The following is a 72,089-nucleotide window of genomic DNA, read 5'->3' on the forward strand; positions in this document are numbered from 1 at the left end:
TCACAGACACTTAGAGACTGGCCTGGTCTGTTGCCCAAGAGCTGGGATGAAAGGAGGCATCACCACACCTGGCAGCGGGCATAACCCCGAATCTATCTATGAACATTTGGAATACTTCTACTCAAAATTATCAGCGCTTGGGAGCAACCAAGATGTCTTTCAGGAGGTTAAAACTGAAAGATAAACTATAATTTATCCCAACCATGAATCGGTGCTAAAAGGAATCACACCCAGCCAGGCAGGCAAGATGCATGCCTTGAATCCCAGCTCTTGGAAGGCAGAGGCAGACGGATCTCTGTGAGTTTGAGGCCAGCCTGGTTTACTAAGTGAGTCTGAGACAGCCAAGGCTACACAGAGAAACCCTGTCTCAAAACCAAAACCAAAACCAAAAAACCCCATGAAAGTTACTTGTGTAAATTGCTTTCTTCTCTGAGCACTATTAAAATTATTCTGGAAAATATATTAAAGGAGAGGAACAAAAGATAAAGCCTGTTAATGTCGACTGCTTGTTAGCAGTTCTGAGTACATAGGTGTGCTTGGTCACTTTAACAAACAGCCCTCAGAAATCATAGAGGAGGACGGCATTAGGTGACTAATAGGCTGTCAGTGCATCCAGCACGAACGACATGAGCAGAATTGGCTCTTGAAGGCATAAAATTATCTACTTGAGGCTGGTCATCTCTGTCCAAGCAAAACTTTGACATCTAGTCTCCGGGAATCACTCAAGCTCTGCCTGTGGCCCACTGTGCTCAAGGACAACTGGCTGGGCTGGCAGAGGAGAAAGAGAAATGCCTGACTCAGGCAGCCCAAAGAAAAAAGGAATTCTTTTGCAAGCTTTAGCATTCCAGAATCAAAGCAGAAGTGGAGTTGTGCATATCAATGAGGACTTGAACCACGGGAGGAGTGCAGGAGGGATGCATATTTCAGAACTTGAAAGATCTAGCTGGGCACAGTGGCACATGCATTTAATCCTAGCTCTTGGAAGGTGGATGTGAGAGGATCAGGAATTTGAGGCCAGCCTGGCTACAGGAGTAAGCAGGTACAAGTTCTGAGCTCAGATTCTGGCCTGGGTGAGTCCCTGGTCTCAGGACTTCACTTTTCTGCCTCTCGAATTCCTCATCGGTATAAGGAGACATTGGATAAGCTCAGCCATAAGGTGACAAAGCGTCTGGACATGTCCAGCGCATAATAGGTATAAGGGTTAACCTCCATGGCCAACTCGACTGAATTTGGAGTTACCTAGGAGACACTCCTTTGGGAAATATATGAAGACATTTCAGGGAGATTAACTTGAGATGGGAAAACTTCACCCTGAATGTTGGTGGCACCAGGCCACGGGCCGGGAAACAAGTACAAAGCCGGGAGAGCACCAGCATTCATTCATCTGTTTAAGAACTGTAGACCAGCCTCCTTATGATCGCATTGCTGTGCAGGGCTTGGTATTATGGGCTGTATCCCCTCAAACCATGGTTAAGAGAAGCCTTTCCTTATGCTGCCTTTGTTAGGCATTCTGTAGCTAATACAGCAGGTAACCCTTTACATGGAATTTATTATTGCTCCTCATGGACCAAAGCACCAAATAACCTCTGTAACTACAAAATCCTTACAAAGGACACTTTTTTTTTTTTTTTTGGCTTTTTTGAGGCAGGGTTTCTCTGTGTCGCCTTAGCTGTCCTGAAACTCTCTCTCTGTAGTCCAGGCTGGCCTCTAATTCACAGAGATCTGTCTGCCTCTGCCTCCCAGATGCTAGGACTAAAAGTGTGCGCCCACCACTGCCTGGCAAGGATACTCTTCTTTGAGGTCTTCCTCCCCCCCCCCCCGATAAATATCAGGGAATTGATATGATATTTGATAGCCTGTAAAATAAGTAGGAATACGTCTCCTGTCAGATCCCAGGAGGGGTTGATTGCAGGACTACTAAGAAGGTAAGATCCACGGATGCAGTCTCATGGAGCGTGTGCACATGTAATGTGCATCCATCTTCCAGTGTGCACCCTTCTTGGAAGGAAGGAAGGAGCTGTGAGTATTAAATACAGAGAACCAAACCTCTGCCTGCAACACTCTAATCTTCAGAGAAGTCTACCCGAATGCTTTATTAAGCATTAATGAAATCAAAAGTTACTAATACAAGAAAATAACAGCAGGATCTTAAAGAGGGTAATTTATTATGAAACAATACAAATGGATTGTTTTGTTTTTTCCAAAATTGGCTGACTTGAGAGCACAAGAAGACATTAATCCTAGGGCTATATCTAACAGCCCTGGGAATGTTCTGGAACACAAACATTCACAGAGAGTGTATGTAGAAGGCAGTCAAGCCCCTCTTCCAGCAGGTGCCCCTTTCATGAGATGACATGAATAAATCGAAATGATAAATCATAGAAGCTCCACAGACCTTCCTTCCCATAGAGCCAACCAATGGGCAGCAGTGAGGAAGCTGGGAAAAAAGACAGAGGTGTCCAAGTTCAGCTTTATTCTCAGCCTTGTCTTCCCTTCTTCCTCCACACAGATGTCGCTATGAATGGACTTGGCTTCGTTGCCTCCAGACCAGAATAGGATTGTCCAAAGTGGCTTGAAAAGAGGAACTCATATTTTCTGGACTGATTCTCTCTTGACATGAATTCTGATTTAGGAAAGAGCTGTCCAGCCTTTGATAAACACTCAAGATGCATATGTGACTCAAAGCCTGAGCTGACTTCCTTCTGTCCTCTTGGTATCTCTTTTATCTCTCTGTGGCTTCGGTTCATGGTTGCACTGAGTGGCAGCTGGGAGTGTGCCCTTTCTTCCTGCCCAGATTCACAAATAACAGGGTGTTTCCCATAACCTGAAGTCCCAGGTGCTTGGGAAATATTGCCAAATACTTTTCCCAGTTTTTTTTTTTTTTAAGCTGCAATTGTATCTACTAATATCAGATTTTGGCATGCATTCACATAATTTGAAATTTCAATAAAAAAATATAGAGCATAAAATGCAATCTGTTCCCCCATCTTTGTGGCTTAGATTCCCAGCTTCCTTCCCCAGATCTGCTGGCTTCCAGGGTCTCTTCTGTGAGTTAGAGATTTATACATACTTATATATAAAACACATGAATAAAAAACGTACTCACCAAGTTAGGGCGATTGCTGTGAAAGCCTGATTACCTGGGTATGACCACCACAGGCCAAAGTATAGGGCCCACCCAAGTCCACCTTGGTGAACCCTGAGTTTTATTGGGGTTACTTACAGGAATATGGGTGAGGAGTTACTTACAGGAGCAGAAATGACTGAAAAAAAGTTGTATCACCAAAATCCATCCCATCATCCCATCGTGGGTGACAGTTCCTGGAAACTGGGAACCTGGAGCACATCGCACAGCCTTTCAGGTCGGTGACTCTGGTCTAAACCTCTTCCTGGCAGCTCTTTGCAACTTGTCTGATGTCTGAAAAACGGCTCTCATCAGCTTTACTGCTAATTCTGGGAGATCGGGGCCTAGTGAATCTGGTCAGTTTCAGGAACTTCCTGAAGCTGTTTTAAATTGTTTACCTTCCTCCTTAAAGAGCTTACCATTCAGTATAGAATGTTTCATGACACAGCTATCTGTTGCTTCAGCTCCAGGAGATCCGCCAGGTGCAGGTACCTACATACATGTTCTCTCTCTCTCTCTCTCTCTCTCTCTCTCTCACACACACACACACACACACACACACACACACTAAATAAGATAAATCCTGAAAAAAATTTTACAATTCAGAGCTGGAGAGATGGCTTAGTCATTAACAGAAAATGCCCCTTGAACAGGCATAGGGGCTCATGACTTTAAGTCAGGAACTAGAGGCAGGCAGATCGCTGTGAGTTCAAGGCCGACCTGGTCTACATAGTCAGTTGCAGAACAACCAGAGCTACAAAGTGAGACCCTTGGGGCGGGGAGGGGAGAGGGAACATGCATCTTTTGGTGAAGTCCTAAGCAGGGGTCCTAGCATCCACACTAGGTGGCTTACAACTTCCGGATGAAGGAATACTGGACGCCTCTGGCCTCTGTGCATGAGGGTACAGATGCCTATAGAGGGGCAATACATGTAACTAGAAATAATAAAAATTAATCTTAAAAAAACAATAAAGACAGCTCTCAGGCAAAGGTGGTGGCCAGAAAATCAGGGGATTTGAGGGAGCTTTGGTAAATTCCAGGTCAAATCCAGCCTCCACTCACACAAATAACAAAGACTAAAACCTGGGAAGGAGGGGACTGGAGGATGAAGGAGAAAGATGAATTCTTTCCCCTCCAGCTTCTAACAGAGTTTTGCAAACAATCGAAGTAATTAAAAGTTCTCAGAAGTAGCCGCTGGTGCCCTTTTCCCCAGAGGGAATGTGGGCCAAGCATGATATATTAAAAGAGAGGGGACTGCTCCATTGAAGTTAAAAATACTCTTCTGTCACATGGCTAATTTGTTGGAATGCAGCAATAAAGGGCTCTGGGCAGAGGGAGGGCTGCAAGCAGCTGGTAGTTTGCATCAGGCTCAGTGCATGTCCTGGGGACTGTGTTTGTGTTCACAAGGAGGAAAAAAAAACAAAACACTATCCCAGCTGACTCAGGGCGTCTGTCACACACACACATGCACGCACAAAGGAGGCAGGAAGAAGGGAGAGTGAGTTCAAGTTCAGCGCCGTGTGACCTTTGGGTTTATCAGACAGTTGAGTGGGTGAGAACTGGTCACCTGTGCTCACTGGCTGCCGATCCTGTCAGTCCCTCTGCCTTTGAATCTATTTCAAAGGAATATATGGCTCCAAGGAAACCTTTGATCCAGAGTTCCTGGGAAAAACCAACCTACAGTGTCTTGAGAGAAAAAGTGCTCATCCCATACAAATCAGGCGATGCTGGAGTTTGAAAATGTGCTTCTGAGCCCCAGGGATTGAACCTTAGGCTTGGAAGTGCTTCCCAGCCACTGAGCCACACCCTCGGCCCTCATTTTACCTTTCACTTGGAGAAAGAGTCTTGAAATATTGTCCAGCTGACCTTGAAATCAGTCTAGCCCAGCCCAGCCTCAAACTTGCAATTCTCTTGTCTCAGCCTCCTAAATAATAAGCTTTAACATAGTAGAACTGAGGGGGAGGGAATGTTCTTAGCATGGTTCCTAACTTTTTCTCTTGTGGTGGTGACAGGATCAGAGAAGCTGACTTGCTCAAGGTCATTCAACTAGCCAAGTGTCTGAGCTATAGTCAAAGTCAGAGCCTTACTTAGCTAGCGCTAGCGAGAAGGGAAGGTGTAGGGTTCAGAAGGCTCTTGTGAGAGGGCCCGTGGGCAAGGTGCTGACTTTTCCCAACGAGAGTTTACTCTCTGTAAAATATTATGAAAACAGACGCTGTGGTGTAGCTCAGTGGAGAGCGTGGCTCCCCAGTGTCCTAGGGTTTCTATTGCTGTGACAAGACACCAGGACCAAAAAGCAAGTTGGGAAGAAAGGGTTTATTTGGCTTACACTTCCAGATCACTGAAGGCAGGAACTCAAGTAGGGCTGGAACCTGGAGGCAGGAGCTGATGCAGCCACGGAGGAGTGCTGTTTGCTGGCTTGCTCCACAGGGCCTGCTCAGCCTGCTTTCTTGTGGAACCCAGCACCACCAGGGATGATGGAACCCAGACCCAGCGATGGCGCCACCCACTCCCCTATTGATGGCTAACTGAGAAGATGCGTTGCAGCTGGATCTCATTGGAGGCGCGCCCTCTGCTGAGGCGCCTTTCTCTCTGATGCCTCTATCTTGTGTCAGGTTGACACACAAAAGCAGTACACCAAGCAAGTGCAGAATTTGGAGTTTTATCTCCAACACATCATGAACTTGGGGTGGTGGAGCATTCCAGCAGGAGGATGAGAAATTCATGGTTATCCTTGATCACACAGCCTTCGATACATAAGAACTTGTTTTTGTTTTTAAATAACAACAAATAAAATAGGACCCATACTAGAATGGCTTTAATGCTTGTAAAGTACTTGTTGTAATAGCCAAGCTAAAAGGAATGCCTAATGGAAGGCAAATGAAGGCTGGCAAGAGGGTTTAGGAGGTAGAGATACTGGCCACCAAGCCCGAAGACTTGGGTTTGATCCCGGAACCCATGAGGCTAAAGAGGAAAACAAACTTCCGCAAGTTATCATTTGGCCTGCAAACATAAGCCTTGGTGCAAATGGGAGAACACACACACAAACACAAAAATGAATGTAATTAAAACAAATAAACAGATAGTAGCTATTGTTTTACACATATTTCCACACCATCTGGCATCAAATTTGTAGTTAGATTTGTTGTTGTTGCAGATTAATTTGCACAAAAATCCCATTTAGTTTCAGTGAGATTCTACACCCCACCCCCATCATCCCCCAGCAATGGCCCCTTATATAGAAGGCGGCGGCTGGGAAGCTAGGATAGCCTCTCTGTTCTCAGGTAGCGCAGACACCTTCCGAAACATTTTCTGCGCGCCACCACACCCACGCATCTGGTTTTCCTTAAGCCCAGGGCCCGCTAGCCTGCATTTCCTAAGCTGATTGACAAGCAGAGACAGGGGCCAACATGAAGAAGCCGGCACTGCTGCTGTGTCGGCTTGGAGGCCGGATCTGCTCGATTCTTCTAGAACACACGACCGTTTTCCAAGCTCATCATGGGTACCACTAAAATGGGGACTCAATATCTACTGGAAGTTCGGGCGATCGTAATCTGAGCACCTCTGTTAAGCGGAGGCCAAGTTCCCTGCGTGGCCATACAGTGCAAAGAGCAGAAACCACACATGCTAGCTTGTGGAAAACCCAAACTGAGACTCTTGGTCGCCAGACCAGATTTCACTTATGAGCAGATTCAGGGTCCACCAAGGGTCAGCCATCTGCTCCTCCCATCACCCTCCTGTGCCCACTGGCTTCCTCTGGCAGGAAGCCGTGCAGCAGGTGGAAGGCCTGTGAGTCCAGAAGAGCCTGGAAGGAATGACGTCCTCGGAAAAGGAATGGCCACCCATTCCCCGCATGGCCCACACTCCCCGCTTTGCCGAGGCCATGCTTCTGATCAGGCGGCCTTTGCAAGGAAGTCACTTCTTTCCATTCCCCAGCTGTCCTGCTGTGGGGAGGGTCCCCAGCTAACACTGGTCCGTGCTCTTCTACATGTGGAGAAGGGGGGGCATCAGGAGAAACTGGGTCTGAGCTGTCCAGTGTCTTCCTTTTCCTGAGGGTTGAGGATTAAGAAGTCGGGAAGGAGGTGGAGGAGGATAACTCAGTGGCAGGGGATTTATTTGTCGTGTATTAGGCCCTAACATTAAAAAGGGACGAGAAGGAAGCTGAGGGTGTGGAGGGAGGGTACAAATTCTCTTCATTGTGGTCTGTTAATCCTCAAATCTTCTGGGGAAAAAATCTGATTAATTAGGATATAAGGATGCCTACTTGGTCACACACGCAACCTATAACCTTTGTCAGCGGACCTCAACTGACTTAGGGTCCACTCTGTTTTTTGGCTTTTTGAGACCGGGTTTCTGGAACCCATTGTCCTGGCTGTCCTGAAACCCATTCTGCAGACCAGGCTGGCCTCAAACTCACAGATCCACCTGTTTCTCCCTCCCAAATGCTGGGATTAAAGATGTACATTACCTCCTGCTGGGATGTTATGGGTTTTGTTTGTTTGTTTTAAAGAACTTATTTAATTGTATTTTATGTTCATTGGTGATTTTGTCTGCATGAGGGTGTCAGATCCCAGACAGCTTTGAGCAGCCATGTGGGTGCTGGGAATTGAACCCTCAATCCTACAAAAGAGCAGCCAGTGCTCTTAGCCACTGAGCCATCTTCCCAGTCCCAAGGCCTGCTATGGTTTTAAAGCTGTGTTTACAATAGGCTGGCCTCAAACTTGAGACAATCCTTTCGCCTCTACCTCTCAAGCACTGGGATTAAGGTGACTGCCACCAGCCACAGCCTCGAAGCCTGTTATTTATGAAATACCTTCTGTAAGTCAACCAGAAGCACAGCTAAGAGCACCAAGGACCCTCTCCTCCTTCCTTAAATGTCCCCAGCACTACAAATATGGAGCACTTTGGGAATTTGAAGAGAGAGTAGAGGACTTCAGCAAGCTCTGAGGAAGGTCATGAAGGAGGCAAGAAGGCTACACCTACAACAGCAGGTGAGAGAACTGGGTTATCTCATGTGGAGGGGGCAGGAAAACAATGGAGAGAGGCACATGGAGGGTGTGGCATCCGGGTATTTTTCCACAGCTTTGCTGTGACTGCATTGGTCACCGCTGCTGTCCCCCACCTCTCCTGTTCCACTCCTATGCTTTTACATCTACCCCTGGGAAAGGAAATTGTTCCACGTGTGCAGAGAAGTGCAGGAGGTTGGGCCACACCAACAGTCTGAAGATAATAATTATTAGAAAAAAAAAGTTTGGAAAGAAGTGAAAATACACAGAAAGGTATAAAGATGAAAGTTGAGCCTTGATAGCTACTGTTAACCTTTTGTACTTTTAAAAAAGTTGTATTTTTATTTTATGTGTAGGATGCTTTGCCTCTATGTATGTATGTACATGTTTGTACATGTATGTGCCACATGCTTGTCTGGTGTCCTTGGAGGCCAGAAGCAGGTGCAGGAGTCTTGGGAACTTCCAGATGGGTCCAGACAGTTGTGAGCCACACTGTGGATGCTGGGAACTGAACCTAGGTATTTGGCAAGAGCAGCGAATGCTTTAACCACTGAGCTATCTCTCCAGCCCCTTGTTTTACTTTATCTTTCTGAGATAGGATATTGGGTAACCTCACATTCACTATGTAGCAGAGTTTGCGAACTCTTGACCCTTCTGTTCCTTCCTCACTACTGGACAATTATAGCACCATGTCCAGTTAGAACTTTGATTCATCTATCTTTTTTGCTGTTTGTTTTTTCAATTTTTTCATTATTCCTCACGTGGACAATTCAAATAATAAAGTAGAAGATGAACATAGCATATTCCACAATCTCTTCCTCTCTCTCTTCCTCTTTCTTTCTTTTGTTCTTTCTTTTTATTTTTTTGAGACAGGGTTTCTCTGTGTAACCACGGTTGTCCTGAAACTCCCTCTCTCTGTAGACCAGGCTGGCCTCAAACTCACGGAGATCCTCCTGCCTCTGCCTCCCAAGTGCTGGAATTACAGGCATGTACCAACTGAGTGCTTTCTTTTTTTTTTTTTTTAACAACAGGAAATCATTATGTAGCCCAGGCTAGCCTTGAACTTCTGATTTCTTCTGCTTCAGTCTTCTGAATGTTGGGATTACAGGCCCACTGGGTGCCTGCATTTTGCTGTTTTTCTTAATATTATCATATTTTATGTGTTTTATGAAAAATATTAGTTGGGCACAGTGGTGCATGCCTATAATTCCAGCACATGGGGAGGCAGAGGGCAGCCTGGTCTACAAAGCGAGTCCAGAACAGCCAGGGAGAGCTACACAGAGAAACCTGCCTCGAAAAAAAAAATTTATAGATTCATTCATTCATTCATTTTCTGTTATGAGTATCCTATCTGCATGTACACCTGCATGCTAGAAGAGGGCATCAGATCACATTTTAGATGATTGTGAGCCACCATGTGGTTGCTGGGAATTGAACTCAGGACCTCTGGAAGAGCAGACAGTGCTCTTAACCACTGAGCCATCTCTCCAGCCCCAATTTTTTTTTTTTAACTTTACAGCTTTCTTTTCTCTCTTAGACTTTAAAAATATTTGGAATTAGTGGCAATCATTTGAGAAAAAGGAGCTAGCTTTTTGACACAGTTTTTAGAGATGAAGAACTGAGGTTCTGCTGGGCATAGTGCCATATGCTTTTAATTCAGGAGGCTGGTGTGAGTTTGAGGCCTTGAAGCCAGCCTGGTCTACATAGCAGGTAGGACATATAGAGCTGTGATGGGGGCCCAGGGAGGAGAAACAGTCCCTTTTCAAACAATAACAAAAAAGAACTGAGATTCCCAGAGGCTGCCCTTAGCCATATTTGACCCATTTGTGTGGGCAGACCCTGAAAATAGGCCCCCTTGGGAATAGGAACAATTTCTTAACTTAGTGGACAGCTTTGTTAAGAAAAGGTAGAGAGAGAAGTGACATAGATTAGGACTCTAGGATGTCTCTTTTTACCCATCACATCCACCCTTCCCAGACCTCTCTGGTTCTAAGAATTTGATCATGGGAACATATAAGTGAACAAAGAGTCAAAGAAAGTTCTCTATCAGCAGGCAAGTTACTTGATTCAATGTATTTCCTATGTGACTTGGAACAATAAGGGGAAAGAAAGAGAAGAAATAAAAGGCCATTTTCTTTGGCCACTTTTAATGAATCAACCCCCATGTCATTACCCATCCCTAGTCAGGAAAAGCTTGAGTTTTTTCATGCCAAGAAAAACAGCAGGCAGGAAGAAACAAATTATGACCTTGTTTGTGTTTTGTGTCTTAACTGTTTGATTTATAGGCCTTGATCCCCTGATTATGGATGAAAGAAAATATTTCAGTGCCCCAACCGTAACCTGAACCTAACCAGGGTGGGTCTCACGTCCTCGGCTAAAATGTTATGAAGTCGAAATGCTTTGAGAATGAAGGATTAAAGTTTGGGGCCATCTATGGGCATTTTCAAGCTACTCACAAGGTCAAATTCTTTTCTCACACTCCAACATCACAAAAGTGGCTTTAGACAGTCGGCTGCTTCTTTCTTGTTCGAGAAGCTGGGCATTTACCGACTCAGTAAACAGTTAAGTGCCTACTGGCTACCAAGCACCAGCTCAGACACTGACGATCCACATCGTGTCAGAAGACAGCATGTGCTCACGGGCTCCAAGGGGAGGAGGAAAAGAAAAGCATGTATTGGAGAGAGACAGGAGAGCCACTAAGAGGAGGGGGCAAGACTCCGCTTCACTTAAGTGCAGACATTGGACCGGAGATGGAGGCACATGTATGCAAGGTTGGGGTGAAGGAGTAACCTTCTCAGATAGGTGGAGTGTCCTTTAAGATGGGCTCAGGAGCCAGGCCTGATGGTGTACTCGATGGTATAGACTAGTAATCCAAGCCCTTGGGTAACTAAGGCAGAAAAATCCCACATTCAAGGCCTGGATAATACAGCCAGACCTTATTGCAAAAAACCAAACAGAAACTCATGAAACCTACATGCAGATCCTCTATCATGGAGCCATGCTTGCAGCTTCATCAAAGACTTTTCTAAGATAAGCCACTAAGTAAAAAATACAAAACAAAACAAAGATTGTACTTCACTATACTTTTCTAACAAAAAGTTGAAAATGAGCATATTTGTATTTTCTTGCATTTGCATTAAGAAACTTAGGAAAGAAACACACAAAAACTAATATGTGATAATAATTGCTTACAAAGTTTTAAAATGTGAGGTTAGCATAATCCAGAAACATTATTGTTCTGTTTGTCTGGCTGTGTGAACTTGCTTAAATGCCTTGTCCCCGAGAATTTTGGTCATTGCTAACACTGCAAATGCATATGCTTTGACCTAGAAGTCCCAATTCTCTTTGTACATTTCGTAATGATGTAAGATCAAGGTTACTAATTTCAGTGTCGTGGACACTTGCTAAAGACTTGAAGCAACCCAGTAGGATGTAAGTTAGGGTATATTTAAACAACTGTGAATACTAGAAAAATGCAAAGCTGTGACTTTGTACCAAAGAACCAGGCATTCTCTCCGCATTGGCACGTAAAAATGTATGTGTGTGTGTGTGGTGCCGGGAGTTAAATGCCTCACACATACTAGAGCTATACCCCCAGCTCTATCTAAATATCTATAAGTATTTAAATATCTATAAGCATCAATATCTATTTAAATATCTATAAGATTTATATATCTGTCTAAATATCTATAAGTCACTAAGTAAATCAAAACAAAACAAACAAACAAACAAAAAACCCAAAAACATGGCACGGCTTATGTGTTCACTACCTTTTCTAACTAAAGGGCATAAAATGAGCATTCTTATGTTTACTTCATTTGCGTTAAGAAACACAGGAAAGGGACACACAAAGCTCATGTATGATAATCTGGAGTGTGTGTTGGAAGGAAACCTGGGTAAAAAGGTGAGAAAGAGATGTCACTGTATGGCTTTCAATTTCCCTTTTTCTTCTCTTCTCTTCCTTTTTTTTTTTTTTTTTAGCAGACTGAATTATAATTCCTAAGATCAGCATTGTGCTACCAACAGATAAAACCGATGCCTCGTTCTTTATGTGTAATAATAAGTAATAAGGTCTTCTTAAGTATTGATTTGCTCTTAGTAGTGTTTATAAAAACAAGGATTTCGGCTTTTTTCCCTTTCACTAATTGAGACAATTCAAACCTATGACTCAATTTCTCCAATTGCTATTTATATGCTTTCCTATTAGGTAACACCTTCACTTGCTAGATAGCTGGTGTCTTAGTAGTGAAAATAAAATAAAAATTAAAAAGTCTTGTTACAAATAACTATTCAAATTTGAGACGTTCCTGGAAAGCTACATAGTAATCATGGAGAGTGTTTTACTGGACAAAAAGTTAAGTCTACTTAAACTTTGTCCATTATACAAAATTTTATCATGTCTATGATTTCTTATCACTAAGATCAATAATAGATAAACATCTATCACTAATATTATGTAAGCCCCTAAAAAGTAAAGGCAATCAGGTGATTTCATTAATGGAAAAACAAAAAACAAAACAAAAAAAGCCCTCCAGCCTAAAAGGAAAAGCTGTACTTTTCTTTTTTCTTTTTTTGTTGTTGTTTTGTTTTTGGTTTTGGGTTTTTTTTTGTTTGTTTTGAGACAAAGTCTCACTATGTTATCCTAACTGGGCTGGAATTTGGTATATAGACCAGGTTGGACTTAAATCACAGAAGTCTGCACTGCCACTGGATGCCCATTTGTAAATTTCTTTTTCTCTTTCTTTCTTTCTTTTTTTTTTTTTTTTTCTGCTTGATACAGGGTTTCTCTGATTATCCCTGGCTGTCCTGGAACTCACTCTGCAGACCAGGCTGGCCTCCAACACAGATATCCACCTGCCTCAGCCTCCCAAGTGCTGGGATTAAAGGCGTGTGCCACTACCATCTGGCTTTTTGTTTCTTTAAAACATATGATGTCTTTGATAATTTTGATATCACATATAATGCTTCTGTGTTACAATTGTGTTAAAACTTTAAGAGCTGCTGTATTGTCATAACTTCAGTAGTAAATAGTGAGCTAAATGTTGCAAGTCCAAACCCAGAATTATCTTAATTTTTTAAACAGCCAATCAATCACCTTCCTATTTATGTGACTTAATAGTCTTATTATCAAAACTCAAAAATGACTTAAGAGGATCGACCTTAAGGAAATCATTAACACTCTATGAAAACGTGTTTGCCCTCCAAGGTTTTCATCACAACCTCCTTTATAAGAAAATCCTCAGAATTTATAGGTCCTTGCTCCTCTGCTTGTTCCAGCACTAACTCTTTTATTTACCCTCTAACCAGCTCAGAGCTGCTCTGGCCACACCCACCCACAGCTGCGTCTCTCCCCACCCTCATGGTTCTCTATTACAGGGTTCTGGCAACAGTCCTGGCCTTTGTTCTACAGCCAGGGCTCTGGTTCTCTTTTTCTTTCTTTTTAATGTTCTCTTTGCCCCCTCCCAGGGTTCTGTCCCTTCTTTTGTGGCCTCTAGTTTGGAACTCTGCTCTTCCTTCCCTTCGCCCATAAGCGAAGTTTTCTAAGTTTTCTGAGTTTTCTAAGACCCCTGTTCACTGTCCCAGAATTCCAGAACCAAATTGTGTGTTTCTCCAGGCCTGGAACTGAATCCCTTGTCTCAGTCACTGATTTCCTAAGATGCTAAGATCTCAGCTGCGATCACAGACACTCTTTCTTTTTCCAGACCCATTTGACTTACCAAACAATTTCTCCCCAGTGGTTGGTGTTCCTCCTTACACTGATATTCTTTATATTCTTTATCTTTCTTGTGACTTGCTTTTGTCTGGCTGAGACAGAATGTTCTTCCTCCACTTTGACACTCTTTTCTCTCTGCTTTTATTAAATGTTCTGGGTCCAGTCTAATGTCATAGTACTTATCAGTAAGTCACTAAGTAGGTTGGTAAATTTATCTGTTTAATACTTCTAAGCCTCATAATATTTAAAAAGAAAAGAAAGTTTGCAGAAAAGCATAGCTGGGCTTTTTGGCTACTTTATTGGGTTCTTATATCTACCGCCCTTCTCCACTTCAATCCCTGCTAACCCACCCCAACACTAGGTAGGAGAGAAAGAAGGATAGAAGGGAAAGGGACAATAGTTCTCAGATTATTTTCTGCTGACTAGGGTTATCAAGTTCCTTGGGGCAAGTCCAATCTTCATTGTAGATTTTCTTCATCATAGTATATCTCCAATCAGCAATCCATCAAACAAAAATCCAGCAATATAGCAATCCAGCAAACAGCAACAGTGAAATCAGCAGCTGGGAAGCAGCAGCCACCACAGGCCCTGTCAGAGCTCTTGAATTTATACCCTCTCAAGAGCTCTCCAGAAGTCCAAATAGGAACTATCTGCAGCTGGCAAAATGTGTGCCCCTCCGAGAGCACTAGACAAATCATAGTCAGTGGCTGTGGACAATCTGAAGCAGCCCCATATCCCACACCTAGGATTAAAAAAAAAAAAGTTCATATAACATAATTGGGTTTTAAAAGAAACCAACATTCTCACTACATTTCCTCCTGTCTGTTTTAAGTCATTTATTGAAACAGAGACATTTTAAACTAAACACTTTTCAGATCAAGGGTCAAAATTTTCAGGAGACCTTTCCTGCTCATTTCTAATCCTTATAAGTTCTGATGATATCCATATCTTTTCATCCCCTGTAAAAAACATAAGCAAGGACTGGAGAGATGGCTCAGAGGTTAAGAGCACTTGCTGTTCTTCCAAAGGTCCTGAGTTCATTTCCCAGTAACCACATGGTGGCTCATAAACATCTATAGTGAGATCTGGTGTCATCTTCTGGCGTGAAGGCAGAACAGTGTATAAATAATAAATAAATCTAAAAAAAAAAAAAACATAAGCAAAACTGTGTCCCCAACACAAATGATTATGCATAGGTTTCCATTCTGATGTTAGCACATCCTTATAGTATATAGACTGATTTAATTCCACAGGTTTTTTTTTTTTTCTTCTATAACTCAGTGTCTCTCAGCTGCCGTTGTTCCTTTTTCATGCCTGTAATCCCAGCACTCAGGGGGCAGAGGCAGGTGGATGTCTGTGAATTCAAGGACAATCTGGTCTACAAAGAGAGTTCCAGGACAGCCAGGGTTACATGCAGAGAAACCCTATCTTGAGAAAGAAGAAGAAGAAGAGGAAGAAGAAGAAAAAGAGGAGGAATAAGAAGAAGAAGGAGGAGGAGGAGGAGGAGGAGGAGAAGAAGGAAGGAAGGAAAGAAGGAAAGAAGGAAGGAAGGAAGGAAGGAAGGAAGGAAGGAAGGAAGGAAGGAAGGAAGGAAAGAAGGGCGGGCCGTGGCCAGCTGGGCAGAGTCGAACGGTTCTTGAGTTGGGCGTGAGGATTAAAATTAATAAAATAAACACACAGCACACAGGAAACTTTTTAAAGGTCCAGACTCGACAGCCATGGCAAAAGGCAGACTGCTGCAGCAAGCAGTGCCAGCAGCAAGCCTCAAGTCTCTGCCTCCTCCTCTGTCTCCAGCCTTCTTCTCTGTCTCCAGCCTTCTTCTCTGTCTCCAGCCTTCTTCTTTTCTCTGCAGCCTTCTTTTTTTCTCTCCAGCCTTCTTTTGCCGTAACTGTCGTAACTGTCGGCCTGTCTTTTTATTGTAGAGTTTCTGAGCCAGAGTAGAAACATCTCAGAACAATAGGTTAATTTGCACAAGGAGCCTGAGGAAGAGGTGTGACCCTCACAAGCTATCCCACCCGCTGTCACAAACAGAAGGAGATGGACTTGCAAGTTCTCTGCCCTTAGTAAAGGCCTGCTAAAAGCCATCTCTCCACCGAGATTTAAATATCAAAGCCGGCTGCTTGGAGTCAGGGCTCCCGACAAGGAAGGAGGGAAGGAAGGAAGGAAGGAAGGAAGGAAGGAAGGAAGGAAGGAAGGAAGGAAGGAAGGAAGGAAGGTTGGTTCAGGACCACTGCTGTAGAGGCTCAGATTTGACTTGGACTTACTGGTGTTTGTTTCAAAGACTTAATTATTTTATCCAGGCAGTGGTGGCGCACACCTTTATTCCCAGCATTTGGGAGGCAGAGGCAGGCAGATCTCTGTGAGTTTGAGGCCACTCTGGTCTACAGAGCGAGTCTAGGCCAGCCAGGCTACACAGGGAATCCCTGTCTTGAAAAAGGAGCAAATTAAGATGGCTGGATGTTTCCAGAATAGAAATATAAAGCTAAGGAAGCTCAAAGAAGGCACAAAAGGTCCTAAATTACATGAGATATGTAATTTAGATAAGAGCACAGATGATATGTGTGTAATAATTAAAGGTTATTAAAGATATCTAAGGTCACAGTTCAATCAAACCTCAACTTAAATCAATAGAATCCTCCTGTTATTGATCTGGTTTTGGTAGCATTTACAAGTGCATGCTTAAAGAACAAGAATATATGTCTAATCCAGATTTATTTAAACGTGTTTGGGCTTTGCACAAGCTTTTAGGTGTCTAATAACCACATTTGAAGAGCTATACCTATCTAGATAGAAAGCCTATAGGGGACACTATTTAATTCTTGTTCTCCAAGGTAAACTAGCTCCTAGGAGACTAAGACATCTTTTGAAAGGTTCTGAAGCTCTAGCAAGCCACCTGTTCAGAGAGGCCATGAGACTCCCCCAACCTGGATTTTAACCAGTGCACACCCTGCTAAGAGGAAAGCTAACACAGAAGGGTATGCCCTCAGTGCTTCCAAGGAGAGCCACAGTCAGTAAGACCTCGACTCATCCTCAGTGAATGACACAGTTTTTAAAAAATGACTAATGGTGGCTTGAAGAGATGGTACAACTGCAAGAGTGCTTGTTGCTCTTGCAGAGGACCTACTTGGGTTCAGTTCCCAGTGACCACAAAGTAGTTTACAGTCATTCATAACTCCAGTTGCAGAGATCCTATGCCTTCTTCTGACCTCCATAGGCACCAAGCACGCATGTGGTGCACAGAAAAAATATGAAGGCAAAAAAAAAAAAAAAGTTCTGAAGGAGACAAATGCCCAAGTGACCCTTGGGGACCAGATCCTCACTGTCACAGTCTTAAACATGTAGCAGGAAAGTATAAACTAATGATTAAAAGAATTGATAATAATATAAAACAGCAACAAAACTAAACTATCCTTTAAAAGAGATAAAGGATCTAGGCCTTGAAAATCTCCCCATCAAATAAAGCCTGACTGTGCACTACTGATGAGCCAGGTGGAGAAACAAAGCATGAGATGGCTCTCAAACACCCTCACCCTGTCAGTGGGCGGCTTTGGAACCGAATCTCTGGATCTTGCAGTAAAGGGCACGCTTGGTTCTCTTTATTTACACTCTCGGTAGTGACACTATTCATCTTTGGACCTTGTGTTCTCAACTTCTCTGTTACAGTCTTAATAGTGAGACTGTCATTAATCTTTGGATTTTGTGTACTGAGCTGAGTCTTAGTTTTATCTACTCTTGTTGACAATCCATCTGCATTTCGCTGATCCTGTGGCAATCTAACTCCATCTCTCTGGGTCTCGGAGGTTGTCCTCCAATGCCTGGACATCAGCAAGAGTGGAGACTCTAACCTCTAAACCCTTATGTGTTCTACGCTCAGCCAGAAGTTTCCAGGTTGGCTCGATGTCCATCTCCTAAATGCTTTTAGGGTCTCAACTCATCAGGGGAAGTCTTAGGCAACAAGACAGCGATCGGAGGGTATGGATGGAAGCTTCCTCTGGCATTTGGGCCTTTTTACCCATTGTCTGAAAGTCCCATGCCTTCTGCCAGGTGGCTACTTCGTTACTTCAGTACATTATGGTAGGAAACTGCCTGCTTCCCAGTTAAAAGGTTTTCTACTCTGTTTTTTTAACTTTTGTATCTTAGAGAGCAAACTCTTTCATCCAGAACATCCCAAGAAGAGATGTTGGCAGTACCCTCTTCCAGAATCTAGGATACGATGGATGTGGTGCTCCTTTCTCCCCGGGAAGAGGTCACCTTGTCCATTAGGAAAGAGTGACAAGAATGACAAAGGCTCCCCTTTCTCCCTCTCTACAGAGACAAAAACCAGGACCATTAACCATGGCATTTTGTAATGCTCCTCTATTTTGGTTAAATGGAGGTAATTTACATTTTTTGGAACTAACCTGCTCCACTAGATTCTTGCTTTTGATGCCTTATTAACTCCCCCCCCCCCCCGACCTCCAGTAATGGTCAGCACGGAAAGATGTTTATCAATCCCTAGTTACCCCTAACGATGTCCAACTGCTCCCCGTCCAAGGAAAATTTTCAATCTCTTTGCCACGCCTCTTGTTATGAAGCTCTAAGACGGAGCCATGCCAACTTGCCATGTGTCCTGGACTCTGTAGTGCTCCAGTCATGCCGCTGTTCACCTTTCGTTCTATGGTAACTCTTCTAATAATCTCTAAAAGGACAGTCTACCTCAGAGTCACCTCTGAATCTGAAACCCCAAACCTTTGACCGGGGATCAAATCAAGAGCTAGGCACGTGCCTGGCACACTTGTTCTACCAATGAGTTACAGGCCTGGCCTGCTTTTGGTCATTTTTAAATTGGCTATTGGTCTTTTTAAAATTTGAATTTATTGGGCAAGTGAGATGGCTTATGTTTACAGTAAAAACACTTGTCCTCAAGCCTGGCCTGAGTTAGATTCCCAGGGCCTTACTGGTGGAAGCACAGAACCAGCTCCTGCAAGTTGCTGCCCTCCCGTACAAGCAAGTAAACCTCCCACTAATAATTAACTAATACATGTATTTGCTTGGTGTGTGTATTAATGATGTACGTGCGTGAGTTGATTCTCTTGTGTTGGAGGTACCCTGCTGCTTGGGGCTGCAGCTCTTGCTTGGACCCGATAGTCATTTTGAGCTTGGTGCTAAAGGCAGAACTCCCTCCCGGCCTCCCCTGCTCTCTGCCTGACTTCATTTAGAGACAGATGCTCCTGGCCACACTTGAAATATGGCCTCGGGCACAGCTCCCTGCCAGCCCTCCCCTCTCTGTGCCTACATGTTAATTAAGCCCTGACATTCTACTCTTACGATGGGAGCGTGCTGTACAGTGCAAATCAAGCACCCTTGAAGTGCCTAGTTTCAACCAATCATGTAACCTATTCTTGGAGCCCCACCCCCATCCCCTAGGGGTATATATTTTTTGTTTTGTTTTGGAATTAAAGTTGAACTAGTTGAATTCAAGTTGAACTAGCCATCAGCTTGCACTGTTCTCGCCGGCCATTCCAGGTTTCGGGCCTGTTCCTATTCTGACTTCCTTCAGTGATAGACTGTGGTGTGGGAGTGTAAGCCAAATAAACCCTTTCCTCCACAACTTGCTTCTGGTTGTGGTGTTTCATCACAGCAATAGAAACCTTACTAACAAGGACAACTTGTTTCCCAGAGAGAGATTTCACAGTGCCAATAATTTGTGGTAACCTTGGAGGATGAGGCTGAAGTTCAGTGATGAGTGGGACCATGTCAGCCTCATGTTAGGACCCAGCGTAAAGAAAGGGGGCACGGTTTCACTAAATTTCTTTGTCTCTCATCCCAGTGTGGTCACATTGAATACATCTTCTCTCTTTTCTGCTTTCCGTCCCCCTGGCCCCTGTAATTGGCTTGTAGACATGAGTGGCTGCGCCTGGCTTGCTGAAGCAGCCAGAGGCCAGCAACGTACCCTTGTATTTGCTTCTAGTTCCCTTTTGCTGGAGCTTGAACACGGGGCTTTGCATGTGCTCTGTCACGGAGCCACCCCTCCAGTCTGTGTTTGCTTTTTGAAATGTGAACATACTTACTGCCTATCAAAAACAAGCTGATAAACGGTGGAAGGAGGAAGAGTGAAAGTTCTGAAACCAGGCAGCTGAACCCAAGGGAGAAAGGTTCCTTATCAGTGCCTGTTCCTCATCCATAGCTTCCCTCAGAGACAAAGGTGGGAGGAAACCAGGCTGGCCTCTGGGTGGGAATTACGCCACAAAATGTAGACAACCAAACTTGCCTTCAGGCTAGAGGATAAAGGTTCCCAGCTTTTGGTTAAATTTTTGCAACTTCCCAGACACTGGGTGACTCAGGGTTGGCCCTGGAGTGGAAAAAAGAAAATGATGGACTCTGACAACTTTAAAGAAGAGACTAGGTTTCCAGGATGTGTTCATTGTATCATGATAAGGAAAAGAGCAGATTCAAGGGCTATGTCAATGTCATTGTTTCAGGGTTGGAATAGGGAAGTGTTAGACCATCTGCCCCTTCAGTTGGAGCCAGATCACACAGCTTGAAGAAACATTAGGCCGACCACCCTCCCTTCTCTGGGACATTGAGATAGAAATTGTTTGTGCTATGGTTTTACAGTCCCTAATTTACAGTTCTATCCAATACCTGGCTCCTAACTGTAGTTCCATAGTGAATCATATGGTGTAAAACATCCTATAACCCTGGAAAGGATATAAAAGACTCCTCCCACCATCCTGCTCACAATGGCTCTGTTACTATTACTTTAAGCTATTTGTCTTAGGCAGTCAGATGGCTCAGCCAGTAAAGGTGCTTACCAAAAACCTGAGTTATATTCCTGGAACCCACTGTTTCCACAAGTTGTCTTCTAACTGCCCTGGCACCTGCATACTCCACCCTTCCCCCCCCCCCCACAAAATAATAAATAAATAAACAAATGTTTTCCAAGAAAGGAGAAAGGAACTGTGCATGGTGGCGCATGCCTTTAATCCCAGCACTCAGGAGGCAGAGGCAGAGGCAGAGGCAGAGGCAGAGGCAGAGGCAGAGGCAGAGGCAGGTGGCTCTCTGAGTTTGAGGTCTATAGAGTGAGTTCCAGGACAGCCAGAACTACATAGTAGAGAGACCCCATGTCTTTGTCATTGATCTATTATTGTGAAGAGACACATGACCAAGGCAACGCTTATTTAAAAAAAAGTATTTAATTGAGAGCTGGTTTCCAGTTTCAGAGGCTTAGTCCATTATCATTACAACAAAGAGCATGGCCCCAAGCGGGCATGGTGCTGGAGAAGTAGTTGAGAGCTACATCCTGATCTGCGCACCAAGAGAGAGATACTTGGCATTGGCTTTTGAAGCCTCAAAGCCTGTCTCCCAATGACACACTTTCTTCATTAAGACCTCACCTCCTAATCCTTACAATCCGTTTATATGGTGCCACTCCCGAGTGATTTAGACAAGCCTGTGGGGGACATTCTTCGTTGGAGGAAGGCCCAACTGTATTTTTAAGTGCTGATTTCAGTGCCTTGAGATTTGGTTACTTCCTTACCATGGGCATTGTTATTGATGCTAAACCAAAAACCAAACCAAACCAAGCCAAACAAACAAACAAACAAAAAATTAAAAATAGGGAGAGAAATGACATATTAAAATATTAACTATTATGATCCCAAGTGAAAAGTATATGGGGATTTACTGCATATTTTTGCAATTTACCTGCTGGAATTCCAAAAACAAAACAAACAGAAACTTTAAATAATTAAAAAACTTTTGTTGTATTTATTTGAGAGAGAATCTCACTGTGTCCTGGAACTCACTATGTAAACCAGGCTGGCTTTGAATTTACAGAGCTCTGTCTGTCTCTGATTCCTGAAGGCGGTGGTATGGGTAACCATGCCCCAAAACTTTTAATCTAATAATTTTACTTACCATAATGATGATCAGTCCACACCTGTCACTTATGAATATTCATCTCCTGCTCAGTGCTTTTCACATTGCACCATATTCTAGAAGGGTCCTCTGTCTTCAGTTCACATTGGTCACTGTCTAAGAGATCTGTGGCAGAGGGGACAATTTCCAGGCTGGGGCTCAAGTCTGTTTGTTCAGACCGAGCAGCAGGGTCCAGTCTCCCAGCTTGTAGCATATACCTTTTCTGAAGTCCACATCCCTTTGAGAAAGATGGTGGAGGACCTTGCCCCTAGAGGAAGTCCTTACCACTCTCCTCTTGACAGCCTTTGAAATCCCTACTTCAGTCCCCTAACAGGACTATGTTTGCCAACAGTAAATCTGTTTGCTTTGGAAGGATCCAAATGAGCTTCTTCTACTTCTCCCTTGGCCAAGAGGTTCTCCCATTCTATCCTCTCAAGGTTTTTAAAAACATCCTTGCATTCACTGTCCTTTATGGAGATTGAAAGGAAATGCTCAGAGTGTTTAACTAAATCATATGTGAATGATAAAGGCATTTTTACCACAGTTTAAAATTCAGTGTTTTTCAACACTGTTCATAGACAAACTGTATGAGAACCAATGGAAGCACTTGCTAAAAACGTTGATTTCTGGTTCTCTATCCAGATCTACTGGTCTCTGAATGTACGGCAGAGAATCCTCAGAAGTTTTACATGTATTGAGGCTCCTTTTGAGCTATTCATTTATCAACTGTGTGCAGACAGCTTATTTTCACTACTTTTGACAATAATATCTAGAAATTAAATCACACACACACATGCGCAGGCACACATAGCATATGCCTCTGTTTGTGTGTCTATCTTATTTCTTTTGGAGAAGAAAGGGCTTCTTTGGATTTTTTTCTTTTGCTCACAACTGGAAATTGAATCTGGGATCTCAGGCATGCTAATCAAGCCTTCTGTTTTTGACACCCTTAGATTCCAGAGTTTGTTTCTTGCTGGAAATGGTGACACACAGTATTTGGGAAAGGGAGGTAGGTGGATCAGGAATTAGGGTCATCCCTGGCTCCATGGTCAGTTTGAGACTAGTCTAGGCTACATAAGACCCTGAGCCAAACCAAAACCAAAACAAAACACCCTTCCCCCCAAAAAAGATAGAGGCCAAAGAGATAGCTTAGCTTGTAAAAGTGCTTACACAAAGCTTGATGATTTGAGTGTGATCTTTGGAACCTTCATGGCAGAAGGAGTGAAATGCCTATTACAAGATGTCCCCTGGCCTTCATAGGCACATACACCCAAATGAGTAAATAAATGTATTTTTTTAAGTGAAAAAAAAAAAAAAAGTGCCACCACAGGGGCTCAGTACGTAAAAGAGTTGAACAAATGTGAAGACTTAAAAGTTCAAGTCCCAGCACCCACAGTAAAAGCGAGACAGGCCTTCATACATCTGTAATTCCAGGTCTGAGTAGTGGAGACAGGTAGACCCAGGGAGCTTGCTGTCCATCCAGGATGGCTGAAAACAGCAAGCTCCAAATTCAGAGAGACCTTCTTCTCTCAAGGGAACAAGAGAGGGAATGTGGAGGAAGACACCTGACAAACTCCTCCAGTTCCTTGTGCGTGTACACACACATTTGCAAACTGCATACCCACACAATATAACAAAAATAAAACTCAACAGAGAGCTTGCTTCTTATATTGCCATTCTCCCTCAGACCCTATTACAAAACTTGTGATGCAGTAAGTTTTCAGAAAAAAAAAAAAAAAAGAAATCTGTGAAATGAATATAAATGTTTGAATTTAGTGGTTGTGGAAGATCTTAAGAATCATAATGGTTTGTCTGCACAGTGAAATATCTAGTAAGGGCGAACCTCAAATGAAGAATTGCTTCCCTCAGATCGGCTTTCGGCCATGCCTGTAGGGCATTTTCTTGATTGCTGCACCAACCCTAGGCATGTGGGCCTGGGCTGTAGAGGAAAGGTAGCTCAACAAAAGCCTTGAAAGCAAGCCAGTAAGCAGCAGCTCCTCTGTGGTCTCTGCTTCAGTTCCTTCCCTGAGTTCCTGCCGTGGCCTCCCTGGATGATGGCTTACATCCTACAAGCCAAATAAACCCTCTACTCCTCAAGCTAGTTTTGGTCAGTATTTTATGACAGCCACCAGAGCGAACTACAGCACCTAGTTTGTGTAATTAGGGATATATGGAAAGTGGACATGGCCCGTGGTGGTGTACACTTTTAATCCAGGACTTGGAAGGCAGAGCCATGTGGATCTCTGAGTTCCACGCCAGGCAGGCTTGGTTACTGACACGTTTCAAAATAAGTAAGTAAATAAGTAATAAAATATTAGTGAAAGGGGTTGCAGATAGTTTACGCGGAGTCATGACTGGTAGGCTGTGAAGCGATACGATGAAAACATTTTAGGATGACCAGCCTATCAGTTTTCATGGCGATTACAGATAAGGCCTCATAACCCTGCACATTCACTTAGAATTCCAAAATACCTACACTTTTAGCAGGGCTCATGTGAAGCAAATCCTGTTTCAGGCCACTTAGAAACCAAATCAGTGTAGATAGGCCCCCGATCACTGAAAGAATTCGATTAGAGGTCATTTTGTCAGTACTGGAGTCAACGTGAGATATCTACCCTGGCCCCAACTGCTGTCCTATGTAAGGCCTTGAGCACGGAGCCCTGGAGTGTAACGCCAGTGGCGATTTACACAGTGATCGCTGTAAACTCTGACCTCCCTTTACACACATTTAGTGTGCCAAGCCTCTCCGCAAGGAAGGCAGAGGTCACCATGCCCATTTTTATTGTTGAGCCTTTTGGAGCCTAAGGGGAACCAGTGACCCGATCCGAGTCTGGGGAACAGCAAAGCTGTAACACCGGTCGCGAAGCTAGAGGGGAAAAACGAGCTTCCGGGAACTCGGGGACCCAGGGTGGAGGGAGGGGAAAAGACGATCCGGAGGGCAGGCTCTCCTCGGTTAGAACTCGGCCCGCCCGTGGGCCGAGCGCAGAGTACCCTCTCCGGTGGTGACATTTGTCACCCGGCCGCGTTTAGGAGAGGGTCCAAAATCACGGTATCTGATTGGCACGGTCGGAGGGGCTGGACGACGCTGATTGGCTAGCTGGACGTCGGACCAGGCCTTACCCGGTTACGGAAGCCGACGAGGGCCGAGCGGAACCCCAGGTAGCGGCGCAGAAGGACCCGGCCCCAATGGCGACCCCAGAAGCCGGCGGCAGCGGCGGGAATGGCGAGGGCTGCGACCCGTCCGTCACCTACTACCGGCTGGAGGAGGTGGCGAAGCGGAACTCCGCCGAGGAGACGTGGATGGTGATCCACGGGCGAGTCTACAACATCACCCGCTTCCTCAGCGAGGTGCGGGTCCGGGAGGCGGGAGGCTCCCGCGCGCGGCCCGGGCGAGGGGAGGAGGCCACGCGCGGCCGCCCGGCGCCCGGCGCCCGGAAGGGACCGCGACCCCCTCGGGGACGGCAGTCTCAGCCGCGGGTGACCGCGTGCGTTTCTTAATGCGTGGAGCGCTTGCAGTAGGCTAGACACGCCAGACCATCGGCCCGTTTTCAATTGGGAGAAACTGAGGCTCGCAGTGGCCAAGAACTCTCGAGGGCACACACTGAACCACCTAATCCCCGCGAACCTGTTTCAGATTTGCTCCTTACCTTCTACCTTCCAGGAAGTGTGCTTTAAGAAGCAATGTCTTTGGGGCATTTATTTTCTTGAGGAGGAGATATATATATATATATAATTATGTATGTCTGCAGAGGCCAGACCCTAACCCCGGGGGCTGGAGTAACAGGAGGGTGTGAGCCTCCGGATGGGGGTGTTGGATACTGACCTTGGATCCTCCCAAAGAGCACAATGTGGTCTTAACCAATTAGCATTCTGTCCTGTGGAGCCGAGATTCCTTCCACTCCTGTTCCTGTATTAGGCAGTGGATTTTTGTGTGTGTTAAAGACAGGGTCTAATTGTGGGGTCCTGCCTGTCCTGGAACTCTATATAGACCACACTGGTCTTGAACTCAGGGAGAGCTTCCAGCCTCTGCTTCCTGAGTGGTGGGATTAAAGGGTGGTAGCCTGATTTACTTATTTTTTTTCCTATTTAAATTTTTCTCCACCTCCTACTTTGAGTTGACTTAGAAGCCTGAAGGCCACGAACTGAGCTTTTCTCTTCCTTTGCCATTGATTATACATTCCCTCACTTTATTTTTGTTTTTAAAACTTTTTAAGGTATTGAGGATAAAACCCGGGCCTTGTGCATATTAGGCAAGTGTTGTACCATTAAGATAAATCTCTGAACGCTCAACCCGTTTTTTTTCTTGTTTTGTTTTGTGGCAGGATCTCCATGCTTAGCCCTGGTTATCCTGAAACTCAATCTGTAGACCAGGCTGGCCTTGAACTCACAGCTCCACCTGCCTCTGTCTTCTGAGTGCTGGGATTAAAGGCATGCATCACCACAGCCAGGCTTTCAGCCCTTTTCTTAGCTCTTCAGATCAAATCTCATTACTCAAAATCCCTTTGAGACTGTTATGCAACAGATAATTTTTTCCCCCTTCCTGTGACAAGGTCTGATGTATCTCAGGCTGGACTTTATCTGGATCATGTAGTAGTCTATGAGGACCTTGAGCTTCTCAGCGCACGTGTGTGTGTCTTGATGCTAAAAATCCAGTCCTTCATGCTTATCAGGCTAATACTCCTGTCAGCTGAATTACATGTCTAGCCGTAGGTTTGACAAGTGTGTTGAGCCATATAGTCACCTCAGTAAAGAAATAGAACATCTTCATTCCCCTAGAATATACCCTCTTGTTCCTTTGGTGCTTTCAGCTAAGGGAACCAGTGATGAGTAGTGTCAAAGATTAGTTTGAAGGTTGGAATTTTGTGATCATTTTATTTTGTTATAGAATATTATCCTTATGGCTTATGTCTTATTATTTTTCATTCTTTTTTTGTTTGTTTGTTTTGTTTTTTTTCGAGATGCTTTCTCTGTGTAGCCTAGGCTCCTTTGTAGACCAGGCTGGCCTCGAACTCACAGCAGTCTGCCTGCCTTTGCCTCCCTGAGTACTGGGATCAAAATTGTACACCACCACACCCAGCTGTGCCTCATATCTTTTTATTTTTTATTTTTTTTATTTAATTTTATTTTATGTGCATTAGTGTGAAGGGTTCAGACTGGGAACTGGCATTACAGACAGTTATGAGCAGCCATGGGGGTGCTGGGGATTGGAAAAGCAGACAGTACTTTTAACCACTGAACCATCTCTCCAGCCCCGGCTCATATCTTACAATACAACTTTGTTTTGAGAAAAATTAATTTATTTTTGTGTGTGTGGTAATGGATATTGCATATGAAAGGCTTTTGCATATGCCAGGCAAGCGCTGCTTCTGAACTATTTCCCTAGAGTCAGGCCTTCCCTCCAGAGTCTCAGTGTGAAGTTTTGCAAAGGAGGACATTATGTTAATAATTTTTTCTAGTAGACAGTGAACAATATTTAAGAATTTGATCATTTCTTCCCATTTGTATAAGAGACTACTCTCTCTCCTATCCAAGGTTGGGAAATGAACCCAGGTTCCTCACATATGCTAGGCAAATAAAGTACTTAACCCCTGAGTGTCATTGTTTGTTTGTTTGAGACAGGATTTTACTCTGTAGCCCAGGCTAGGCACTAAACTCTTTGTAGGCCTCCTCCTACCTCAGCCTCTGGAGAGCTGGGATCACAAGTCTGGCTCTCTGGTTTGTTGTTGTTGTTGTTGTTGTTGTTGTTGTTGTTGTTGTTGTTCTTCTTCTTCTTCTTCTTCTTCTTCTTCTTCTTCTTCTTCTTCTTTTTTGAGACAGGGTTTCTCTGTGTAGCCTTGACTGTCCTGGAATTTGCTTTGTAGACCAGGCTGGCCTTGAACACACAGAGATTCTCCTGCTTCTGCCTCCCTGAGTGCTGGGACCACAGGCATACGCCGTGGTGCCTGGCTCCCAGAATTTCTTGATTGATTGAGCATAGATAGTGAATTTGGAAGGACCCAGATAAGGACATTGCCAGCCTATTTCACCATACAGGGATGTAGCTAGAGGTGAGATCTGGTAAACACAGCTTCCCTTGAATTTTGATATACAGATCTTTATCCACATTAGTTGTTTCTTACATCATCATCATCATCATCATCATTGATTTTTTTTTTTTTTTTTTTTTTAGACAGGCTCTTACACGTATTCTAGGCTGGCGCTTTTTGGCACCAGACTGGCTTTGAATTTGTGAGAATCCTCCTTTGTCCTTCTACCTTCCTGAGTGCTGAGATGACACGCTTGAACCACCATGCTCAGCTTGCCGTTAGCTGTTCCTGGTTAACTTGTTCCATAATCTCTATTGCTGTCCAAGCTTAGTCATTCATCTGTTTAATCAAATATTAAGCCTTTGCCTGGCTCCAGATCCTGTTTTTCGTACTAAGAGTACAGTAGTGAATAAATACTTGTGCCATCTAGAGTCTGCAGTGCATAGGAAATAGACAGGAAACAGTAAATGTTTGCATTGCATTCCATGGTTAGATAGGTGCTAAGAAGAAAGAAGATGGTCTATGTGGCAAAATCATGAAGATAAAGGGTTGAAGGCCAGAAATAGTGTAATGAAGATGACTAAAGGCCAGGAGTAAAGTGGAGGGAGCTAGCCATGCAGATACCCATAGGGAGAGTATTCCTGGAGGAAGGCAAAGAGGCCTTGAGGTAGGAATATGTCTGGTGTGTTTGGGCCAGTCAGTGATGATTCAGTGGTTGGATAGAAGCACCTGAGATCAGAATAATCAAAGGACCGATCATGTCCTAGAATGAACTTTGATTTCTGTTCTGAGATGGAAAAATCATTAGAGACAAAGCATGATATAATGCGATTTAATGTTTAGTTGGGTCTTTCTGACAGCACTACTGAGAAAGCAATGATGGAGGACAAAGGTAGAATTGAAGAGCATGGTTAAGGAAGGTGTTGTAATGAAGGCAAGGAGTATTGTCTTCGACCAGAATAGCATCAGTAGGGGTAATGAGAAGGATGCCGGTGCTATGATGGTTTATGGTGCACTGGACTCTAGAAAGGAATGAAAATGGAGTTGATGATGCCAGCGTTTGGAGCTTTTAGGATGTAACAAGCAGGGTCGCTGTTATATGAGATGGGGAAGACATATTTGATTTGCATCTCTCTTTCCAGTGTGAAATCACTTGGGGATTAGTGAAAGAACCTTGATTTGCTACCTTGAATCCATACTTTTGCTGGTTTTTTAATTAATGACTGTGGTTAAATTGGGATGTGGCTAGGATTTGAGATGGCTTAGAATTGGTAATATCTTCCCCTACCAGATTACTTTTATATTAAAAAAATCATTGCCATTGTTTTATGTATTAAGAGTTAGAAATGAAAAGAGTACATACCATTCCTTGTTGGGGTTCTCTGTGTGTGCATGTGCATGTTTTAATATGAAACAAGGTGTCATGCAGACTAAACAGGCCTCAAATTTCTAGGTTGTTGAAGATGACCTCTGAACTTCTGATCCTCTTGCCTTTACCTCCCAAGTGGTGAGATTGTAGGGTATGTACTTGCACATGGTTTGTGGGATGCTAGGGACTGACCCAGGGCTGTGTGCATTTGAGGCAAACCCTGTATACCGAGCTATAGCTTCACCCCATATCAGTGGTTTTCCCCCCTACTATTTAGTAGTTTAGAAAAATAATCATTGGGAAAAAATAGTGAAATATTTCATAACATTGGTCTGAAAATACCAACATGCATCTCTATTATCTACTATGTTTTTTCTGAAGCTTTATTCAGTTAGTTATATGTAATATGATATAGTGTTAATATATATAGTATATATTAAATTATAGAGTAAAATTATTTTCTTCCTGTGTGTTATAAGGGAAAACACTTGGACCAGTGAGATGGTTCAGTGGGTAAGTGTTTGCTAAGTAAGCCTGACAGCCTGAGTTAGATCCCCAGAACCCATTGTGGAAGGAGAGAACAGAAGTTGTCCTCTGATCTCTGCATGCATGCTATGGTACATACATGTTCGAGCACAGATACACACACAAACCCACATAGTAAGTAAAATAATTTTAAAAGATGAAGTGAAAGAACATAGAGCTTGTGTAAAAACAGCTTTCTCAGAAGAGGAGTTTAAGCTGGGTGTGGTGACCCACTGTAATCTCAGCATTTGGTCCTGCCTTCTTGAAGTTTCCATTCTAGGGAAGACAAAACAAAACTGATGAAATGATTGTAAACTCTGTCTCTGTGTATGAAGGAAACATACAAGAAGTCAGGACAGGTGTCTAGTGCATTGGTAAAGCACTTACGCAGTGTGCATAGGTCTTATATTCAGCCTCCAGTACTGGGGGGAAGAACTGATGGATAAAAGCCTTCATGAGAAGATGACTTCTTTGTCTGCAATAAAGAAGCATGATATGGCCAGAGAATTATGCAGAGGCCGGGAAATGTCTGGCTTGGTAGGGAACTCATACTAGGTGCCTGTGGAGGCTAGGGGTTGGATCCCCTTAAACTAGATATACAGGCAGTTATGAGCCACCTGATATAGATGCTGGGAACCAAACTTGAATCTTCTGTAAGCACTTTTAATCACTGAGCCATCACTTTAGCCCCTGCATTGCTTTTTTATTTTTGTTTTTTCTTTTTATTTTTTTGAGACAGACTCTCACTCTGAAGCCTTGGCTAGTCTGAAACTCTCTATGTAGATCAGGCTGGCCTTGAACTCACAGAAATCCCCCATTCTCTGCCTCCCTAAACTGGAAATAAAGGTGTGTGTCACCAGCCTGGCCCCTCCCTTTTTTTTTTTTTTTTTAAAACCTGTATACCTATCTTAGTTACTGTTCTATTGCTGTGAAAATATCCCATGACCAAGGCAACTTATACAGGAAGCCTTTAATTAGAGGTTTACTTATAGTTTCAGAGGGTCAGTCCATGAACATAATGATAGGGAGGTATAGGATCAGTAGCTGATTCATAAGTTGCAGACAGAGAGATAGAGAGACTGGTTCTGGTGGGAGCTTTTGAGATCGCAAAACCCACTTCTAGTCACACACCTCCTCCAACAAGGTCACAGCACTCAAAATGAGGCTAATCCTCCCAGTCCTTCCCAAACAGTTCCATTAACTGGGGATGGAACATTCACCTATTTGGAGGGCCTGGGGAGCATTCTCATTTAAATCATCACAATATCTCAAGGTCAATGTTGCCAGCAACATTTATTGATGATAGAGCTCAAACCTGGGACTTCACGTATTTCCAACCTCATCTTTGGAATGCTATGTGGTGACAGGTGCTTTAAAGTAGCTACTTTGATACTAGGAGACAGTAGCTTTGCCTGAAGAAGGCAGAGAATTCAGGCTATTAACCACTGGCCCTGTGCAGGCAGGATGACCCAGTCAGTTGTTTTGTCTTCATTTGTTTATTCATTTTATGTGTGGTCATGCAGGTGTCTTCTCGTGTGCATATATGCTCCTACGAGAACAGAGTGAGTACTCCCTAATCTTCCCATATTTTAGATGTCATCCTGTTCTCAATCACATAGAAGACAGCTGTGGTTCCTATTCCTAAGAGTTTCTAGTCTGATGGAAAATAAAGAAATTTTAAAATCAAGTATAGGTTCTAGATGGCCCAGCTCTGACTACCCGAATTCGATTCCTGGGACCTACTTCACAGGGTTGTTCTCTGACCTCTGCATATGTGCTTTGGCATGTATGTGCTTCCCCCACAATGATTAGCTAGTTAAAATTGTGACATTCTAGCCAGGCATGGTGGTGCACACCTGTATTCCCAGCACTCAGGAAGGCAGAGGCAGGTGAATCTCTCTGTGAGTTTGAGGCCAGCCTGGTCTACAAAGCAAGTCTAGGACAGCCAAGGCCATGCAGAGAAACCCTGTCTGGAAAAACCAAAACATAAAAATAAAAAAGTAAGTAAGTAAAATTGTGATGTTCTATGAAGATACATAGACGTGTGAATATCTGTAGCAGTGAGGCCTGGGGCGGGGGTAAGGTTATCAGGTCATGTTGGAATTTCTAGACCTAAATTTGCGACTTGGGGTGATTTGTTGACCTTGCCAGGTTGCACCCTTTGCCATCTGGCTAGTTTCCTAGACAACACCTCTGTCTTACTGGGCTCATTCTTATCCCCCAGCCAATGGCATCATTTCCTCCTGTCAGCCCCTAGCTCTGTTATCTTTCTCTCCCCTGCCACTCTTTAATCTTCGTATTTGGCTTTGGTGATATTAAATATTTGGCTAAAGATTGCTCTTTATCATCCAGCCTAGTTTTTGCAGCTTCCTCAGGCTAATGTTTCTCAGTTCCATTTTCCAGTCAGATGGTCTCTAGTAGAGTTCCATTGTCACATTTGTACTGCATTGGTATGGAATTTCCATCCACAGAGAACTTGATTAATCTTTTTTCCAGCTAGAATTTTATTCTGTGATCATCATTCCTCACATTTTCTCGTCAGTCCACCAGTCCTCTGTTCTTTCCAAAGATTTAACAATCTGGAATACATTTCCACTAGTAATTTATTCTATTGTTTCTTTACCAAAGCATATATTTTTCTGTCCTCTGTCAGTAGTATTAGTAAGGTAATTGAATTTAAGACTATCTCTACTCCCCACCACACAGTCTTTGGATAGTTGAAATGACTAAGATCCTTCACAAGAGGACAGTATAAAGTTTTCTCATAGTATTTTACTTGGTTGCTTTTGCTTGAGTCAGAGATACAGAGCTCACACAGTCTGTTGTTTCCTCTCTTTTGCTTGTTTATATGGTAACTTACACAAAATTTAAGTGCAAGCTAGCTATGGTGTCTCTTATCTGAGATCCCTGTACCTATTAAGCTGAATTGGGAAGATCTTGAGTTTGGGAACTGTCTGAATTACAACAAAAAACTGAAACCAAACATAAGAGATTTGTGTGCAGAGTAGGTGCTAAAGAAAGGGGGCATTATATATTGTATAATACTAGCTTTTACATAAACTAGGTGAGAATTTTGTTTTGGTGTAGAGGTTTGACTAGGGACCTTGGGCTTACTAGGCAAACACTCTACAACGGAACTGTATCTCTAGCTCCTGTTTATGTGATTTGCTTTGTTCTGATTTGTTTTTAATTTTCTGTGTGTATGTATATTTGTGCACTTGAGTACAGGAGCCTGTAGAGGTTACACAGTGCCCAGTGTGGTCCTGGGAACCAAACGGCCTCTTCTTCAAGACAATAAGTGCTCTTGGCTATGGAGACATCTCTCCAGCTCCTTGTGAATTATGTTATTATTTATGTTGTGTTTTTGCCATGGTAAGAATCAAATCCTGGGCTTCTGCAAATCCTGAGGACATTGCCACTGAGCTGCACCCCTAGGCATTTTTTAGAGAGACATTTTTTTATTGTCCAGTAGACTTAATTAGTATAGACAACTGATCTAGATTACTGAGAATAATCCCATACTCTTGTCTTGTTTGGTTGTGATTTAGACAATAGCTATAGCAGAATTATTTTCCAGGGGTTTTATTATGCCCCCTTTGCTACTAAGTATCTTATTAGGGGTTCCTACTCCACTTTAGACCATTTAGTTCTTAAATAAAAGACAAGAGACCTTTTAGATTTATAATCTTTAAAGCATTAGAGATGGGCAGATATCAATTCTCTAAACTAATCTGCTATTTCCCAGCCATGTACCCGAGTATTAATCTCTGTATATTTTGTTTGGGCTGCTTGTGCTCCATCAGGCCAGCTCTCGTGACCACATGCTCACGGTTCATACTACCCCATGGTGGCTTCCTTCTTCCTCTGTTTCTTCTCGTGGTCCCTACCTGAGATCCCAAGCCTGGGAACTGAAGCTCTGCCTACCTCTCTTCTAGATACAGGGTGTCTAGACTTTTGTTGACCAATCAGATTATTGGGGAGCAAAGTTTACACAACAGTGTTCAGTATACAAGAGAATGCACTTGTCTGGACTGCACCCAGATCTTGGGGTCCAGAATTTAGCGTCTCAGTACATAGAGCACCAGAGCAATGCCCAACAAATAGCAAGTTTTGGGCTTATGTTAATTGCTGCTATGCAAATTTAGCTTCTCCTTTATAACAGTAAGTGGTGTGTGTGTGCGTGTGTATTATTTTAACTTTTCAACGTTGAGGATTGACCCAGCTATGTATGTATGTATCTATGTATCCACCTACCCACCTATCTGTTTATCTATACAAACCCTTAGCTCTTTGTTTTAGCTGTTGTTACCTGCACAATTCAGTGGCACTCATTTCATTTACAGTATTGTGTAGGAAAACTTTCTGGAGTCACTTCCTTTCTTCCACCTTGTAGGTTCTGGTGATCAAACTTAAGTCATTAAGTTTGTTAGCAGAGACTTACCTGTTGAGACATCCTATCAGCCCTTTACTATACTCTTTAAATAAAAAACATTCTTATTACAGTAATTTTTATCATAACATTTACCATTTTCATCATTTATAGGTATATAGTTTGACAGTAAGAACATTCACATATTTTTGGGAGCTGTCACCACTATCCATCTTAAGAGCTTTCTCGTTCCAAACTGAAACACTGCTTGTTAAGCAACAAATTCTAATTCCCTGATGTACCCAGCCTCAGCAGATAGCTGTTCTCATTTCTGTTTCTGTGAATTTAACTACAATAGGCACCCAGATAAATGGAATCATATATGTTAGCTGTGATGGTTCATGGCTGTGATCCTGGTATTCAGGAGGCTGAGGCAGAAGGATTGCTATAAGTTCAAGGCCAGCCTGGGATTCCATTGTTATGGTTGAACTCAGGTAGTAAATTCTTCTAGGTGCTATATTTTAAGTAGAATTTCTCTCTCTCTTTTTTTCTTTCCTCCTTTCTTTTTTTCAATCATTCATTGCTGGTTTATGAAAACACTTTTTTTTTTTTTAGCTTGTTCCTCAAAACCTTGTTGATTTAGTTTGTGAGCTGTTAATAACCTTTCTTGCAGGTTCTTTGTAGATTTTCTTCTGTTTTCTTTCTTTCGTTCTTTTATTCTTTCGTTCTTTCTCCCTCTCCTTCCTTCTTTTCCTTACTGGAATTTCTCTGTATTTGTGTAAGTGTGGCCAGAACTTTCCGTGTCATACTGAACAGCAGTCCCGGGAACTGCCATCTGATCTTGCTATTGATCTAAGGAACAGTCTTTCACTTTTGAATATTCTATTGTATGTTTTTTGTAAGTGTTCTTTATTATTTTGCTGACATTTCCTTGTTTGTAGTTTTCTAAGATTTTTATCAGGGTGTTGAACTTTGTCAAATGCTTTCTTCTGTCACTGAGATGACTAAGTTGTTTTTCCCTTTCAGTTAATGTGATCTGGTACATTGATACATTTGATTTTTTTTTAATTTTTTATTATGATTAAATATTTATTTATTTAAAGTGTGTGGTGTGTGTGTGTGCCTGCACACACATGCATGTGCATGCCATAACACACGTGGAAGTCAGACAGCTTTTAGGAATCTGTTCTTGTTTTCTCCCTCTCCCATGTGGGTCTTGGGAATGAACTCAGGTCATTAGGCTGAGTACATAAAAACTCAGATCTTTATGCTTGTGTGAAAAGCACTTTGCTGACTGAGCAATCTCTCCTATCCTCACTGATCATAAAAAAATACCAATCCAGAAATGAGGGTATGGTGATGCTACCTTTAACATGGACACTCGGGAGATAGAGGCAGGTGGGTCTCTTTTGAATTTTAGGCCAGCCTGGTGTATGTAGTGAATTCCAGGGTAGTTATGTACAGAGGCTTTGCTTCAAAACCAAACCAAGCCAAACCACACCAAAACAAAAGAAACCAACTGTGGTCATTATCTGATTAAGCTTAGGTAACCATACTGTTGAGATTTTATGTGCAGAGTCCCTGTCTATCAGCGGGTATTCTGGTCCTATGGCTCTTAAATCTTTCAGGCCCCCTTCAGGATGTTCCCTGAGCCTTAAGTGTAGGGGTTGTTCAAACTTGGGATTTCTAATCTATGAGCATTAGCATTATTTGGAAATAGTCATGTGCAAAGATTGAGAGTGGAGCTTTTAACTCTGAAATGCCTACATTGTCTTTCCTGGGCGCAGGATGAATGCAACTTTTGTTTTGGCTATCACATTACAAACTTGCTTTAAATGCCACAGGTCACCTATGGGGCAAATATTGAGTAATAAAAAAAATCCTGTATGTGTCTTAGGCCGTGCTTTGGTTTGCTCTGGAGCTGAATGTTACTACCCAGTTTGTGGCTTCCCACAGAGCACCATCATGTTTATTTAGCTCAGCTGAGTGATACACTCACTGATGGCAACATTAATCTTCCTGTGGATTTGATATATATTTTAAATTTTTTATTTTATGTGTATGGGTATTTGCGTGCATGTATGTCTATGCACCATATGTGTGTGCTTGGTGTCTGAGGAGGCTAGAAGAAGACACCGGCTTTCTTGAAACTGGAATTACAGACAGTCGTGACCCTCCATGTGAATGTTGGGGACAAAATCTGGGTCCTCTAGAATAGCAGCCAGTGCTTTTAACTGCTCAACCGTCTTTCCAGCTCCAGTTTGATAGATTCTTAACTCTGAGGCAGGAACCTTTGTAATATAACCCTTCTTTGATCCTGAAAACACTTGAGAATATAGCAATATATTAGAGTCATTTATTTTTCCTTAGTATTCAGAGATAGAAATTTGCTGAGTCTGTCCTGGCACTAGCTAGGTATTCATGCTAACAAGAATTTTTGTGAATAAAATTTTGACCCATTTGTTTTTTATGTCGGTTGAAATGAACAGGGAAATTTCATTTGCTTATCTATAGTTAAAATAAATCTTTAATAATGAAAATTATGAACTGTGTAAAGAAAATGATAAAAATATCAACACAAATATAAATATGTAAGGTGTTTATTCACAAAAATAGTTTGTTATACTTAAATTTTGGGCTGACTGCACATAAATCCTCTTCCAAAGGTTTTTTTTTTTTTTTTTTTTTAAAGATTTATGAATTCTGTTTTCATGCACAGCAGAAGAGGGAGTCAAGATTTCGTTACAGATTGGTTGAAAGCCACCATGTGGTTGCTAGGAATTGAACTCAGGACCTCTGGAAGAGCAGACAGTGCTCTTAAGCGCTGAGCCATCTCTCCAGCCCTCTTCCAAAGGTTTTTAAAAGTATTTTATCAGTAGCTCAGGTTTTTTCCCTTTCTCTGCCTGTTGTTTCTAGAGTTAACAGGAAAAAAAAGTTAACACATTTTTACTGTGATGTGGTGGGTATATTTGCATGTACTCTTTGTGCGTAGGTATGCAGGTGTGTGGAAGCTGAAGCTGACTTTGAGAGTCGTTCTTAATTTGAAGCAGGATCTCTCAGTTGAATTTGAAGCTCACCTATATGGCTAGTCTGGGTAGCCAGCGTGCTCCAGCGATCCCTCATCTCTGTCCCTCCAGCTCTGGAGTTACAAGCAGGCTGCCATGCCACGTAGTGTTTACATGACATCTGGTTTTTCACACATGTGGGATAAGCGCTGTACTCACTGAGCCATCTCTTAGCCCTGAAACATTTTATATTTATTTATTTATTTTAAGCTGGACACTTTTAATTGCAGCACTGGGGAGTCAGAGGCAGGTGGATCTCTGAGTTCAAGGACTACATGGTGAGTTCCTAGACAGCTAGGGTACATAGTAAGACCCCCCTCCCCAAATACATTTTACATGATATTTTTATTGTTTATTCATTTATTTTATATGTCAGTGTTTTCCCTTCATGTATGTATGTGTACTACATGTGTGCTTTGGTGCTTGCAGAGGTCAGAAGGTATTGGATCCCCTGTAACTGGATGGTTATGAATCACAATGTGTGTGCTAGGAACTGATCCTGGGTCCTCTGCAAGAGCAATACTTCCTCCTAACAGCTGAGCCCCCAAGACGTTTTTGAGTTGGCCTTTTCCTTCCACACACTTGTTATTTCCTCTGTTTTCTATTTTCAGGGCTCAGGAAAGAATGGTCCTGTTGCCCATACACATCTCATGTAGCCTCCCTCTTGTTCAGAGAGACTCCATTTCAAACAGTACTTACCACGTTAAGGGCAACTCTTTTTTATTTTTATTTTTTTAACAATCATTTTTCAAGCTTTGTTGTTCATTTTTGAGATTGTATTTTAATTAAAACATGTCTCTCTCCAAACCTTCTCATATACCCCTTCTGTTCTCCTTCAAATTTGTGGCCTCTTTTTCATTATTGTTGGAATGTATAGATTTGTTGTATATGTATATGTAGGCATATAATGTATATGTTATTGTAGGCATGTATAGATTTGTATATACATACATATTCCTAAAAACAACCTGTCAAAGCTGTATAATGTTACTGTATGTATGTATGTATGTTTTCAGGGATGACCATTTGGCACTGGGCAGCCAATTGGGGTATCCTTCCCTAGGGAGGACTACCTCTTGCTCTCCCAGCTTTACTCAGTTGTAATGGCATCTCTTAAGTTCTCACAGAAATCCACCTGCCTCTGCCTCCTGAGTGCTGGGGTTTAAAGGTGTGTACCACCATGTCCTGCTTGCTTTTTACTTTGATAGAGGAGTTGACAAAGTTGCACCAGCTGGCTTGATTTGGGATGTCTTGCCTCAGCCCTTTGAGATGCGGGGGGGTTATGGGTCTGTGCCACCAGACCTGTCATATCCTTTCTGTGAAAGCCTGTTTGTTAACTATGCCGTAAGGGAGAATATTTCCCATAGTTTAGACATAGAGCAAATTGGGAGGCAGTCCCCTATGCAGTGATGTCTTTCTCTCCAGATGAGACAGCTGTGTGGTGGCGTTCGCGCTCCTGCACTAAACTAGCTTAAATGCTGGGCTCTGCTGGGTGGGAACCTCTTAGGAGACCAAACAGAAGCTTTCTGATCCTCAGGGAGTTGGTGAGTAAGTGACCGTGATTGGCAGGTGACTTTGAAAGGCTTTGTATTTCTCTTGAATTAATCTTTAAAATATTAGTGCTGCTTAAGTGGTTATTATAAAAAGTAACTAATTAAAAAAAAAAAAAAAACACTAGTATCTCAGAAACATAGGTTTGGGTGTGTTAATGAAAATTCCAGATTTGCTAACAAGCAAATGTTTGCTGAGTATTGAAGTCAGGAACTGCTAAGTGTTAGTTCAGAAAATAGTGTTTTGGAGCTGGGTGCAATGATGCACACCTGTAATCCCAGCATTCTAGAAGGCAGAGACAGCTAGATCTCTTGAGTTTGAGGCCAGCCTGGTCTATAAACCGGAGTCTAGGACAGTTAAGCCTACACAGAGAAACCCTGTCTCAAAAAACCAAAAATAAGTAAGTAAATAAATAGTAAATTAAAAAATAAAATAATAAATGTTTTGGAATAAGCAATACTTGGTGAATACAGTCTCAAAAGACGGGTGATCACCTTGTGCAGCCGCCGCAGTCCCTTCTGGCATTTCCAGGTGGCCTTTTGTCTGTCTGTCTGTTTTCAGACAGGGCCTCTCTGCAGCCCTGAAGGGCCTAGAACTCACCCTGTAGGCCAGGCTGGCCTGGAAATTAGAGATCTGCTTGCTTCTACCTCCCAAATGCTGGGATAAAAAAGTATGTGTCATCATGCCTGGCAGGTGCCAAGTTTTTTTTTTAATTTATTTATTAGTTTATGTGTATGCACGTTGCTGTAGAGTGTGGAAGAAAGTGAGGACAACTTTTAGAAATTGCTTCTCTTCATAGGTTCCAGGGATCAAAATCAGGTTGTCAGGCTTTCTCCTCTGAGCCATCCCCCAGTGCTGAGTGTTTGGAGTCTATCAGTGTAATAGCACCAGCTGTCATAGGCACTCTCAGTATTTCTGTTTTATAAATGCAGGCACAAAGACATCTCAGTCCTTGGTAAAATAATTATAGAACATACTTCCCCTGCCCAACCTACGTACTTATTTATTTACTCATTTATATATTTATATATTTATTTACTTATTTATTTATCTATTTTTGTTTAAGAACAGTTTAAAGAAGTGCAGTAATGGTGCATGTCTTTAATCCTAGCACTTGAGGAACAGAGGCAGGTAGATCTTTGTGGATTTGAGGACAGCCAGGTCCACAGAGTAACTTCCAGGACAGCTAAGGCTTACAGAGAAGCCCTATCTCAAAAAAACAAAAACAAAAACAGGAAGACAATTTTAGACTTATAGCAAAGTTGTAAGAATAATCATTGAGGAAGCTGATGCAGGAGGAATTTCTGCACTTGTACACACATATACAAGAGAATAGATTTCTTTTTTTTTAAAGAAGGAAGAGAGAGAGGGAATGAGCAAGAACATAGCTCAGTTGGGAGAGAGTGCTTGCATAGCATGCATGGGGCCCTGGGTTCAGTCCCCAGCACCTCACTAATCTGGATGTGGTGGCTCACACCCAGAATCCCAGGACGCAGGAAGATCAGGCTTTTAAGGTCAACCTGGGCTGTATATGGAGCAACAGATCAACTGTACCACATGAGACCCCATCTCAAAAAAGAGAGTGGTGGGGGCGAGGAGGAGGAAGAAGAAGAAGAAAGAAAAATGTCAAGAGTAGAATAAAGAATTCCAGAAATTCTGGAGTTCTTACTTGTGGGTTTGTTGTTTTGTTGCAGTATTACTGTTGACAAAGGAAATCAATTAATACACATATTATACAATTTGGTACAGAATATTGTAGAAAATGCTGTTGTGTTCTTCCTGATGCACCCTCACAGGTGGTACACAATTTATTCTGTAAAAGGGAGACGGGAAAGGAAGAATGGTGATGGAAGGAAAGAAGCAACTTCACTTTGCTTTTCAGAGAGCCTCTATTTAGCAAATGCCATTTCCTTGTAGCATCCTGGTGGGGAAGAGGTTCTGTTGGAACAAGCTGGTGCAGATGCAACTGAAAGCTTTGAAGATGTTGGCCACTCCCCTGATGCCAGGGAAATGCTAAAGCAGTACTACATTGGTGATGTCCATCCGGTAAGAATTGTCATAGAACTCAGACACTTATGCAGAGAAAACCACTGGACAGCCACTAACAGGATGAGAGAATGAATTATTTAGAGTAGAAATTCATTCAGCTATCTCCCATGCCAGGTTTTCTCCAGAATCAGCAAGCCATCCTGTGTAGCACATAGTATCTGAAAAGCCAAGGGAACTGGTTTTTGTCTTACTTTTATTGATTGAGTCTTGTATTATTGTAATTAATAATACCTGTTCCTTAAATCGTGGTTTGGTTATTCTTGCAGGTCTCTTGCTAAAGGTGTTTACTGTGGACTTGTGAGTCCTTTGTGCTTAGCATTCTAATAGGGGATCCTGATATGCTCAAGGGTGGAGCTGGGCCCCTTCTTCAGACCCTGAAATCTCTGAAGGATAGGAACTAACACATTGCTAGAGTTCATTTACATGCATCTTGAACATTGTTTTTTCTCTCTTTTTAAACAGAGTGACCTTAAGCCTAAAGGTGGTAACAAGGTAAGAAGTCATGCCTTTGTCTTGTGTGTTTCAAGTATTTCTAGTTGAGTAGAATTGCCTTTAAAAGTAATTTTAATAAGAGAAGTTAAAACTGGTTGGAGAGATGGCTCAGTGGTTAAGAACACTATTGTTCTTCCAGAGGACTGGGGTTCAATTCCCAGCACCTACATGGGAGCTCAAAATTATTTACAACTCCAGTTCCAGGGATCCAACATCCTCTTCCGGCTTCTGCTGATCCACGAATGACATTCATGTAGGCAGAACACCCATTCACATAAAATAAAAGCTAAAAAAAACCCAGAGTATGGTGATACATGCCTTTAATCCCAGCACCTCAGCCCAGGAAGAAGCATTGTCATCCTGTGTACGCTTTTGTATTGATACTCCAAAACATGTTTACTGTACTTCTGAAAGAAATTAGCTTATGAGTTGAGTTTGGGAAATTCTTACATAAAACAGATGATAAATATTCTGATTAAAATGTTTTTCTAGCTGGGCATGCTGGTACACACCTATAAGGCAGAGGCAGGCAGGTCTCTGTGAGTTTAGGCCAGCTTGATCTACAAAGTGAGTTCAAGACAGCCAGGGCTACACAGAGAAATTCTGTCTCGAAAACCAACCAACCAAACAAACTTTTTCTACAAGATTACAAAATATCTTTTTTTTATCTGTAATATAAGAGCCTTCCTTTCTGTTCCCATTTCCTCATATTAATTTTTAAAATCCTATATGTTCAAATTGTCCCAAGCCTTTCCCAGTTTACTCACTGATACAAAAGCTTTATTGTTTGAGTATTTGAAGACCTTAATGTGCTTGGCCTTGCTTATGTACAAAGAAGAAAGCATGAAAGCCTTCTCTATTTCCCACAAGCAAGTCTGTGTTACACACACACACACACATACACACACACATACACACGCACACACACACACTCACCCACCCACTCACCCACCCAGTGTTCTCTTCCTTGACTCTTACCCTTTAGAATGTAGTTCCATGTCCTCTGACTTGAAGGGTGTTTCCTAGCTCATCCTGGGCACAATAGAAGAGACTCCCCCTTCTTCTTTCTAGAGTCTTATTCTTCAGTGAGCCAGGAAATAATGAGCAGGTTTGACACAGCAATTTAGATTGGCCTGGGCACAAGAATTCTTTCAATTCAAGAGGTTGCTTGCTTGCCAGTGTCTGTCTTCTGTTGCCCTGAAATCCAGGGTGTGTATATAAATTATCTCTCCTGTCTTGCTCCTCTGCCACTCTGAACTGTTAAGTTACGAAAGGCAGATGAAAAGGTTCTTTAAATGTTTGTAAGCACTGGTGGTTGGTTTTGCCTTTCCCTCCTCATTCTTTACCCATTCTGAATCTTCTAGTGACAGTAAGGTAAAATTTGAGCTAATCATAGTCTTACCTAAACATGTCCAGAAAATGCCACCCTCAGAGTTTAACATTTCATTTAATGGATACTTTTCAATTTTTCAACCTAGGAGTCTTCACTCATTTTTCCACCAGTCATGAAAGCACTCTTTATGCTAAAACAATAGAAAAATATGTTTGCAGTTACAGTGTCTAGAAATCTGTCAGTTGTTTCTTGTTGCATATTTTCTTATTGCTAATACAGGAGGCAGGACATTTGTGGGGACTGGACAGCAGTTTTTTAGAAATTCTGTTTCTTACACAACCCAAATTGGGCTCCCCTGGGATGAACGTGAAAATACAAATCAAGTATTCATTTCCTGGGCTTCCACTATTCCTGTTCAGAGTCTCTGGAGTGGACCTGGGTTTGCATTTTGAACAGCCGAGGTGATAGGAAGGAAGCCAAGCACCACACTCTGTGCTGAATGATGTTCCTGCCATTGCAGGACATCCCAGGGACACTGAATTAGCTTCAGTGCAAGGATTGCCTGCCTTATAAGCCAAACAATTAGAGGTCGATCACCTGAAATAAAACCGAGGCCTTGGAATTTTTTTTTTTTTCTTTTTCCTGCAAAATCAGAAAAAAAGCCTCCTCAGCTCACCAAATAGTATGAAAGTTTAGAGCTGGGAATGTAGGATAGCCTGATCCTAGGTTGGCGAGGGACCGAAAGCCGTGCTTTCAAGCCTGTTTTTCTCCAGCTCCTTGTTCCCGAGGGACTTGTCTCCATCAGGAAGACTGTGGTTGTTGTTTGTTTCCAGTCAGGCTGTCTGTTACCCTTCAGGCAGATTAGGCCGAGAAAGCCTTTTGGAAAAATTTCAAGACTACCTACCAGGTTTTCATAGAATTATATTCCAAACTGATTTCTTTTCCAGGAAGAAATTCGTGATCCCTCAGGTTTATTTCTATGCTTGATGTTAGTCAAAAGGCTGAGAAGCAGTCTGGTTTCTCACAGAGGCTCTAATAGGCACTTCAATCCTAGGATGCAGGGATCTTTTTTCTTCACCAAGTAGGAGGGAAACTCATTTTATTAACCAGTTTCCTTTCCTGTGTTCAGGGTTTCTGAATCTGTAAAAAACGATTGATTGATTGATTGATTGATTGATTGATTTGAGTCAGGATTTCCCTGTGTAGTCCTGGCTGTCCTGGAGCTCACTCTGTAGACCAGACTGGCCTTGGACTCAGAGATCTTCTAGCTTCTGCTTCCCAAGTGCTGGGATCAAAGGCATGCGCCACTCCTGCCAGGCAAAAAAATGTTTTTTTTTAACCTTCATTAAGCACAGCCTTCCTGTTATGGGGTAGAGCTTTACATTTCATGCTCCTTTGACCTTTGTGTCACTTCCCTCCCACCTTCACACAGCCTCTACATTTGGCTTGTTGTTGGGGACAGGGACAAAACCAAACACTTAAATGTCTCTCTAGTAGTAGAAGTTAGTTTCCATTCCGACTTCTCTGTTTGCCTGCTAGCCTGGGTCTGCTGTATCTGCTGAGGATGACCTTGAACCTCTTGATCCTCCTGTCTTCACTTCTAGGTATGGGCCACCATGCCCAGTCCTTATTTCTCAGTTTTATTAGAAACAGCTTTTCATGTCACTTTTACTTTAGCACAAGCAAATAAGTGATAGTGTTCACCATTGCTTTATTGTAGCTCAGTAATAGCTTAGTCAATATCCTGGATATACTACATTATAAATTTTTTAAAGATTTGTAATTCAAATCTGACAACAGATATTTTTGTTTTTGAGACAGGGTCTCACTGTAGCCTTGGCTGGCCTGGAACTCAAAGAGATCTACATGCCTCTGCATCCTAAGTGCTGAAATAAAAGGTGTGCCATGACGCCTGGCTTTAGTCAGTAATGACTAGTTAGAATTAAAAATAATTTTGCTCTTTGAGGTATGGTGATGCCATATGATGAGACTCTTGTGTTCAAAAGTAAAAAATAATAAAAAGAGAATACATGGACTTGACAGTGGGGATAAGAGAATCAGTACTTCAAGACTTCTTAGCTACACCCTGGGCTACATAAGAACCTGTTCCTGTTTCAACCACCTAACTTGGAATGAGGCCTCATAGGGACAGTTAGTAACTGCTACTGACCAAGAACTTCTATCTGCTTATATCAGTGCTTCCTATAGTTTCAGACATTTATAGTCTTAGGAAATTGAGCATAAAAATGTCATGGCCTATCACTCTTGAAAAACAAAATGCTACCCTGTCTTGAAAAAAAAAAAAAAAAACAAAAGAAAAGAAAAAATGCTGAATGGGGTGTGGTAGCGCATGTTTTTAATCCGATCGATTGGGAGGCAGAGGCTAGCAGATCTCTGCTACATACAGAAATCCTGTCTCAAAAAACCAAAAAGAAAAGAAAAGTGCTGATTTCTGAGCAGTGTCACAGATTAATGTCTTCTTATGATGTTCTAGACAGAAACTGAGGCATGAGCCAGGAATGAATACCTTTCATGCTTTCCAATAGAATTGCTGAGTCACATTTAGGGTGAGGCTGGCCTCAGACTCTCCACATAGAAGATGATGACCTTGAACTTTTCATGCTCTTTTTACACCTCCCAAGTTCTGGGATCACTTGTGTGGGCAACCAAGCCTTGTTAAAATGGTGGTGATGAAACGCAGGGCTTCTACCAACTGAACTCTACCCCTAGGTTTTTGTTTTGTTTTCAATGATTTGTTATATGTATTATCACAGTGGGTTCTTTTTTTGTTGTTACTTTGAGACACTTTCTTAATATGAGTCAGATAGTAAGTTCTTAAGAGAATTTAGAAATTTGTATGAGGGAATGTTTCTTGTTTTGAAATTTTTTTTTGTCAACAGGGAAATACTTTTATATATAACTAGACTGACTACAGGGACATTTACTTTGTGAGATAGTAATTATTGAACTGTATTTTCATCCAGAAAAAGTATCTGGGACTGGAGAGATGGCTCAACAGTTCAGAGTGCGTGCAGCTCTTTCAGAGGCCTGAAGTTCAGTCCCCAGCATCCGTATTAGGTAGCTCACAACAGCCTGTACCTCCAGCCCCAAGGGACTCCATATCCTCTTTTAGCCTCCTAGGGCTTAATACACATACTCACACATATCCATAATATACTCATAGTCAACAGTAATAAAATAAAGTTTTTATTGAAAAAAAGGGGCCAGGTGGTAATGGCACACTACTTTAATCTCAGCACTAGGAAAGCAGACGCAGGTGATTCTCTGAGATTGAGGCCAGCCTGGTATACAGAGCAAGTTCCAGGACAGCCGGCACTACACCGAGAAGCTCTATCTCCAAAAGTGAAACAAAACAAAGCAAAAAAAAAAGAAAGAAAAAAGAAAATAACTCCGTACAGTGTAGGTAGGTCACTTTCTTAATTAGTGATTGATGGGGAAAGGCCCAGCCCATTGTGCGTGGTTCCATCCCAAGCTAATGGTCCTGGGTTCTATATGCAAGCAGGCTGTGCAAGCCATGTGGAACAAGCCAGTAAGAAACACCCCTTCATGGCCTCTGCGTCTGCTCCTGCCTCGAGGTTCCTGCCTTGTGTAAGTCCCTGCCCTCATTACTTTTGATGATGCACTGATGTATGGAACCGTGGGTGGGAATGAACCCTTTCCTCTTCAAGTTGGTTTTGGTCACGGTGTTTTATCACAGCTATAGTAACCCTAACTAAGACTCTTGGGTATATAATATTTCCTTTACTCTACAAATCCCATCTTTAGTATTACTCTTCATAAAAATCTATTTACTTGTTGATTTTATGAGTAATTGAACCTTTAATACCTTCTGTTTTAGAAATGAGTTTTGTTTTGTTTTAAATTTATTATTTATTTGTCTTTGAAACAGGGTCTTTCACTAAACTCAGAACTCACTGATTGGCTAGAATAGCTGGCCCACGAGCTCTGGAACTCCACTTCTCTCCTCATCCCCAGCTCCAGGGTTACAGACACACACCAACGTGTCTGGCTTTTATGTGGGTTCTGGGATCCAAACTTAGGTCCTCATGCAACAGGCATTTTATTGACTAAGCTTTAGCCTCAGCCCAGGAATCAGTTTGTTTTATTTTCTTTTGTTGTTGAGACAGAGTCTCATCTCCCAGGCTGGCCTTGGGCTCTTGATCCTCCTGCTTCTACCTCCCAACTGCTGGAATTACAGGTGTGTCACCATGCTCAGCTAAACAGTTAATTTTAATTATTAATAATATTGGGCTAAAATAATAGTACACTCAGAAATTATGTTGTTTGCAATATAGTCCTTGGAAAATAAAGAAGCCTGCTTATTGATTATGTGGTAGGGCTTGTGCTGGAAGAGCTTTGGATTTGATCTGATCTCTCATTACTAAATTTTTTGTGTTGCTGTTGCTACTTCCCATATGAAAGGTGTAGAGCACCAACATCTATGCGTGGACTTACTCAGCCACATGGGCCTGGACACCAAAAGGAATAAACTAAATTCATGTAGCCTGTAGACATGGAGATGAGGATTGTAAGAAGTGTGTGAGAAGGCAAAAAAGTTTTTTTCTTTTTAGTTTTATAAAATTGAGAAACAGTGTTGGGGTGGTGTTTTTGTGCACTGTGTCAAGGTTGTCTTTGTGTTATTCAAATAATGATGTCTGTACCAGCAGAGATCTGAGTACAGGCCAGACTTTGGTCATTATTCTTATGGATGCATCATATTGTGTAAGTACTTCCCTCCAAAACCCTTTGGTTGGTTTAGTAAGAGTTCTCTGTGTCATTTTTTGGGAGCTGACAGTCTGAAGAAAGTCCTGTTATAATCAGCACCCAGACGTTATAAAAAAATTGACCAACTAAACTAAACTAAACTTAGGTGGCTTCTTTCTAAACTGACTGAAGGACTTGACTGTCAGTAGATCTGCCTTAAATATCTCTTATTATTTCTGACTAAAAATGGGGCCACAGCTAAGCATTTACTTTACTGTCACTGTGCTGAAGGGAGCAGATGCTTTCTCTTCATGCCTCCAGTGCATTAGGCAAGTTCTTTTTCTCCTCCAGGAACAGATTGCTCTTAAAACAGGGGTACTTTACTGTACTTATTTAAAAACCAACCAACCAAGCAGCAACAACAAAAAACATGACATTTTACACTATTTCTTATTTGTTAGAAATAATTACTACCTCAGCATATCAGTCTTCCTCCTTACTTGTGAGGCAGTCCAAGGCTCACTGTACTTAGCACATATCACAACTTTGGTTGTAAAAAAAAAGTATAAAAGGTTTGACATGTAGACTCCATCTGTGTTTTCAGGCTTGAAGTATGTATTCATCTGCATGACAGTGTTTCTGGTTCACTCATGGCACTGTAAAGTAACAATCAATCTTAGAACAACTTGATCACTCCAAAAAGAAACCATTGACCTCTTAGCAGCCATACTCCATTTACTTCTGCGGCCCTTTTGCCCAGCCTGAGGCAACTGCTGATCTAGTTTCTGTTTCAACTCACTGTCCATATAAAGGGACTTATATAACAGGTGGTCTTTTGTGTCTGCCCTTTTTCAATTAGCATAGCATAATATTTTGAAGGTCATTCATGTTGTCACATACATCAGCAATTCATTGCTCTTTATTCCCCAGATTGTATTTATTTATGTTTATGTGTCTGTGTGTTTTGCTTGCTTGCATGTCAGTGTACCACATGCACACATGATGCTTGTGGAGGCCAAAACAGGGTCATTTCTGTAAGCCATGTAGCAGCAGTCTGCATATCCAGGAGTATTTGATAGCTGATAGGTAGTTTTGCAAGAGAGGACTTTAAAAAATGTTTTCAGGAAATCTGATCTTAGCTATGCTGGTGACAAGTCTGGTTAATAGGCCTGTCATTGTGACTCAAAATATTAGTCTATTTCAATAGAGTTTATCATTGACATTTTTACATGAAAAAAAATTAGGTCATTTCTATGTTCTCCTTAGTGATTCTTCACTAAAAAATATCAATGTGTTATTAGAAGGAAAAGATTCCAAGTCTAGCCTTTGCCTAGAAACTGTAGGCATCAAAATGCATGAAGAAGTATCTATTACTATCTACATTACTCTTTATCTGGATATCCAAGAAGACTTGCATGCACTATACTAATGTTTTCTTTTTGTTATTTTTGAACATGTGACTTCTTCAGGATCCTTCAGGAAGCAGTACATGCAAAAGGTTAGTATCTCCCTCATGGGCTTCTTTATACTCTACATAATGTCTGGCAAGAGGTTCTTTTTAAATATGGATCTCTTGAGGCTGGAGAGATGGCTCAGCAGTGAAGAGCACGGGCTGTTTTTCTAGCGGATCTGGGTTTGAGACCCAGAACCTACATGGTGGCTCACAACCATCTCTAACTTTAGCATGGGTGTGGGGAGTGTCTTATGCCCTCTTCTGGCCTCTGTGGACACTAGACATGCACATGGTAGACAAACATGTAGGCAAAATATATCCATAAAATTTGTTTGCTTATTTGTTTTGAGGCAGGGTTTCACTGTGCAACTCTGGTTGTCCTGGAACTTGCTCTGTAGACAGGCTGGCCACAAATGCAGAGATCCATCTACCTCTCTCTCCTGAGTGTTGGGATTGAAGACATGTGCCAGTACCGGCTAGCTATATACATAAAAAATTAAAAAAAAAAAAATCAAAGCAAATAATTCGTATGGAGATATGGGCAGCACTGATTGTTTTGGGAGAGAGGAGGGTATTAATTTTTTTGTTGTTAAGATTTATTTTTTAAATTATACAGTATTCTGCCTGCATGTGGGCCTGTGTGCCAGAAGAGGACACCAGATTTCATTATGGGTGGTTGTGAGCCACCATATGGTTGCTGGGAATTGAACTCAGGACCTTTAGAAGAATAGTCAGTGCTCTTAACTTCTGAGCTATGCCTCCAGCCTGGTATTAATTATTTTTAAAAAGAGGGTGTGAAGGTGAGAGGGAGACAGGGTGGAAGCCCTAGAGAGAGTTGGAGGAGGAGAATGATGGGAGGATAACATCAAAATATTATATGAAGGTATGGAATTTTCAGAGTCAGTGTTTTTAAAAGAATTATTATCTATTCAAAATACATAAAGAATTAAAAATATCTCAATACAGTATTACAAAGATTTGCATTTAAGTAGTTTACACAAAAATAAGCATGTGGCAAAAGGCTTAATGTCATTATTATTAAAAACTCATAGGTCTATTTTACACCTGGGTGGACAAACCTACAACTTCACCAAGACTCTCAGCCCTCCTCTGGAGTGTTAATGGGAACATTGACTCTGAGAACATTTTGGCAGTCTCTAGTAAAATCTACAGTATGAATAACTTTTGACTTAACAATTCCATTTCTTTTTTTATGTTAATTACAGTTTATTCACTTTGTATCCAGCTGTAGCCCCTCCCTCATCTCTTCCCATTCCCACCCTCCCTCCTCATCTCCCATTCCTCTCTCCAAGTCTACTGATAGAGGAGGTCTTCTTCCCCTTTCATCTGACCCTAGTTTATCTGGTCTCATCAGGACTGGCTGCATTGTCTTCCTCTGTGGCTTGTCAAGGCTGCTCCTCCCTCAGAGGAGGGAGGTGGTCAAAGAGGCCGCCACTGAGTTCAGCAATTCCTTTTCTATGGGACCTGTAATAGAAACCTGTCACAGACCAGGGCACAGTGTGCCTGCTTTGTGTTCCCAGTTACTGGGAAGGATCGCGTGATCCAACAGTTTTGAGACCAACCTTGGCAACATCATAAGATTATTGCTTAAAAGTAAGGTACAAGGAAACAGATACAAATGTTTATACCTGGGGCTGGGAGATGGCGCAGTGGTGAAGAACACTGGCCGTTCTTGCAGAGGACCCAGGTTTGCTTCTGGCACCTGCATGACAGTTAACAACCAGCTGTAACTACAGTTTTAGGGATCTTACACCTTCTGACCTTTGAGAGCACCAGACACATGTGGTGCACATACACACATTTAGGCAAAACACCTGTACATAAACTAAATAAACTGTAAAAAATTAATTTTTTCAAGTGTGGTGACACATACCTTAATCCCAGAAGTTGGGAGGCAGAGGCAGGTGGATATGTGTTAGTTCAATATCAGCATGGGCTACAGAGTGAGCTCCAGGCCAGCCAGCCCTATATAGTGAGACCCTGTCTCAAAACAACACAACAACAAAAAAGAAGTTTAAGCTAAGTGTGGTGGCTTGTGCCTTTAATCCCAGCACTTGCAGAGGCAGAGACAGGCAGATTGTTGTGAGTTCAAGGCTATGCAGAGAAACCCTGCCTCAACACCAATAAACAAACAAATAAATGTTTATAGCAACATTATTTAAGACATTCAAACATTGAAAATTTTCAAATATTTACTCAGTAATGAGTTCTAGTATAGTCATATGGTAAAATGTTACTAATAAAAATTTAACAAATCACAATTATTTGCAATTACCTGGGTAAATCTCCAAGAAGAAAATGCTGTCTCTGACACAAAGTTATTGGTGTTATTGGTGCTCAGTTTCGTTGAGTCCAGTGGAAATGCAATTCCTGTTTGTCTTCACAGTGGCACTTAAACAATAGCAAAAGTAAGGTGAGGGTTGGTGGCAACTGTCCTCTGCACTTCTGTGTATACTGTGCTAAGTATGTTAAGGCAAAGAATGTTTTTAATAACAGTCTTCACTGGAGCCGGGTGCAGTGGTGCATGGCTGGAATCCCAGCACTCTGGAAGGCACAGGCAGGCAGATCTTTTTGAGTTCGAGGCCAGCCTGGTCTACAAAGTGAGTCTAGGATAGCCAGGGCTACACAGAGAAACCCTGTCTCAAAAACAAAACAAACAAACACAACCCCCCCCCCCCCCAAAACAGTCTCAGCTGGTTTTATTGGCTTGGAACTTTTCTCATTCGAAGACTAGATATGTCTTAAGTAGAGGGCAGCCGGATCATTTGGGTCATAAGAAGCCTGTAGTCTAAGCTGGGCAGGGCTAAGAAGCTCCATTAGGGAATTGTTCTCAGGCCTGGAGAGACGGCTCGGCAGATAGGAGAAGAGCACCAGGTTCCGTTCCCAGCACCCTCATGGTAGCTCATAACTGTGTAACTCCAAAATCTGACACCCTCTCACAGGTACACATGCAGACAAAACACCAATGCAATAAAATAAAAATAAGTAAATTATTAAAAATAAAAGAATTGTTTTAAGGGGGCTGGAGAGACGCCTTAGCAGTTAAGGGCACTCACTGGTCTTCTAGAGGACCCAGGTTTAGTACCCAGGGCCTCCAGGGCAGCTCACAATCATCTGTAATTCAGTTCTAGAGTATGTGACCCCTTTTATTGTCTTCTCGGTCAAAAGGCATGCAAGTGTGTACAGACATACAGACCAAGCACTCATACACATTAAAAATTATTTTAAGTTTTTTTAAATATATATTTAAAGTAAACTTATGCTATAATTTGGTGGCCTTTTCTAATGACTCACTGTAGCTCCCAAATAATGATACAGAGACCTATTAGATTTATTCAACAAGCTTTAAAGCATTAGAGGTGGGCAGATAATTATCTATTCTAACCCATCTATTTTCCAGCCATGTGCCCTGAATTACTTGCCATATGGGTCTTGCCTGGGCTGCTTCTGTTCCATCAGGTCAGCCTTTATGGCGAGCTCCTTGTGGCCATGTCCTTTCTCTCCCTCTACCTAAGACCCCTCAACTTCAAATGGAAATCCACCCTCCCTGTCCTTTCTGCCCGGTCATTGTTTCTAGTTTCTTTATTATCTAATCAGAGATGATTGGGGAGCAGTGTTTATCAGCGTTGATATAGGACACTTTTCATAGAAATGACAATGCCCTGTTACTTGTTTACTCTTATTTCCAATGTCCATCCCATTTGTCTTTCTAAGTGAAGATTGATCATCTTACCCCAGGTCCTCTTTCTTGTTTATCTTCTTTAGGTGTACACATTTTAGTATGTTTATCCTATCTGATAGGTCTAGTACCCACTTATAAGTGAGTATATAATATGTGTGTCTTTCTGCTCCTGGGCTACCTCACTCAGGATGATCTTTTCTAGATCCCACCATTTGCCTGCAAAGTTCATGATTTCCTTGTTTTTAATTGCTGAGTAGTATTCCATTGGGTAAAAGTACCACAATTTCTGTATCCATGTATGTTTGTTGTTGTTCTGGTTTTTTTTGTTTGCTTGCTTTCTTGACAGCATCTTGATCATACTTGATGCTAGGCTGGCACTTACAGTGTAGCCCAGGATAGCCTTTAGGTTACAGCAGTTCTTCTGCCTCAGCCACCAGAGTGCTGGGTTTGAGGGCATGCACCGCTGTGTCCAGCTTGTTGTATGTTTTGATAGCTTACTATGCATTCTGTTTTTGTTGTGTTTGGTGCTCAGGTTCAAAGTCAGGGCCTTGTGCATGGTAGATGAGCACTGTGCCACTAAGCCACATCCTTTTTGTTTGTTGGAGACAAGGTGTCACTGTATGGTCTTGAACTCGCAGAGATTTGCTCGCTTTTGCCTCCAGAATGCTGAGATTAAAGGCATACGAAACCTTGCCCTGCAAGTTAGATCCTTTTTTTAAAAAAAAAAAAAAAAAAAAAAACACCCCTTTTAAGGGGTGGGGGTGGGGCTTTAGGGTCCTGCAAGATAGCTCAACAAGTAAAGACACCTGCCAAGTCTGATGACTCAAGTTCCCACGTGGTAGAAGGAGAGAACCAGCTCCTACATGTTACCTTTTGACCGCCAAATGTACATCATGCCATGCCGGGACACATGTGTGCACATACACAATTAAATGTGGAGTTGGCTTTTTTCCTTTCAAATACTGTGTGGTAAAGCACTTAATGAAGAGAAAATCAGTATAAATCAAGACCCTGTTTCATGAGTATTAAAACATGGGTGCTGAAAAACATTCAATTATTTGGACAAAGTATTAACTTTAATTGCCTTTTCTTCCTTCTTTTCTAGTTGCTGGGCTTATTGGATTGTCCCCATCGTGGGGGCTATCCTTATAGGTTTCCTGTATCGTCACTTCACGACCGACAGCAGATCCTCCTGAGAAGAGCATGCTGAAGTGTGGGAGCACATGCTCCTGGGAATGAGAAGGAGAGACTTGTTTTGGAGGCTGCAGCTGTGCATCCTCCTTGAATCCTGCCAGTTTGTTTGTTTGTTTTTTCTTGGAGCCACGGTGGTGACCAGGTATCTGTCTTCCTTCAATATAGAGCCAGAGTCCTTCATCAGCCAGAGACTGATGCTCAAAGCACCTGCTCACACTGTGCCCTTGCCAGGGTTTCTCCTCTCTGGTCTTCATTGTTCTCTTCATTTCAAGAGTTTATGCCAATGATTTAGAGTTCCTGTGTTGTAGTGAAATGGCCTTTTGGGGACAATATATGATTTCTGATATTTTGAATTCACATTAGACATATTTAAAATAGCAGTCTAGTTTTGAATTTTTTCCCTTTTTTTAAATTAAATTTTTAAATTCTGATTTAATCTTGTCATTTAACATAAGGGATTTAATTCATGAAGTTAAGATATGTATCTCTTATTTAAAACACAGTTGCCAAATGATCTTATTTGTGATTATTACAAGTAAAGAGGCCAGCAAGATGGCTCATTGGGTAAAAGCAATTGCCTGACAACTTGAGTTTGATTCCCTGGACCCACATGGTAGAAGGAGAGAACCAATTCCCAAAAATTGTCCTCTGACCTCCACATGTGTGCTGTGGCCGTTGTGTACACACACACACATACACACACACACACACACACCAGTTGTAATTTTTAAAAATATATAAAGAAGAACTATGTGGTTGTCTTCCTCCCAGATAATGCAGCTATCCCTCCTATCCCTAAGTCCATCATCTTCTTCCCCAAGAGTATTTCACAAAACTGCTTCGCTTTGATTTCTTAGAGGCAGTAGAGGCAAAGAAGGGCCAATCCAGAATGATCTCTTTTAAAAAGAGAACCAAACACTATTTACAGGACAGCAGTTTAAGATGTTAGCAACGTGCAGCCTCTGGTCTGACAGAAGTCTCTATCCATCTTCCACCCTGGCTGTCTGTGGTGAAAGATAAGTGTGTGATTGTCCATGGAGTTTCACGGAATTGTATTATGTTCACAGGGCTCACAGAAGCTTCTTGCTGCTTTTCTGTTCTCTGATTAGCAAAGTTGTGATGCCCTGTTTTTAAAGGAGACTCAAGTTTGAACTCACGTTTATCTCAGTTAAACAGCTTACATGTAAATGTAATTGGCAGGCATGTCATTTTAGATTCAGACCATGCTGAGACTTCTCTTTTTTCAACTGTGTTCTACCTTCTTGGCTCCAACTTGGTGATTTTGTCCTACTTTTCTACTGAGGATAATAATGATAAATCTGGAAGCTTCTTCCCTCCTTGGATATGTATTTTATTGGAAAGTAGGTAATCACTTAAAATTATTGTTGCTCATTGGTCCAGGCATTTTTCTGGCGCCCTGAATTATTTTTTTGGCTTGGGGTACCCGACAGTACCCTAGGTGTTTTTTAGTTATCTATGGTTTTTTTTTTTTTTTTTTACATGGTTTGTTCATTACCAGTCTGCTCCTGGGCTGCTGTCATATCCAACAGGAAGTCACTGAATTCCAGAAGGACCAGAGATTTTGGAAAGTATCCTCCTGCCTCCCAGCTTGCCAGGGGCTTGACAGGACAGGAAACTGCACAGTAAACCAGTTTGCCCCAGCAAACTATTTAAGAAAAAGTTCAGCCCAGGACTTGTATCCTGTGATTTAAAAGTTGAATGAATTCAGAATTCATCAAAACAACGTTAGCTTTTTCCTTGCGTACTTGCATATGATATCTTAGAGTAATTTCTAGGTGACTTTTATATCAGGGATGCAGACTTAATCAAACTTTTATCTTTAAAAATGTCTGTAATATTGTGTAGTGGATTGGAAGAGTAGTTAATACACCTTCACAGAAGCTTGGAAGGTTTGTGTGCAGGGAGGTTTGGGACCCACTTGCGGTGATAGCCAAGCTCCATGGAGTATGCCGGGTGGAGGGGAAGAACAGGCACATTGCAGTGCCGGGAGGGAACAGTCAAGCTGACACCTGAAGACAACCTGGATTAGTTGGGAATGTATGTTGGCAATATCTTCATTTCCAGTGAAAAACATCTGGCTTATGGGAAGTGTTAAAGAAATGTATTTTTGGCTGGGCATGGTGGTGCACACCTGTAATCCCAGTTCTGGGGAGGCAGAGGCAGGAAGATCTCTGAGCTGAGGTCTGGTCTACATAGCAAGTTCCAGGACAGTCAGCACTACATAGAAGGACCCTGTCTCAACCATATCCTACCCCAATAAAAGAACTGTATTTTTAAGTGAAATTGGTGTTTTGGTATTCCTACAGTAAATATCAATACAAAAGGCTTATTTTTCTTCACATCTGTGTTCTTTTCCTGCTTATATTCTTACAGCTGAGCTTTTTTTTTTTTTTTTTTTAAACTGAGAGCCAGAAGGAAAATATTTTCATACTTTCTTCTTTACCATCCATGAAATTCATCTAATACCCAGGGCTTCTTTTGAATTACTGATAATGTGATGTCATTTTGTATTATAAAAAATGCTGCTGCTCCTTTTTTTATTTTTATTTTTTAATCTTTAATCCCAGCATTTGGGAGGCAGAAGCAGACAGTTTTCTTGAGTTCTACGCCAGCCTATTCTACATAGCAAGCTCCAGGCCAGCCAGGGCTACATAATGAGACTGCCTCAAAATAAAACAAAACCCTAAAAACCTTTTAGGTCTAGTTGTTGTAATTCTATTGCCTATATAAACAAGAGGTATGTCTTAGGTGAGAGTTTGTCTAGGCTTTTCTTAAACAACAAAGCAATACAGCATTTGTACCAAATGCATTAAAAACAAAACAAAACAAAACACTAAACTTGTCAAAGAAGCCTTGACATTTCAGGGTCATGAAGACCATCACTAAGACCATGGGGAGCCAGTTCCTGTTGGCTGACAGTATCCCCTGACCTGTGGAATATTTGGCTGTTTATTCTTGAGGTGGCCAGCTGTTAACCATACACCATACAGGTAACAACTGGTGAACACAAAAGAGAGAAATTCTTGCTACCAAGATACAGGCTGTTAATACCCATTCTCTAACAGTTTCTACCTGGCCCTGGGAGCTGGTTTTCATTTCCAAGTGATGTGCACATTTGTAAAGAAAGCAACAGGACAGAGTGTATGGACTGTGTTTATATCTCCTTGTGTGATTACTTATGAAGAGGCAAGTCTGTCCAAATCGATCATTTGAGCTGGCTCAGCAGCTGCCATCGGGGCTTATGTTCATTTAGCGCTGATGGGGCCCAGTGAAAAGTGCTTTTACAAGCCAGATGTGTCAATCACATACGGTATTTGTGCTTCTGTCTTTGGTGATGCCTGTCTGGCTGAAGTCCACCTGAGGTGTCTGAAGCACAGCATAAATGTTCTTTGCCTCTTCCCCTAGGGGGAGTGCATTCAGACATGTCATGTCTCAACAAGAACGAAGGTTCTGGGGCTGTGCTTGCTATTGAGTTGCCACATACCCCAAAGGTAACAGAAGGCTCCATCATATTTGGCCAGCTCTGGAGTCTGTGGGGGTCCTCTAGAAGGGGAGACTTTGAAGATGTGCCAGCCACCTGCCTTTATGCCCAGTGTCTTACTCATGATTGTCAGCGGCCTCTCCTTGCCCACGCCTATATCAGCTGCTTGGGCAGAACATCATTTCAGTTATTTAACTCGCTTTTTACTGCACCCTGGACTGTGAGTGACTAATATTAACATTCCTTTTGTGTATTCAACGATGGAGTTTGTTTACCTATTTGATTTCAGCTTATTTTGAACAAAGATCTTTGTCTCTTTCTACTGGAATGTGCACACTGTGAATGTTTGTTAGAACTACACAATAAAGATACTGTTTTCCTTTTTTTTTTTTTTTGTCCTGACTACAGTTGCTTTTAAAAAAATTTTTTTTTTTTTTTTAATGTTGGTGCTATACTTTTCAGATGTTCTGGATGAAAACAGGCTACACAAAGTTCCTCTGTACTTCTGCTAACATTTTGTTTAGCCTAAGTTAGTGTATGCAATGGCTCTTTCCTTGTTCAAAGTGGATTTCTCAGCTGATAGTTGGTGAGATACAGCCATCCAGGTTTTGTCATGTTAAGCGATGTGAAGTAGGAACCAGAAAACAGTTTGGAGTTCTATTTCTACCGGTAAAGAAAAGCCAGCATGAGGTAATGTTTTATTGTCTATGGTGCTAGGCCTCAAATGATTGTTTTTCTTGGAATTAGCTAAACTGTTGGGGAAATTTAAACATAGAGGTTGAGGTTCCAGTGATTGTGTGAAGCAAGGGAAATAGGCCATTTTATAATTAACTCTATCGCATGCTGATAACCTTCTAGCGCGACTAGCATTAGGTCAGAGTAGATCACACATTAGGACCAGGTGATTCCCCTACCACAGGATTAGTGTCAGGAAGGGATAGCCCCATACTTAGTGCCAGCATTGGAATCTAATGTTTAATCTCTGCTGCTAATAGGAATTATCAGGGCACTCTTCCTGCTGTTTGGTAGTTGCATGACAAATCTGGCTTGATTCATAATAATCTGAGCAGGCCGTGACTCCATTTTCAAAAATTTAGGGTAAGAAAACCCCACATAATTTACTAAAGTCTGATCATGGGTAGCACATATCTGACAGCATTTATCTAGATGTATGTCTGATCTGTGCATTTCAAAGCTTGCTCAGCTGAGTCACTTGTATGCATTTTGAGAATTTAATTCTTGACTCGAGAGAGAGAGCTCAGAAGTTAAGAGAACTGTCTGCTTTTCCAAAGGACCTGGTTCAAGTCTCAATACCCACATGACCACTAAAACTCTAACATCCTCTTTAGCCTCTATGGTCTCTGTTCATATGTGACGCACAGACATACATGCAGGCAAAACAGCCATACCCATAAGGATTAAAAAACAAACAATTCTTTCATAAAGCGTTGAAAAGAGACAATTGCCTTTCTGATGAAAAGAGACAATTGCTTTTCTGATAAACACAGTTGTGAAACTGTTTATCATTTGTGTGACACCTGCTGTGTGTTGTGCAGTGACTGATAGCTCCAGACATTTCTGATCTTTATTGTAACTGTAGCCTCATAAGTGAAATGGGATGTCCAGGTTTTCCAAACTTTACTGTTGAGTCAGAAAGTCACTGAGACAAGGGGCAGATCTTGAACCTGGCTGGCTATTTTATTATTTTTGCTTTTTGAGATGAGGACTTAACATGAAGCCCAGAGTGGCCTCTGAGTTCAACATCTCTCTGCTTTAGCCTCCCTATTCCTGGGTCAGAAATTGATGCTACTGCCTGTCTCCATAGTGGTAATAGGCTTGAAATGACTCATTTTTCTTGCAAAACAGATTTTTCCTTTTTTTTTGTGGTGCTAGGGGTCCAACCCGGGGCTTTCATGCATGCTAAGCCATGAAGTCCTATACCTCTCAGTTTCATCTGCAGCACCAAAAGAATGAGTATTAAGAGAGTCTGGCTGTGTAGCTAAGCTGGCTTAGAACTCCTGCTCTCCTTCCCCAGCCTTCCAAATGTCACAGACATATAAGCTTATGGATAAAAACTATTCAGATATATGGGTGTCAGGGAAATGCCTTCTGGCTATCCAAGTGAATGCTCTAATCTCAGTGCTTGAGGTAGAGCAAGTAGATCTTGAATTTGAGGCCAGACCAGAAATCCAGAAATCCTGCCAAAAACAAACAACAGTCAAAAAAAAAAAAAAAAAAGGAGTTGTGTTCTAGAACTGTACTTAGAATATTCCTAATGTAAATGCAGAAGGAAAGTCACCACCTATAGGAGCGTAGAGGGGCCCATGTGGGATTGCTGTGTATGAAAGTGCAAACTGATCTTTATTTAAAATGAGAAAGTCAGGAAGCAGGACAAGAGTGACAAAATCACATTCTTTTCATGATGGAGTTAAATACTAGAATAAACCCCGACAGTTGAAAGCTTTTCCTATAGCTCAAGAGTTGGGGGAGGAGAGCTGAGCATGGTGGCACAGTGCCTTTGATCTCAGCACTGGAGGCAGAAGCAGGCAGATCTCTGTGAGTATGAAGCTAGCGTGGCTTACATAGCAACCTTTAGGCCAACCAGGGCTACATTGTGAGACCCTGACTTAAAAGAAAAAAGTGGGTAGTATTCACCATTGCTCTGAATAATGACAGAGAGACCTATTGTATTTATCATAAGCTTAAGACACTATAGCTGGGCAGATACTCAGCTATTCTAACCCGACAATACTGGCCTGGCCTACTTCCCTCCACATAGCCCATTACCTGCCATCTTAGTTTCATTCTGCACCTGTTTCTTCATGTCTGATGGCAAGAGGACAGAAAGGACCCTAGAAATTTGTTCCAATCCCCATACCTGTGCATGCCCATACTCATACACATACTAGATAGATAGATAGATAGATAGATAGATAGATAGATAGATAGATAGATAGAGATTTGTTGTTTTTCAAGACAGGGTTCCTCCATGTAGCCCTGGCTGTTCTGTTATAGACCAAGCTGGCCTATAACTCAGAGATCCGTGTTTTCTCACAGTAGTAGTGACCCTGACTGAGACACAGGGTACGGTGGCGCACAGCTGCCATCTTACTGTTGGGGAGGTAGAGAAAGAACGAGACATTTCAGGGGCATTCTGAGCGACATAGAGACTTTGTTTATTGTTTATCAAGCACATTCTGTTTGAAGGGGGAGGGTTGAGACAGTTTCTCTGTGTAATAGCCCTGACTGCCCTGGAACTCTTTGTAGAGCAAGCTGGCCTCGGACGCACAGGGATCTGCCTGCCTCTGCCTCCCATGTGCTGGGATTAAAGGCGAGCGCCACCACTGCCAGCTTATCAAGCACATTCTTTATGTGAACAGCGTTCTTCGTGACCTCACCCAGCACGCTTTACACCAGACAAAGTTAACAGAAGAGCTTTACAGCCATCCTAAAAGCTTTGCATTCCCGGCTTTAAAGTTTCACTTAAAGCCAGGTGTTGGCAGGGCACACTTTAATCCAATCAAAAACAGGCAGATCTCTAAGTTTGAGGCCAGCCTGGGCTACAGAGCAAATTCCAAGACAGCCAGGGCTACACAGAGAAACCCTGTCCCCCAAATAAGCAACATTTCTTAAAAATGAAATTTTATTTAAAATGTTCTTGAAAACGTTATTTTTAATTTTTAAGGATTTGTTTCTTCTGTCTACATGAGTGTTTTGTCTGCATGTATATATGTACACCAAATGTGTGACTGGTGCCCACGGAGGGCATCAGATCCCCTGGAACTGGAGTTATGGATGGTTGTGAACCACCACGTGGGTGCTGGGAACTGAACCCAGTCCTCCGAGCAACAAGTTCTGTTAACAACCAGCCGTCTCTCTAACCTCATTTTGCTTTGGTGGTCAACACATGTAGATAGTTGAAAAGGTAAGATGGTGCTACAAGTCTGGTGTTACAAGTCTTTGGCCAGGGCAGGGTTTGGAGACAGGGTTTCATAGAGCCCAGGGTTTGGTCCTTTCCTGCTCTGGAAGCTGCCATGTGGCGCCCCGGCAGAATCGGCCAGCCACCCAGGAGACCAGAGTCCTCTAGTCTTGTTGGTCATTAGTAAATCTCACTGTTCATCAGTGGAACATGGGAAAACGCCCCTCCTCAGCTTTCACCAGCTACTTTTATTGTTTTTTACCTTCTCCTTGAGAGATCTCTCCAGTGAGCCAATGTGCGGAACCCATCCACACCCGTTGGGTTTTGTCAATAGTTGTGGCGCCAGTCAGTAGGTGTTGGGTCTGGTGGGCCAGTGTGTCCACGTGGCCATTGATAAGCGTGTTTGTCGGAAGCACGGAGAGAGAGGTGGGAGGAAATGCAGCCCAGTTCCGATGTGGGGTTTGCCGAATACGCCCCAGCTTCAGAGTCCAAACCAGGTCACGCTCTTCGCGAAGCCTCAAATGACTCCAGTCCAGGGTGACTCAATTCTCCGTTTTCCATCCCTGTCACCGCCCTGCGCCCCCCACCCCCCACCAACTCGTCCGTGTGTTCTCTTGTCCTGTCTACACTGGAGTTCCTCCACTGTTCCCAGGCCAGGGCCGCGCCTGGTGGGTGGCAATACAGAATGTGTTGTGTTGCTTGCGAGGGGTAGTTGCTACAAAACGGAAGCAGGGGGTGTGCCCTCTGCTGGCAGGGGGAGGAAGAGCACTCCTGTTAAAGTCTACAACTTCCGCCTGACCTTGTGGCTCCTCAAAAGGACATTTGCTTAACTGCAAAGAGGATCCTGAATGTTTTGTTTGTTTTTGAGACCGGGTTTTCCTGCATAAGCACCCTGGAACCTGCAAACCAGGCTGGCCTTGAATTCAAAGAGATCCCTCCGCCTCCGTGCTGGGATTAAATGGGTGGTACACACATCTCCTGACTGTTCTTAAGCAGCCTGGGCTACATTGGGGTGGTTTATTTTGTGTGTATGAGTGTTTTTGCGTGCACATGTATCTCTATGCCATGTATGAGCCTGTTGTCCGCGGAGGTCAGAGTTGGGTGTTGGATCCCCTCGTACTGAAGGTACAGATGGATGTGAGCCACCATGTGGGTCCTGGGACTTGGCGCCCTGGTCCTCTGTAAAACCAATCAATATTTTTAAGCACTGAACCATCACTCTAGCCCCTGTAGGGGGGTCTTGAAATCATGAAGTACTCCACTTTGTTCACAAAAGCTCACCTCGTAGTGGAGGTAGAATGGAGCTATGAATAAAAGGCACAATTCCCAACTGATGTAAGACTGAAGAAAGCATGACGCAGGCCACTCTTGGGGAAAAGGTGAATCCTAACAAGAATGCAAATTCAAACATCCAGGGGCTCTCAAATGGCAGCTTTAACAGCTAGTGCAAGGGAGGCCACCACACAGCCGTGTGTGTGTGTGTGTGTGTGTGTGTGTGTGTGTGTGTGCGAGCGCGCGCGCGCGCAGGCACAGTGCATGCCTGGTGCCTGAGGAGGCGAGGAGGGTGTTGGATCCCTTAGGACTAGAGTTCCAGGCAATTGTGAGCTGTTAGGTGGTGCTGGGGGTTGGACTCTGGTCCCCTGGAGGAGCAGACAATGCTCTTACCCACTGAGCTGTCTCTCCAGGTCTACAGTGTTTCCTCTTCTACTTTAGAAACAATAAACACGTTTAAATAGAGCGTGTTGGCGTATTTTCTTATAATGGTCCTATTACATAACAGTGGTTACGTGTGCTGATGGCACCATATAAATGTACAATTAAAATATTAAAAGCAAACAAAAATATTAGAAACATTCGGGCCTGGGGAGATGACTTGGCAAAGAGTTTGCTCTCTCCCCAGCCCCTCAGAACTTTTGAAACCAAATGTAACATTACTGGCGCATATGGACTGCAGCAGCTGCTCTTGGTGTCAGCCTGACTACATCTGCACTTCCCTAAAAGCCACTCAGCTGGGTACATCTATGTGGGCCTTTTCTGAATTAAATCATTTGGAGTTGAAAGCCCCACCTTAAATCTGGGCCACACCTTCTGGACATGGAAGAAGGAGGGGTTTTTTGTTTTGTTTTGTTTTGTTTTTTTGGTTTTTTTTTTTTAGGTTTATTTATTATTTATACAACATTCTGCCTGCGCACCAGATCTCACTATAGATAGTTATGAGCCACCATGTGGTTGCTGGGACTTGAACTCAGGACCTCTGGAAGAGCAGTGAGTGTTCTTAACCTCTGAGCCGTCGCTCCAGCCCAAGAAGGAGGCTTTTGCTCTGTGCCTGCCTGTCCTTATCTCTTCAGCAAGTCATCTGCTTCTTGGCAATGGCGCCTGCTCCTTCAGGATTCCGGCATGTACTGAAGACCTCCTGAGACAACGACCGGATTCTTGGACTTTCTGTTGGTAGATGCCATTGTTGGACTAGCTGGACCACAGCCTGTGAGCTGTTCTAATATCTATATCTATATCCACACACACACACATATATGAAGAGAGAGATTCATTATATTCTGTTTCTCTAGAGAACCCTGACTAATACATGCACATATCTGAGCCGAGCATACTGGGTGCACGCCTCTAATCTCAACACTCAGGGAGGCAGAGGCAGGTGGATTTCCATGAGTTTGAAGGCAGCCTAGTGTATAGAGCAAGTCCAGGACAGCCAAGGCTGTACAAAGAAACTCTCTCTCTCTATGTACATATATTATCATATATATCAAATATATGACTTACTCATAATTTTTTAAAGGAAAATGTTTTTTGTTAGAACATTATTCTAGGTCCAGGAAAGAAGCTGGACTCTTGGGGAGCCCATGACCGTGATTGGTGTACCTTGTAGCATTGAAATGGCACGCCTCTTGTGTGCTGCAGGCCAGCATGTGACTTGAAAGTGGTAGAATTTGTCCTAAGTGTAGGCTGAGACATTATGTCCTGTGTTTAGCATAACTGGTAACAGACACCATTCCAATAGCTTTCAGAAAATGTCTTCATGACTCAGTGCCCAAACAGGCAGCTCAGAGAGACGGGATCATTAGCATTCAGAGGAGAGAGAGGGCAAGGGCTGCTGTGTTTACTTTGTCATGGTCAATTTGTTCCTTCCTCACAGCTACTTACCCCTAACCTTGAATCTGCAGTAGTGTGCTCAGCCACAAATCTCTACTGTTTATAGCCCTCGTTACCATTTAGCAATATGAAGCGTGTTGATAAATATAAAGCAGGCATTTTCAGTTTCACGGTGTGGTTCTTCATACAGAGCGATGGAGCAGATACCTCAGTGTCCACGCCAGCCCAAGTGGTCAGCCAAAGACAGCTGGAGTAAGCCCATCCACCCGGTCCGGTGGGCTGCACGTGTGTCCCAGTTCTTTCTCTTGGGATGTGAGGGGACATCTGGGAGCTGGTCTCTTATTCCAGAGTGAGAGCCCCAAGGAAGAACTAATGTGAACATCTTGCTAGCTTGAGAAATCCACAAATGCCGAGCCTGGCCAAGCAGGCACACACAACGTACCCGAAAGTTCACCCTACAGCAAGTCTTCCATTTCTGGAGAGGGCACAAATTTTCCTATTGTTGAGGCTATTTGTTTGAGGTTTCTATTGCTTACAGCTGGAAGCATCCTCACTGATAAACTATGCCGAAGAGAAATGACTCATGGGAAAAGAATGCTCCCAGCTTCTGATTAACTCTGGCTTCTAGAGATAATTATCTGGGCCATCAGATATATAAAAATATGGAGGTCAGAGGATTAAAATTATAGTGGCTGTCCTTGGGGACAGGGTGGGGAGTGACTGGGAGGGGGCCTGAGGGGGGCTTCTGGAGTGTTAGTCATTTCTCGACTGCTATGGTGCTTTTGTGAGGATGTTTACTTTGGGCAAATTCATTGAGCTGTACACTCAAGGGCTGTGTGTTTTTCGGCCTCAATTTTCAGATCTTGACTGGAAGGTTACGGATGGCAGATCATAGTTATTTTACCAGATAGCTAAATGAACTTAGAAGAACTTTCTTTCTTTCTTTCTTTCTTTCTTCCTTCCTTCCTTCCTTCCTTCCTTTCTTTCTCTTTCTTTCTTTCTTTCAATTTAAAAAGTGCTTGTTATACTTACAGGTGGGTCCAATGCCTCTGGCCTCCAAGAGCACCAACACTCATATGCACATACCCACTCAATTAAACAATCTAAAAATGATAATTAAATTAAAATCTTAAAATGAAAGTTAATTAAAATTAATAATTAATAATAATGAACGGTAATTAAAATAATAAAATGAAATTAACTTTTATTGCATTTATTTATTTATGAATAGTGGGTAGGGAGGCGCGTGTGCGGCAGAGCACACATGTGGAGGTCAGAGGACAGCTTTCGGGAGTTGGTGGACCCAGGCGTGGGACTCAGGTTATCAGGCTTAGCAGCAAACTCCTGTAGGTGTTAGCCATTTTGCCAGCCTGGGATAAACTCCCAGAAGCTCTCTATGCAGTTTCCCTGTCACTCATATAGAGTCAGCTCACTTCTCTCTGCCTAAATTTTCACCCCTCTCGTTTGGATGGAAAAGCCTCGGGAGGAACTCCGTAGTTTCGGAATTGAGTTACAACTACTATTAAAAACCAGAATCAAAACCAACAGATTAAAGATTTCAGGGAGACTCTGTCAAGAGTCACGGGGGAGAGGTTTTAGTTCTGATGAATTCACCCCGAGGAAACCTGGGTTTAGAAGAAAGCAGATGGGGGCTTCATGAAGAGGTGTAATTTGTTTAATCAGTGGGCTTTGGGGACTGTGGTTTGAATGACACTAGCCCACATAGCCTCCTGCGTTTCAATGCTTGGGCCTCAGCAAGTGGAGTGGTTTGGGAAGCATTAGAAGGTGTGGCTTTGGAGGAGGTGTGTCACTGGGGGCGGGTTTTGAGGTGTCCAGACTTGTACCATTCCCACTGTACTGCGTCCAGCTTGTGGGTCAAGATGTGAGCTCTCAGCAGCTGCTCCAGCCACCTGTTGCCATGCGTTTGCCCCGCCATCACGGATTCTAACTCTGTGGAACCATGAGCCCAATTAAACTCTTTTCTTTTATACTCTGCCTTGGTTATGGTGTCTCATCCCAGTAATACAAAAGAACTAGTGCAGGGACCAATTATCTGGAGATAGCCCTAACTCTTCTGGAGAAAGACTAGCAAGGGCAGCTGCTGTAAGGCAGCGTAGAGAGTTGGAATTAGACACAGGAAGACAAGCAAATAGCAATTCTCGCAAAAGGGGCTACAGCCAATACTGACAACCTAGTACAGTTCCTGGGACCGGCTTGGTAGAAGTGAGAACTGACTCCTGGAAGTTGCCTTTTGATTTCTATATGCTCAACGTGGTACACATGCATCCACATACATGAATACCCACACACACAGATGTACACAGGTAAGTAAGTAAGTTGTAATAATTGAAGAAAAGGACCTGGGAAGCAACCATATCAGGAAGCCAAAACGTGGTTGGTTGGAGGTGAAGAGTCCTATCCTGTTGATCATCTAGACAGACCTGGAGACCCAGGAGAAGAATTTGCAAATTTGGCAACGCTACATCTGTGTCTCACCGTGAAGGTGTGTTTACACGGATAGCATTGCAGCTGCATCAGGCAGGTTAGATACTACTGCGACGGAAAACAGGCTTTAGAGTCAGACCAGCCAGGACTGGGATACTGCTTCTGTGTGAGCAGTGGGAAAGGATTGCACAGCTCACACACCTGCTACAGCGGCGCTCAGCCCCAGGGCACATCTGCCATCATCTGGAGCGGGTTTAACACAGGGCTTTACGCACACGAAGGCTAGCGCCCATGCAGCCCCTCAAGGCATTTCTTTAAAAGATTTCTGTATCGCGACTTTAGGTGTACCTGTGTGCCTGCCTGCCTGTTTGTGTACCACATGAGCAGGTGCCCCGGAAGGCCAGAAGAGGGCATCAGATTCCCTGAAACCGGAGTAACAGGTGGTTGTGCGCTGCCTGATGTGGGTGCTGGGAACTGAACCCCGGTCTCCCGCAAACGTGACACTGCTCTTAACTGCTGATGCACCTCTGCGACCCAATGGTGACATTTTTACTGTCCCGGCTGGAAGAGTACCAGTGACATCTAGTGAAGAGAGGCCTGGGGTGCTGTTAACCATGCCGTGGTGCAAATGAGAGCCCCTCCCCCTTACAGATGACTGCTGATCCCCAAATGTACAAAGCACTGCTCTTAAAGAACCCTCGGCAAACTGATGATGGTGGCTCACACCCTTTATCTCAGCCCTTAGGAGGCAGAGGCAGGCAGCTCTCTTGAGTTTGAGGCCAGCCTGGTCTACAGAGTGAGTTCCAGGATAGCCAGGGCTACACAGAGAAACCCTGTCTCAAAAAAACAAAACAAAACAAAACAAAAAATAAAAAGAACCCTGGGCACTGCATGCTTCTCAGTCTCTTTGTCTCTAGAATGGGTGGAGAATACAAGCAAGTATTTATAGGATTATGGATGGACGGTAGCCCAGCTGAGGATGGTAAAGGCGGATGGCATGGGATGGGGGCTGGGAGATGGATGGTGAGGTTACTGAGACAGCGTAGGTAAAATATCCGCCCAGCCCAAGGTAAATAAGGCAATTATAAAATTTAATAGGTGTCTTTGTCTTATTAATTGTGATAGGTTAAATAATACTGCTACAATCATTATAGTGCTAATAATAAACATTATATAGCCCAACACCGATTTTTAATTTACAACAACAAATGGGCATATTCGCGTTGCCTCAATGGGTATTACAGAGATTTGGTTAAGCAGAAGCTGATAGCCAATGGTCTGTCCTGTGCTCAAGGCTTTGCCAGTTCTAGGGTCATGCATGTGTCTCTACAGAATTAGACTCCTGTGTGCTCAGAGCCAACTACTGTGCTCCCACTCAGTTTCACAGCTTGTGTCCCATTTTGCTTGTGATTCTGCTTCTTTGCCACAGTTGACTGGGTCAGAGGTGAGCACTTGATCTACGTTAGACCAGTGTCAATCCTGTCCCTGTGACTTTTGTAGTTTGCGCTGAGATATGCTAGGTTCCGTCGTCTGGTGTCTTAGACGGAGAAGATACAAACCTCAGAGTTGTGCTCATTTTCTCACCTTGACGGGGAGATGGAGGTGAACATTCCCAGGACGGGAATGGAAGGGGGTGCCCCCTTTGAAACCGGCAACACTCCATTGAGGGGTGGAGTTCCCAGGACCCAGTCCCAGCTGTACCTTTAGGCAGGCTCTGGCTTCTAACACTTTCTCCCAAAGTGGCTTCAATCAGCCCTGGGGCTGCAGAATGGCTGCTGATAACACAAGTAGGCTCCCTTAGCCTAGCATCTGGAGACAGGAAGCCTCTGGAGGGTAAGTGGCTGCTGTTAATGTCATCCTTGTTTTAGAGATAAGGAGTCTGAGACAGAGATTAAGTAATTTGCCCTGTAATCACACAGCTCTTGAGCGGTGAACCTCACCTAGAATCCAGGCCTCCTGACACCTGGACCTAGCTTCTGCTCCGCCCAGTCTCTGAATTATCAAATGGCACTTCAGAATAGAAGATAAGTAGGCAAGGGCCTGCAGCCCGCTGCAGTCATTCGGAGAGAACTGGCTGTGGCCTGCGGAAGTTTCCTGTGCCCTTCCCTGACGTGGGTTTCCCTCTTGCTGCCAGGGGCAACCGGTATCCTGTTTTTTTTGTTAGACTCATTTTAATAGTTTTTCCACCTACACATCCAACCTTAAGCCACATGATTCCGTTTCCTTTGTCTCGGAAGGTTACATGAGCGAAAGCATCCCTTACGTATTCTTTTGGGTCGTGGTTCTTTCAACACTCTGCGAGTCCCTCTGGGCTCCTCTGGGGAGCAAGAGTTCATTTCGTTTTCTTTGACAGACAGTCCACCAGGGTTTGTGCAGTCTGTGCTCAATGAACACGGGATTGTTTCGTTTTTTTTTTTTTTTTAAACCAGCAACACGACCATGAGCATTTTTGTTTGCGTAGCATGACCGTCTGCTGTGTACCTTAAGGTGGATCTGGAATTGTGGAGACCTCCTCTGTTCCGTGACCAGTTCCCCCACCTGTGTACACACCATGAGAACCGAGAGTGCGTTGGTGGCACTTTTTGTGTGTTTCCGACCTTGGTGGGTACCAGGCACGGACACGGTGCCCAGACACACATGCAGGCAAAAAAAAAAAGAAAAAGACTATACACATAGAATAAAAATAATAAAAAAGAAAGAAAATACGTTCCTTTAAAGTATATACAATATTCACAGTAGCATTATTCAAATATACAGAGATGAAAAATAGTGTGTAAGCCTGTACATGTGCACAATGGAGAAGTATTCAGCCCTAAGAATTAATGAAACAAGCCAGGCAGTGGTGGCACACGCCTTTAATCCCAGCACTCAGGGAGGCAGAGGGAAGCAGGTCTCTGAGTTTGAGGCCGGCCTGGTCTACAAAGACAGTTCTAGGAATTTTGAAAGCATGACATTAAGTGAAAGAAAAGAAACCAGACACCAAAAAGAAAAAAAAAAATCACATACAATATGGTCAGACTTATGTGACATGCCCGGAATAGGCAAAGCCATACACAGATTAGGGCAGATTGTGATTTCCAGGCATGGAAAGGACACGTGGCTCCTGATCACTTACTAGTATAGGGTGATGAAGGCGTCTCCAGTTAGCAGTCATGCTCACAGCAGTTTCTGAGTATATACTAAAAGCACTAAATTGTATTGTTAGAAGGGTGACTTTTGGAGTATATAAATTATACTTTAATAAAATATAAACACAGCCTTTCTCTTTCTTTCTTTCTTTCTTTCTTTCTTTCTTTCTTTCTTTCTTTCTTTCTTTCTTTCTTTCTTTCTTTCTTTCTTTCTTTCTTTCTTTCTTTTTAAGACTGGGTCTCTCTGTGTAGTCCTGGCTGTCCTGGAACTCCCTATGTAGATCAGGCTAGCGCTGGACTCACAGAGGTCTGTCGACCTCCGCCTCCCGAGAGCTGGGATTAAAGTTGTGGGCCACCACACCCAGCCAGCACTCTTCTTTTTATAGACATTTTATTTTTAGTTTTGTCTGTGTGTGTCTGTGTGCAGCTAGGGCCACATGCGCGGGTGCTTGAGGAGGCTAGAAGAGCGTTGGGTCTCCCGGTGCTGGAGTTATAAGTGGTTGTGAGACACCTGATCTGAGCGCTGGGAACCAAATTCTTTTCCTCCAAGAGCAATAAGCCTCCTTAACTCCTGAGTCGTCCCTCCAGCCTCAAGCATCTTCTCATTCATTCATTCATCAGAACTGGGCTGCAGTTCAGTGACAACATGCTTACCCAGGATGCTCAGGACCCGGCACAGCACTAAAATAAAACAACGCCACCTATTCAAAGCAGGTGCACTGAGTACAGCCGGCCCGGGGCTGTGGAGGTGACGGTGGTCAGTGAATCAGACATGGTCCCAGACTCGGTAGTGGGAAGTAACCACTGGATCGCCCAAAGGGCGGTTTAGTGAGGGCACCAAGTGTAGAGAGCAGGAAGGGTCAAGAGAAAGTTTGCCTGAAGGCTCAGGAAGCAGTTCCGGGTTGGTGGCAGATGGCAGCCAATACTGCACTGAGCTGAAAAGGGGCGCGTGGCAAGGCGATCACCAGCAAGAACTGTGGCAGGGAAGTTCACACCTGCCTCCCATCCGGGCACCCACCTATCAGCCCGTGGGACAGGAGCTTGGGCGATGGGGTCAGTCGGCGCACAGAGGCGAGAAGGCTGCCAAGTTCCAGCGAAGGAGAAAGAGACTTCGTAACTGTCCCAAATCCTCAGGACTTCACGGACTGTGTGTGGAGTCGGACTATGATCCCGAAAGAGGCCGAATTTCATGACAGAAACTTTGGCTTTGCAGTGAAGCGCTGGGCCGTAAGTTGGGGCCCCAAGGGTGTGCCCTGGTGATGAAGGTGCCTTTGTGGCCGCGGGGAAGCTAGAAGCTGCAGATTAAGCAGCACTGGCCGAGCATTAACGAGAAGCTCTATGCAAGCGCAGGACAACTCTACGCCGCCGAGGGATACCCCCTGGAACTCAAGGCCTAGGGCTGAGCCGGAGAGTCTGACTATGGGCAGACACCCAAGGTCTGCTCTTGGAAGCCAGGCTGTGTGTGGACTGAGCCCTCCCCGGAGGTTACCCCGAGTGCTGACGCAGCTCTCTGGCTCCGCCGCCCGCGCACTCATGGGGCTCCTTCCAGCATTTATTGGGACATCTGCCACCTCCCAGGTCCTCCTCTTCCAAAGCCAAGAAGGGTCAGAGGAAGGGAGTGTCCCTGAATACCAGCGTGGCCAAGGAGCTTCTGAAAGCTGAGCCCCCCCCCCCCCGGGAGAAAACATAGCTGTTCCAATTTTGAAAGGTCCCCAAACCGACTTGTAAAAGCACCAAGGCCCATGAGGAAGACTGTGGTACTGGATGGAACACGGGGGTAGGAAAGGTGCCCGGATGCCTGGCAGGAGCTGCATGAAGAAAGCAGGCCGGCAAGCTGCCTCTGCATCAGGCGCACGGTTTCCTTTGCTCTGTGGGCTCCGGGTATCTCTGTCCCGCAACCCCAGAGCCGCCGGCGAGCAGCTTCTAAGCCTGCGCGGCTCAGCGCTCCGCAGGATTTCTCTTCCACACAGGTCTCTCACCTCTGGCTCCTTGCCGAGGCAGTTGCCCACAGACTGGAAAACAAAGGCGCACTGCCTTCCCTGGAGACCTGGGTTTAAGGGATGGGCCTTGGGCAGGCTGGGCGGATGCTCTGTTGGCTTTTTTTTTTTTTTTTTTTCTTTCCCGAGTGCAGAGACTATGACAGCCAATTCCTGTTGGAAGTGGCTTTGTTTTCTTTGGAGCATAAAACACTTTTCCTTTCTCGTGATTGTGGCAGTTTTGGGTCATGTTTAGGATGGTGACTGGCTAGCCTAATTATATGCCTTCCATAACCACCATGCTTAACCTTTTAGGGCACAGATGTTGTTACAACCCTGGAAAAAAGGGGGGGCCCTCTCCTCTCTCTCCCCTCCGTTCTCAAACTGAACATTTAACTTCTGGTGGATTAGGACCCTT

General features: G+C 43.1%; 1 protein-coding gene across 1 annotated transcript; it reads left to right on the top strand.

Moving 5' to 3' along the window:
- The first annotated feature begins 24,717 nt into the window (after window positions 1-24,717).
- Window positions 24,718-57,480, top strand: LOC129686787 (cytochrome b5 type B). The gene is made up of 5 exons (XM_055620865.1): window positions 24,718-25,087; window positions 40,562-40,690; window positions 41,156-41,185; window positions 48,713-48,741; window positions 53,505-57,480. Exons 1-5 carry the CDS (start codon window positions 24,926-24,928, stop codon window positions 53,593-53,595), a joined length of 441 nt encoding a protein of 146 aa, XP_055476840.1. The 5' UTR covers window positions 24,718-24,925; the 3' UTR covers window positions 53,596-57,480.
- The last annotated feature ends 14,609 nt before the right edge of the window (window positions 57,481-72,089 follow it).

Source organism: Psammomys obesus, unplaced genomic scaffold (assembly GCF_907164565.1).
Source record: "Psammomys obesus unplaced genomic scaffold, mPsaObe1.curated_primary_1811, whole genome shotgun sequence".
NCBI classification, from domain to species: domain Eukaryota; kingdom Metazoa; phylum Chordata; class Mammalia; order Rodentia; family Muridae; genus Psammomys; species Psammomys obesus.

Coding starts and splice junctions, on each gene's coding strand:
- LOC129686787 (XM_055620865.1), top strand. CDS start 24,926: ATGGCGACCCCAGAAGCCGGCGGCAGCGGCGGGAATGGCGAGGGCTGC. Junction 40,691..41,155: donor ACATTGGTGATGTCCATCCG/GTAAGAATTGTC, acceptor CTTTTTAAACAG/AGTGACCTTAAGCCTAAAGG. Junction 41,186..48,712: donor AGCCTAAAGGTGGTAACAAG/GTAAGAAGTCAT, acceptor TGACTTCTTCAG/GATCCTTCAGGAAGCAGTAC.